At 36.3% G+C, this 60,948-nt stretch overlaps 1 protein-coding gene and 1 long non-coding RNA gene across 9 annotated transcripts; both read left to right on the top strand.

The window, feature by feature from the left end:
• Positions 1 to 475: 475 nt before the first annotated feature.
• LOC132254369 (uncharacterized) lies at positions 476 to 2,090 on the top strand. The gene is made up of 2 exons (XM_059739848.1): positions 476 to 1,450; positions 1,558 to 2,090. The coding sequence occupies exons 1-2, from the start codon at positions 628 to 630 to the stop codon at positions 1,584 to 1,586; spliced, it is 852 nt and encodes a 283-aa protein (XP_059595831.1). The 5' UTR covers positions 476 to 627; the 3' UTR covers positions 1,587 to 2,090.
• Positions 2,091 to 9,805: 7,715 nt separating this feature from the next.
• Positions 9,806 to 31,597, top strand: LOC104880361 (uncharacterized). 8 transcript variants are annotated; one of them, XR_009466592.1, is made up of 14 exons: positions 9,808 to 10,433; positions 10,589 to 10,694; positions 11,694 to 12,317; positions 12,413 to 12,537; positions 15,189 to 15,257; positions 15,778 to 15,843; positions 16,415 to 16,450; positions 16,574 to 16,614; positions 17,261 to 17,456; positions 18,508 to 18,614; positions 18,698 to 18,894; positions 19,849 to 19,945; positions 20,048 to 20,434; positions 21,257 to 21,537. It is a non-coding gene; the product is annotated as an uncharacterized LOC104880361 (long non-coding RNA). The 8 variants fall into 8 exon arrangements; XR_009466593.1 differs by lacking the exon at positions 19,849 to 19,945 and having other exon boundaries at positions 9,809 to 10,433; positions 20,238 to 20,434; XR_009466594.1 differs by lacking the exon at positions 15,189 to 15,257 and having other exon boundaries at positions 9,806 to 10,433; positions 16,574 to 17,456; positions 18,508 to 18,894; positions 19,849 to 20,434.
• The last annotated feature ends 29,351 nt before the right edge of the window (positions 31,598 to 60,948 follow it).

Raw genomic sequence — 60,948 nt, 5'->3', positions numbered from 1 at the left:
GCGTCAATTTCCTGTGATAAGTGTTGTTGGAGGCCAACGCCATGAATGGCGTTTTTGATTAAAAAAAAAAAAAACCCTATGTATTTATGCATAAACAATGGTTCTAGTGGATCTCCTTGAACCATTGGACTAAAGCCCATAATTTTCATTTATGCTTTAATTTATATATATAAATGTATATATGGATATGTACATGAGTTTATGCATAAATAATTTTGATTAAATTATTGTTTGTTGTCTTTATTTCAAAATAAATAAATTATGTATATTTGTTGCCAAAGTAACGTGTTACATAATTTTATTTGTTTTTGAAATATATAAGCATGGTATTATTGTATAAAATAATCAACCCAAAGGAGGATTATTTTAATATAATAATAAATAAAGTAATCATAAATATATGACATATAATGTTTATCTTGTATTGATATGTTAGTCCAAAGACAAACATATTGTGTTTGATTTTATTGTCAATATTTATGTATTAATTTTGTATAAGGATACCAATTACAAGTTAATATTTTTGTCCAAAGACTGAATATTAATGTTTGTGCTAGGTATCTTGCATGATGTATATTTATTCATGTATGTATGATGCTTATGTGACTAATTGTGAGCTTTATTATTATGAATTCAGCATCTTCTATATCTGCAAATGTTAATAACATTCCTGTGCTTAACAGCACAAATTTCAAGAAATGGAAAGAGCACGTTATAATTGTGCTCGGGTGCATGGATTTAGACTTTGCATTAAGGGAGGATTGCCCATCAGATCTTACTAGTGCCAGCACTGCTGAGCAAAGGTCTACTATGGAAAAATGGGAACGATCCAATCGCATGAGTCTAATGATTATGAAGCACTCAATTCCAGAAGCAATAAGGGGTGCAATACCTGAGGAAACCCAAGCCAAGGCATTCTTGGACCAGATAGCAAACCGATTCGCTGCAAACGAAAAGGTTGAGACAAGCACTATTCTTAGTAAGCTTGTCTCTATGCGGTATAAAGGGAAAGAGAATATCAGGGAGTACATTATGGAAATGTCTAATCTTGTGACGAGACTCAAGGCACTAAAGTTAGAGTTGTCGGAAGACATACTCGTGCACTTGGTCTTGATCTCTCTGCCTACACAATTCAGTCCATTCAAAATCAGTTACAATACACAAAAGGAAAAATGGACTTTGAATGAGCTTATTGCTCAATGTGTGCAAGAGGAAGAGAGATTGAAGCAAGAAAAGATAGAAAGTGCTCACTTGGCTTCCACTGCTCAGGGATTTGGTACCAACAAGAAAAGAAAGAGGGACAATAAAGGAAAACAAACTGCAGTTTCTGGGACATCAAAGCAAAAAGAGCAAAAGAAACAAGATAAGGAGATCACTTGTTTCTTTTGCAAAAAGGCTGGTCATATGAAGAAGACATGTACCAAATACGCTGCTTGGCGTGAAAAGAAAGGTACACTTCTCAACTTTGTTTGTTCAGAAATTAATTTAGCTGTAGTGCCTACTGACACTTGGTGGATAGATACGGGTGCAACTACTCACATAAGTGTCACTATGCAGGGTTGCCTAAGGAGCCGAATGCCAACTGATGGTGAAAGATACATCTATGTGGGAAATGGCAACAAGGCTGCAGTCAAGGCTATTGGTCTTTTCAGATTACAGTTAGACTCTGGATGTACATTGGATTTGGAAGAGACTTTTGTAGTACCGTCGTTTAGACGGAATTTAATTTCTGTTTCATGTTTGGACAAATTTGGATATTGTTGTTCATTTGGAAATGGAATGGTTAGTCTTTATCTAAATTCAAATATTATTGGTACAGGTAGTCTAACAGACAAACTATATAAATTGAACATAAAGGCCACTAATGGAAATGAAACCTTGCATTCAAGTAATTATGGCATTAAGCGAAAATTAATGAATGAGAATTCATCAATGTTATGGCACAAGCGTTTGGGTCATATTTCAAATCAACGAATTCAAAGGCTTGTGTCAGAAGGAATTCTTGATCCACTTGATTTCTCAGACTTTCAAGTCTGTATAGAGTGCATTAAGGGAAAACAAACAAATATGAGGAAAAAGAATGCCAATAGGTGCAGTAACGTCTTGGAATTGATACATACAGACATTTGTGGTCCATTTCCTACCCCTTCTTGGAATGGACAACAGTATTTTATCACTTTCATTGACGATTACTCGCATTATGGCTATCTTTATTTGATTCATGAAAAGTCTCAGTCATTAGATGTTTTCAAGAATTTCAAAGCTGAAGTTGAGAACCAACTAAGCAAGAAAATAAAAGCCGTCAGATCTGACCGTGGAGGTGAATATTATGGTAGATATGACGAATCTGGAGAACAACGTCCAGGGCCATTCGCCAAATATTTGATGGAGTGTGGTATCGTTCCTCAATACACCATGCCAGGGACTCCGAGCCAAAATGGTGTAGCAGAGAGGCGAAACCGTACTCTTAAGGATATGGTAAGAAGTATGATTAGTCATTCCACCTTACCAGAATCACTTTGGGGCGAAGCCATAAAAACTGCAGTTTATATTTTGAATAGAGTACCAAGCAAAGCAGTAGCCAAAACCCCATATGAGTTATGGACTAGCAAGAAACCTAGTATTAGGCACTTGCATGTCTGGGGTTGTCCAGCTGAAGCTAGGCCTTACAAGCCAAATGAAAAGAAATTGGACTCCAGAACAGTGAGCTGCTACTTTGTAGGGTATTCTGAAAGGTCAAGAGGTTTCAAATTTTATGATCCCTCAACTAGATCCTTCTTTGAAATGGGCAATGCTAAGTTCATTGAGGATGTTGAGTTAAGTGGGAGAGAGCCATTAAGAAAGGTGGTCTTTGAAGAGGAATTTGTTAATATTCCTATTATTACGACTGGACATGGTCATATTATGTTTAATGACACTATTCAGAATGTACAGTCGATAACAGGGATTCAAGACACACCTGAGATTCCTCCTGCTCAAGTTATGGAACCGATTCAAATTCATCAAGAGGTAACTCAACAACCTCAAGAACCTTAAGTACAAGTGCCACTAAGGAGATCCACTAGAGAAAGGAGAAGTACAATTTCAGATGATTATGTTGTATATCTCCAAGAACATGAGTTTGACATGGGTCTGGAAGACGATCCAATTTCAGTAAGTCAAGTCAAACAAAGTTCTAATTTTGAAAAGTGGATAGAAGCCATGAAGGATGAGATGAAATCAATGAAAGACAATGGTGTTTGGGACCTAGTAGAGTTGCCTGAAGGTGTAAAACCGATTGGTTGTAAATGGATTTTTAAAACCAAGCGGGATTCAAAAGGCAATATTGTTAGGTATAAGGCACGCCTAGTTGCAAAAGGTTTCACTCAAAAGGAAGGCATTGATTATAAGGAGACATTTTCACCAGTTTCATCAAAGGACTCCTTTAGAATCATCATGGCACTTGTAGCTCATTATGATTTAGAGCTACATCAAATGGACGTTAAAACTGCGTTTCTTAATGGCAACATTGATGAGACAATATACATGGTGCAACCGGAGAACTTTGAGTCTAATGATTCAAAGCAACTTGTATGCAGATTAAAAAGGTCCATATATGGTTTAAAGCAAGCATCCCGACAATGGTACCGAAAGTTTGATCAAGTGATTACTTCATTTGGTTTTAAAGAGAACACTGTTGATCAATGCATATACCTTAAGTTCAGTGGGAGCAAATTCATTATCTTGGTGTTATATGTTGATGATATTCTACTTGCAAGCAGTGATGTGGGACTTTTGCATGAAACCAAGCGATTTCTGTCTAGTAAATTTGACATGAAGGATCTTGGTAATGCATCTTTTGTGCTGGGTATACAGATCCATAGGGATCGTTCAAGAGGTATACTTGGGTTATCACAAAAGGCCTACATCGATAAGGTGTTGAGTAGATTTGGCATGAGCAATTGTGCACCAGGAGACACGCCTGTAGCAAAAGGCGATAAGTTTAGTTTGCACCAATGTCCGAAAAATGAACTTGAGAAGAAAGATATGGAGAGATTTCCCTATGCCTCGGCAGTAGGAAGTCTCATGTATGCACAAGTTTGTACGCGTCCTGATATTGCGTACATTGTTGGAATGTTAGGCAGATATTTAAGTAACCCAGGTATGGATCATTGGAAAAAGGCAAAACGGGTTATGCGGTATTTACAAAGAACTAAAGATTACATGCTCACATACGTAGATCAAGTCACTTAGAGATCGTGGGATATTCGGATTCCGATTTCGCGGGATGTCTTGATAGTAGGAGATCCACTTCAAGCTACATCTTCATGTTAGCTGGAGGAGCAGTTTCATGGAAAAGTGTTAAACAAACACTTGTTGCTTCTTCCACCATGGAGGCAGAATTCATAGCCTGTTACGAAGCATCAAACCATGGGATATGGCTGCGGAATTTTGTCACTCAGTTACGAATAGTTGATGGGATTGAGAAACCATTGAGAATCAACTGTGATAATAAGGCTGCAGAATTATATTCTAAGAACAACCGAAGTTCGTCAAAGTCCAAACACATTGACATCAAGTTCTTGGTTGTGAAAGAGAGAGTTCAGAGTCTTCAAGTATCGATTGAACACATAAGCACAAACTCCATGATTGCGGATCCACTCACTAAGGGTTTGCTACCCAAAGTATATCATGAGCACGTCACACATATGGGTGTTGTACACATTGATGATGTGTCAGAATAGTGGGAGTTTGTATTTAGATTTTGTGTTTATTTTCTTGATGTGATATTATGTTGTGTTATCTGTACAGACCTTGATTTTAAAGACTATTGTATTTGAACACTCTGAATTGAAATGATGACTTTCAGAAGCAGTTTAGCATCAAGTGTTGAAAGTGTTATTTGACTATCTTTTAGTCATAAAATAGGACCAATTGGAAATAGACATATTAAAGATCATATTCTATGTAATTTCCATGCTACACATCCATCCTTGATCCATGTTGCTAATTTTGTTAATGTTGTGATTGATGATAGGTCAAGTTATAATTATGATTAACGAAGGCCTCTTTAATCCTATGTTAGCATAATTGGTAGACCGGATTGTTTAAGGATATTTTGAATAAGATAGCAAAGATGAGCTCAATAAAGTATTATCATGAACATTGTTTGTAATATATATGTGGTCCAAGTGGGAGATTGATAGAATAAATGTGGACCGACAATATATTAAACATTGTCCAGGATTAATCTATCTTTTCACATGCAATTTATGATTTAATCTTGAGTATGGGCCACCTAATGTGTAGAGCCCAATGCCATCACGGGCTTTAGATGATGGGCCTAAGGCCCGTGAGGCCCAATAACCAATGGGTATGGTCCCTAAGGCAGGAGGGTATAAAAGGGCTTTGGCTTGTGTCTTTTGTCACAATCACATCTTTTGAAAAGAACTTAACCGCTCTCTCTCCCGCTCCCATTGCCTGAGAGAATCCAGAGGTGGTGCCCTCCATTAGTCTTAGAAGATTCATACCATCTTCATCAAATTCACACATGGATTCAGGTTGGTACAATTTTTAATAATAATCATAGCATAGTTTCTTCATGTGATTCAACATATGATCCTATATGATCATTGAATAAATAGAATATGAAATCTTACAGAGAGAGCCACGAAGCTGGGACCCTCGCTGATCATGAGTCCATGGCTGTGGTTGCTTGGCGTTCCGGTGGTGACAGAGGCGTTTCGCTGCCGGCGGCTTGTTCGATGACGGCTTTGCTTGCTTTATTTCTAAACTGTCATGCTCCAGAAAATATTCATAGACATTATGCTCAACCATCCCTTGGAGAGGTATAACTTTCTCAGGTATCATGGCGTTCAAGATGAGATTTCTAAAATGAAAGCTAGTGAAAATTTGTACTAGCTGCTTTACCATGAATCCTCCAGGAGATGCTCCGATCCAAACGGTCAAGTCAAACTAAGGAACCCGATAGAACAGAGACAGAAGAAGGAGATTGAAGAAAAAGAAAACAACACACGCATGAAAGAGGATGATGTCTTTAACTCCAAAAATCTATTTTAAAAGATTAAGAGACTTTCAAAAGAAACTGGTGGGGATGATCTGGAAATCTTCAATATAACAAATCAGAACCAAACCAAGTTCAAAGAGGATCCAATCATTTAAAGAGGAAAAGATCAAGAGTCTCAGAGAAAACTAAAGCAGAGCATCATACATAAACAGGCATATTCAATCAAAGCCAATCTCGTGGCCCTTGACGTCCACGGCAATCAATCAAAGTTTACTCATGAATCAATAGAAAATAGAACAGTGTATTAAAAAAACGTACCAAGCTCAAAAGCTGTTTAGGAGTTCACCCATGTTGTTCATCCGCCACTTCATCTTCTTCCTCAAAGCTTCCTCGCCTCTCAAACTCAAGAAAACCCCAGCAGAACTATCCCAGTTTACTCCTCAAGAAAACATCATCCTCAAATGACCAGAAAAAATCTCCCTGGTTTTCTCTCTGAGCTCTCCTCAAGCTCTAAGAAAACTTCTTCTCCTGTCTCCTTCCTTGTCCAGCAATGCCCTCCTAAAAATATCTCTAACGGCCTTCTCAAAAGCAAAACCTCTCTCCCACTCCTCTCTTTTCCTCTCGTTCAGTCACCCTCCTCCTCTAAGTTCAACTATCCTTCTCTCAAGCTCCAGAACACTCCCCCAGAAAATCCTCTGTCTCGTTCTCTCCTTTTTCCTCCCTCAAGCTCTCTGTTCCCTCTGGAAAACTCTAACTCTCCGGTTCTCTCTCTCTCTAAAAAAAGCCCCACCTGCAGGAGACGCTCCCCCTCTAACAGAACGTACCCATCTCTGAATATTCCCTCCAGGTGTCAACCATTCAATGGCTCCTTCAACTCCACTACCTGATTCACTGAAGGCCAATTACGAGGTGACACGTGGTTCCTTGAGATTGTGACACCTGTCCAAAATTAGCTGCAGAAAGTGAGCCCCAAATGGGGTCTACAATATCATGAGTCATAACTTTACTATTTAACCTATACACACAACTATTCTTTTGAAAATTTTCTCACTAGGTAAATAGGTTATAAATTAAGTAAGACATGATTAATAATTTTAATTATTTAATAAATCATTTAATTTTAAGAATGATTTGTAATAAAAATATTGGCCCAATTAATTGTAGATTAAATCAAAACATTGTAGAATATTATGTTCAAAATTGAATATTAAATGTGCGCATATGTAATAAAAAACTTGCTCATTTATATGTTAAAAAATTAAAACTTTATTCATTATTCATTTTAAATAAAATACTATTGACAATTAGTATTATTCATTTTAACAAAAAATAAAATAAAATACAAAGATGTTAATATCCTTATGTTTCTAATATATAATAAAATAGTATATTTTCTACTAAAAATATTATTTATGGTTTTATTATAATATTAGTATTTATATTTTACTAAAAACAATCTATTTTTTTAAATTTATTTATAATTACAAAATTATTTTCATTTTCAATAAGACTTCAATTAAATTTAATTAATTAATATTATATAAATTTAATTTATTTTATTTTTACAAAATGAAAATATATATATATATTTTAAATATTTATCCAAACAAGTCTTTTTGTTTTTTCATTTTTAAAATCGTTTTATAAAAATAACTTGCCAAATACCCTTATTTTTATAAATTTTTTATTTTATTTTTTAACTTAAAAACGGTTTTTAAAAACAAGCATGAGAAATCATGGTTGAATATTAAAATTATTTTTATCTTTTAGTAATCTTTATATCACTAGAATAAAAAAATTGTTTTATAATTAAAAAAAATTGATTTATCTTTAATTTATAGATAATTGTAGATTTAATTTTTATTTTGTTAACATGACTTAACTTGAATTTGATTTTATATTATTAAAAATTAAATTTATAAATGAGTTTTTTTGTTTAAAAAACTGTTTTTGTGTTTAAAAAAACTGTTATTTTGTTTAAAAAAACTGTTATTTTGTTTAAAAAAACTATTTTTTAAAACATCTTGTCAAATACTTTTATTTTAAAAAAATTTAGAGCCTGTTTGACAATGATGTTCAAAAGTGTTTCTACCTTTAAAAATACTTTTAAGTGTTTTTGGGATGAAAATAAGGTGTTTGGCAAATTTTTAAAAACACTTTTGAAAATCCGGAAAAACACTTAAAGTGATTTTTAGAGAATCACTTGACAAGTGTTTTTTTTTAAAAAAAACACTTCAAAAATTTTGAAATATTCCAAAAATGCCCCCAAGTGATTCCCGATACCTTCCTTTCCCTTTCACTCATACCTCTCTCCTTCATTCTCTTCATCCATCGCTCTCTATTCGAGACTGCATAGTAGGAAGACCCTCTATTCAGCCAGAAATCGAATCGTTTGGATTCAAGATTCTATGCCCAATTCGGATTGCAAATTATTCTACCCCAGCCTCTATCTACTCGAGTTCTTGAGAATTAACATTGATGAAAACATAGGTCGCCCTATGTTGCCGTCAATTCCGAATGAGAATGCATATCTGAACCGTGTGGTTAAGCCTATTTACGACCTTTGTGTTGAGGTTGAGGGAAGCATAATGGGAACAACGATTTCAATTGAGAAGAACAACGGTCCCATTTATGCATGTTGTAATAGGTCAGTTTTTCCGCTCATAATATCAATATTCAAATCCTTGGTCTATGGAGGAAGATCATTTGATTTTCAGGAGTTGAAATCGGCAATACACCAAGTGTTCTCAATTCCCACTGTGTTTGCATCCACCAGGTGTTCGATGATTGGTTCATGAGAAGCCAAAGTAGAAGGAGGAGTTCATCGTAGAATGGGATATGGCAAACCACAAGAATACATGAAGCCATTCAAAGTGGAAGACGATATGTACTCAATCTGCTATAAGTTGGGGTTCTATTGTGTGAGTTTTGGGCAATCATGTATTGTTTTATTTGAAAATTATCTTTTATTCAATGTTTAATTTTTGTTTATTGATTTAGATGTTTTTTTGTAAATATTTTTTAAAATTTTATTATAATGATAAAAAATTATTAATTTTAATTAGAAAAGTTTTTTTTTGAGAAATTAATAGGTAATCATATATTATTTTATTTTCAAAATTATCTTTTATTAAATGTTATTTTTTTAGCGATTTAGATGTTTTTTAAAAATATTTTTTAAAATTTATTATAGTGATAAAAAATTATTAATTTTAAACTAATATATAATCAAATAATTTGTTATATCATGATTAATATTTATTTATTAATCCAATTCCTTTTGTAAACTTTTTTCAAAATTTTATTTAAATAAAAAATTTATTTTTAGTTTTTTTAATATATATATATATATATATATATATATATATATATATATATATATATATATATATATATATATATTATTTTGAAAAGTTTTTTGTTTATCATACTATTTTCTTTTTGTAACTAAAATTATATATCATTTTTGGTAATTTATTAATATTAAAAGTGTTTTTATACTTGTATAACATATTATCAAAAACATTATTAGAATCATTTTTTCTGATTTTCATAAAACTGGTTTTTATAAAAACAAAACACTTTTAAGAAAACACTTTTATTAGAATTATTGTCAAACGGACTTATAGTTATGACTTTTTTTCTCACTAATTTAGAACGATCTTTAAATTAAAAATTGTCTTGTGTTCAAGTTTAAAAAAACATGGCTAGATAGACCTTGAAAATAAATAAACTAGGACAAATGAAATTAATTATTGGGACATGAAAATATTATATAAATTCTGGTTGAGTGAAGCCGATGATATGATATAGATATACCATACTCATTCTTTAGTCTCGAGACTTTCCTCTCTTTCACCTCTTTTTCTTCTCCTCTTCTCTTTTATGCACCTTATTGTCGTCACGATCTCACCTTCTCGTTCCAAACAAAATTTTTCCCCTGCTAGCTTAGAAAGTGAAAGAAACTGGAGGTAGGAAGACGAGGCTTTTGTGTCTCATCTATGGTGGCGTCCCTCCGAAGTGGAATCTAGGGCGCGGCGGAAAGAAGGGGAAGTGAAAGGCGGAGGACTTTTGAGTTTTATTGGCCGAGAGGCTAGGGCACGGTGTGATTTGGTTCGATCTCGGTGTGGAAGCTCGGGGAATCAACTTATTGCGTAGTGGTTTTGTGGTTGTGGGATTTTGGAAACCTTAGATTTGGGTCAGGGTTGTGTGGTTGGCTGATTAAGCTAGGGGCGGGGCTGCCCTTGCGATTGACTGGGTTTTCATGCTGTCAAAACCACTGCCTTGGGATCGGAAGGACTTCTTCAAGGAGAGGAGAGGAAGCACGAGAGGTCGGAGTCTTTAAGTTTGCTGCAAGATAGAGGACTCGCATCAGGGTTCTTGGGAGTTTGCTCGCCGGAATCGGCAGACTTGCGCCGTCCTACAGGTGAGTTGAATCCCACCGGGTTCTTGATGATGTCGGTTTTGCTTTATACCAAGACAAATAGTCGGGTTCTTGGAAAATTTGGTCTCCGAGCCCTTTTGTTTTTTATGATTTGTTCCTTTTTGGTTTTTAATTTTGAATTTATTCTCTCACGGAAGAAGCACGAGAGGTCTGAGTCTTTAGGTTAGCTGCAAGATAGAGGGACTCGCATCAGGTTCTTGGGAGTTTGCTCGCCGGGATCGGTAGACTTTCGCCCCCCTACAGGTGAGTTATGAATCCGGGTTCTTGATGATTGTGATGAAATTCGTAGGTTTTGGTTTAAACCAAGAATAATAATAGGGTTCTTAGAAAATTGGATCCGAGTCCTTTTGTTTTTATTTTTTATGATTTGTTCTTTTTTGGTTTTTAATTTTTAATTTTTAATTTATTCTCTCCACGGGTCTGATTCTTTGTTTTGGGGAATTAGTTTTTGATGATGATTCTTTCATGGTTATTGTAGATCTGTTTTTTTTAGTCCATTCGTTTGTTAATGTGCTGTTTAGTTGTGCAGAAATTGTAATTAAAAAAACAGATAGTTTTTTAATCTTTTTAAGTCAAATAAAACTACCTGTAAGAAAGTTCTAGGTTTTGAATTTTTGAAGTTTCATCGTGTTCTTTGGTATTTTGATTTACCATGAACTTTTTTTACCTATCAAAAAAAAAAAAAAAAAAGGCTGGGCTAGAAATTCATAGACATCAACTTGCTCAAATCCATGATAGAAAACCCTATCAAAGCTAAGGTAAAAATCCTCTCCCTTCTCATCCTACCATTCATCAATTCAATTATTATAATGATTTTTTTCATGAATAAATGAACAGAAACAGATAAGTAGCAATTTTTAGTGAAAGATAACCTTGAAAATGGAAGTTTCTGAATCTAGGCTTTGGACAAAAACAGTATCACCATGACCTCTTCTCTCTTTTGAACTTAAAGGTCTAAATCATGCATAGACTGTTATGTGCGACATATTTTTATGGTGCCAAGAACCTTTATCTTCCAAGAATTAGTGCATAACTATCATGAATTTCAGCAAAATAGAGTATGACTTAATCCACCTGAAAATTCTAGAACTAGAGCTTTGTTTTTTCATTGAGGCATTTTCTAATTCATTACTGAAAATTTTACATTATTATTTATTAGTACAGTATCAACTATCACACAAACTTGTATTTGTCTCTTAGAAGGTTTGAAACCTCTAATTGGTGATACACTCCTTGTTGCAGGGACACTTTTCTTTGCCATGAGCAATGTTGGTGAGGTGGGTAAATATCAATACACTTGAATATGATTGTGACATCATTTGGGGGCTTTTGACTCTGGAAGATTTCTGATTAATGTCATTAAATTTTTTCTTTTTCTTTTGAAACAATATGCCCCTTGAAGACTTGCTTTGAATAAATAAGATTTTAACTTGTTTAGCATTGTCTATTGTTGTCTTATTGCATTAGAGAGAAGAAAAAATTACACCTTGATTCCATTATTCTCCTTTTCAATTCTATCTAGTCAACATCCTAAACAATTTATCATCTTTGAAAACTTGAAGACCTTCTACTTCTAGCTTTATCTTGCAGAAGGACAATGATTCCTGATCTATCTGAATGAGGTTTAACACCAAGAACCAGATTAGGCCTTGGACAACTCAGATGGAAATTAAATCTTGTCTGCATCACTGCTCCATCTCCAAATTGACTTGAGCTTTTCTTATTTACTGACATTCTATTTTTGTACAGATTTTTATACACTGGATCTGTAGAAATTATATTTGATATTGCACAAGATCTCCTCATAGCTACTGATCAGTATCTCTTGCAGGGATTAAGCGTCCCTGTGAGTGTACCATTGCCCATGTGAGTTAAGGAGCTCGATTTTTTGGATATGAATTCCTTTACTGCTTTGAATCAGATTGTGGACACCTGGTGACTCTTTTATTTTTATTTTCAAGGATATATCACTGGAAAATGTTTCAAGAATGCATGAGCTTTCAGAAGCCTTCCATGCTATTTCCTTAAGACACACATGCCTCTTGTCTATCTTGGAGCAGTTTAGTAAACTGAGTTCTAGGGCCGGGTATGTGATGCTCTCTCTCTCTCTCTCTCTCTCTCAATCTATTTATATCTGCCATTTCTACTAATAGCTTACTAAGGAAGAAGTTGGAAATACTTTTGGAGTTGTAGGAAGTCTCAATGGAGGCAATTGCCTGGTTGTCCATTCTAAATGAATACCCAACTAACCGAAGCAAAAGGAGGATAGCGCAATGCAAGAAAAAAAAAACTATTTTTAAGTTCAGTGGTCATTTTAGCTCAACATTGGTCTATCACTGGTAGAAACATGCCTCCGAAAATCATGATTTTCCATTGTTAAAAAAAGCCTAACCCACATAATTCGAGGCTATAATACAACTGACATTTGATTCTTGATCTCTAGCTAAATATATTGTATAGAAAGTGGTAGAAAATAAGGCTGCAGGTTGCTTTCAGAAAATTGGCTGCAGGTTATACATGCTTCATCATGTACTAGAAAAATAAGGCACTAGTAACATATTGATACACTCTGCTCAATTTCTTTTTGTTTTTTTAAAATAGATACTTTTATTTTTATTTTTGTTGTTATCATGAAATGTAGGTTATTTACTTTTTAACTTTGGGTATAAATATACAAAAGGAAATCTATAAGTTGTACCTAATCTTACAGAACTGTAATTTAACTAATACATCATTATTGGGATTGTCTTAATTTTCTGTTTTTTTTCCTTTCTCTGTTTGAGAACAAGGCTAAAGGTCATTCTGTCCATGATCTTGCTGAGATAGTTGCCCACCTATCTTCATACTTGAAGCATGCTTGACCTAAGTCACCTGGAAAAAAATCAGGACAATAAACCTGGATTCTAACACTTCCTCAGTCCAATAAAAAATGAGAGCTTCTCTAATTGGCTCTATCATGTTACTCTGCATGCCAATAACGTTTTTGCTTTCCCTTTTGATTAGTTACACAAAAATAATAATAATAATAATAAAATTAATTGTAGGGATGGTTCTATCACTGAATCATTCTGGTTCCAGCTAAACACGTACCACAACTACCATGGATTTAGAAAACCATTAGGATTGGAGAGGTGGCAGAGCTGCCTCCTTCAACATTATTCCCAGCAGCACTGGTGCTGCAAAGGTATTAAAAGGACCTGTATCCATGGATTCAAAACCAATCTTTTGGGTTGTCATGAGCCACATTCAGTTGATGCACTACAGCCGAATCTATGATTCTGTCTTCTCTAGTTGATTTTCTTTGCTGGGAAAGGCAAAGGAATTATTCTGCAAATACCACATTCTAATAGAATGGATGTAGAGCATATGGAAGGGTGGGATTTAATTATATTGTTGATCAAAATATAAATGTCTTTCTTCTTATAAAGATTAATATTTTTTTCCAACAACCAAGGGTGTTTGATTTTTCTTTTTTCCTTAATTCATATCAATCCCAGTTGAAAGGCACGATGAGTACAGAAGAAACTCAAATTTTATAAAGGAATTCATTTTCCTTGGTGGATGTTTTCCTTCATTCATTAGAGTAACAATGGCCATACTATTGCATCAAGACACTGGTAAAAGCTAATACAATGATTTGGAATTAATCATCTTTCTTCCACTTTCTGAAAAAATTAATCTAAGAGAGTTGTGTAAATGCAGTATATTACTGACAAGAGTAGCATTTTGCCATTTTTTTTCTTCATGGGATTCTATGCAGAAGAATTAGTGACTTAAATGGAGAGGGTTCCACTTTTCCACCCCTAAGAAGCATGAAAAGAATGTACAGGTTTTAAGTGGTATTTATGATTAAAAAAATGCTCTAAAGCAAAGTAATTCACACTCTCTAGCACTAGTACTTACATGGACTTAGTTTATGTTGCAGGAAGTTGAGGGGTTGTAATATCTCAGGACCAATCCCCACATATATAGTAGAGATGACAGAATTGAGATTTTTGTAACTCTACCATGCATTTCTTTTCCTCTTTCTTTTTCTTTTATGGCAAATTTGTTGTCCCTAAATGGTTGGAGTAGTGGATTATGTCAAGTATCATTAGCTTTCTACAGTAAGAACTTGTATTGTGGGCTACCATGTAAGGGGCTTCCTCTTCTTGTTCCTTCCCTTTACCCTTGACCTTTAATCATTAAGGCAAATTGTGCCTTTTTTTTTTTCAACATTTTTATTTTTACATATGAAGGTAGAAAAAGTAGGAAAGACAAATATTTTACAATATGGGCCAAAGCTATATTGGGAGACTGTATGTTGATGGAAATTACCAGCTTCTTTGGGTCTAAACTATATTTTTATCTTTTGACTCCTTAGTTGGAAGCTCTTTTTTCTCTGTCCCTTTTGCGAAGGGATCCTATCCTCTTGTAATTCATCCCCCCCTCTTATTGAATTTGTTGGGTGGTTTTTCTGTGCCAAAATACTTTTGTGAGATTAAATTGGCCCTCAAATGATAATATACACACCCTGACTTTATTATTATTAAGAATGGGGATAAATGGCTGATCTAGGGGTCAGTAATTCTATGTCTATCAATGAGTTATGCCTCTTTTCTTTACCCCTCTATCTTCAGACTAATGACCTTTTATCTCTTGAGATTTATATTGCCACCAAATTCAATTAAGCCATCATTTGGCTGAACTTCTAATTTGGTGCTTTATTATGACATTTGTACTGTTGTTTTCTCACAGAGATCTCAGCTTCAACAAGTTGAACGGAGAGATTCCAAATCTTGATGGCCTAACAAACGTGGAGGTCATGTAAGAAACAAAAACTTAGGACATGTGTAATTGTAATGCATAGAAGTCTTCCCTATCTATGTTGTGTCTATTATAAAAATTGATAGAGGGGTTAAAACTATACACTATTAGTTCATTCTTATAATTGTTCTGGGGTCATACATTTACCTGGTTATGAGTAGCAGGTATACTCACTTGCCCCTAGCTATATGGGTTATGGAGGTGGCCACAAGTCTGGTGCATTAAGAGACTGCATCACTTGGGGCAAGGGCTTTCAATACCTATGGGGATTACCCTTGTGAAAATTTCAATTTTTTCTCCATCTTCTCCTGCAGAACATCTTGAGATAATAACAAAAGTTGCATTAGTGGTCTAGTGGTAAAATAGTACCCTACCATGGTTCATAACTAGGTTTAATTCCCTGTCAGTGCATTATTATTTAATAGTTCTTTCTACATCTACATTCATTATTATTTTGTGCTCCCCATGTTCTGTTACGTTGGAAAGCTCTAACAATAAACCATTTTTGCGTGCCGATTAGGTGTCTGACAGGCAACCGGCTTAATGGAAATATTCCAGATGGAATCAAGGGAAGGTAGAGCCGCACGTATGTTTGTCATCCAGCATCTTGAGTTAATTTTGCTTGAGATTTGATGTCCATCTTTTGTTATCTATTACCTTTGTTTTTATCTACCGAACCATACATAGGTAAGGTTGTACACATGCATACACATGAACTCCCCTGTACGAACACATTCATCTTTGACCTCTATGGAGTTTGATTGCTGATTCTATTCTTGCTATTTGCATCCCTCTATCTGCAATGGGTCAAAGAAATGTTCTCATTAGAAAAGCTCCTAACTACTTGTTAGCTATTAGTTGCAAATTAGATTCAATTCCGCATACAATCTTCTTTAGCACTTATAACTTATACAATTCTTTCATAGTGTTTTGTATATTAGCTTTCATGGAGTTATATTGTGTTTAAAGAGTCATTTATGTTTTTGCAGTGAAATAGATCTTTCTTATAGTAACTTCTCTAAGCAATCTGCACTACCTTCTTGTCGAGATAGCTTGCAAGAACTATTTCTTAGTAAACTAAACCTTGTCAAGCTTTAGGCGTAATTTTTCTTTCATTCACTGTTTACATTAAATTATCTTCTTTTTTGTTTCATTAGGAACTTGTTCAGAAGCTTTTCTGAGGAGGGGAACTTGTAAGCTTTTTACTTTATAATTTGTGTGCGTAGGGAAGCAATTTGTATATGTTTTATCTTGCACAACATTGATTCTTTTCTTTTCTTTTCTTTCTTTTTTGGACCAATGCTACATTAATTCAGAGAACTTGGTGGGTGCTTGGAAAACTATCCTTGTAAAAAAGGTGAGTACATAAAATGTGAGGTGAATTTCTCAGTTATTTTATCCTAGATGATTGGGACTTATCTTTGGTATTGAAATGAAATTATATCATCTCATCAAGGACATAAAATTTAGTTTTATTTATTTGTATATTTATATATTTATTTATGTTTAGTATAACTGATCACCGTCTATAACTTTTCTGTTTTCTTAAGATCGTTATTCATTGCATATAAATTGTGGTGGAGAGAAATCTACTGTTGGAAATGTTGTTTATGAAGGGGATCAATATGAAGGAGGTGCAACAAAATTTCATCTTATGACTGATTATTGGGGATTTAGTAGCACTGGACACTTCTAGGATCATAACAGAACCATAAATGATTACATAGCACAAAATGTATCCGTACTTGGAATGAACCACTCTGAGTTGTACACCAGAGCACGACTTTCTCCTCTAACTTTTACTTACTATGGGCGCTGCTTAGCAGATGGGAACTATACAGTAAAAATTCACTTTGCAGAGATAATTATCAGAGGCAATAAATCCTTTCATAGCCTTGGCAGACAGATTTTTAATGTTTATATTCAGGTACTCATAATAGGAAAAATTAGATTGGTGCTTGGTTTGTTATAGAAGGTTAGTTGATTTAATTAGTTAATTGCAGGGAAAGTTGGAATCGGAGGATTTTGATGTTGTACAAGCAGCACAAGGGGTTGAAAAGGTAGTTGTAAAAGAATTTAAAGCAGTTGTGAAGAATAAAACTTTAGAGACCCACTTTCATTGGGCTGGCAAGGGGACAACAGCTATACCAAGCAGAGGAACTTGTGGTCCTCTCATATCAGCTATTTCTGTGGAATCTGGTGAGTTTAGGCCTTATTCATTCCTAGTGAAATATCGTAGTTTTTCTCTTTCATAGTTAAGTTGGATGTGCCTTTTTGTTGCCCAACTTGTTCTGCTATGACAAATAACTATAAAGTTATTCTGTTAAATTATGAGATCAATAGTTTTGTAACCTCAGACTGTTATTTAACAACTTCATGAAAACCAGCTCAATTCCTCTATTTTATTTTATTTTTCTAACCAATTTACTCCCTGATATCTGCAATGCTAAAGAAATCTTATTATAGAAAACATCAATTGAATGGAATTGTGTGCTAAGCATAGCATTCAAGCTAACACTGTTGTTTTTATTTTTGATATATTTCAAGCCTCTTTCTAATGGCAAAAAGAAGATACTCATTGCAGTTCTAGTTTCAGTATTGGTTTTCATTTTCACAATTTTGGGCCTTATTTTCTGGAAATGCTACTTTGGACAGAGAACATCAAGTGAACAAGGTAATGTAAATCTATGACACAAGCTTTGGTGTGACCATGTGAGAAGGATAATAAATAAGTATGTTTCCCAACTATTGCAGGAAGTAGGAAGAATTTGTGGCAACTTGAATATAATTATAAGTAGCCGATAGACTCAAACTGGCCATGACCTAAATAAAAAATAATCATCTGGAAAACATAAGAATACATTATCACCAGACACTCAAACGTTGGAGGAAAAATTTCTTGGACAATGAGAGGTAAGAAGCATAAACTCTGCACCAAAAGATGTATTATGTGCAGCAACTAGTTGAATCAAGAAGCCTTCCTCTTCCAGTAAACAGGTTTTTTGGGATATATATTACCAAAATGAAATATTTGATTAAAAGGATTTTGAGCACATGCGCTTGGAAGAAGACAAATCAAAACCTAGCATCAGACATTATTTTCAAGTTATTTCATATTTATAGCTTGTTGGGTATTATAAATGAAAAGGTTTGCAATAGGTTTGGTGGAGTCACATGTATTGTTTATACTATTGTTTTAATTCTATTTTCATCTATCATGTGCTAATATGGCAACTTATTATCATGTCAGGTTTTAATGCATGACTTCATTATAAGATATAATGTCATGGCACCTACGCTTGGACTAGTCTCTTATTTACCCATATTGGAGACATACTTCATTAATAACCTAGCAAGGTATTAAGTTGTTCTTGCATTACCTCATTTGCAGTTTATTTTTTTATTAATTGGTGTATTTTTTTCACACTAACGAAAACCAGTGTAAGGAGTTTGCAATTGGAACTCAAGTCTCGCATTGAGGAGTTTGAGAAGCTTGACAAATTCCATATGGAACAAATGGAAGAAGAGGTTACCGCAAGAAATGCCCACATACATCAACAGAAAGTTGGTAGTTTGGAATGTTTTATGGTAGCTAAGAGCAGTGCAGAAGAATTTTCAAAAACTGATATTGTTGAAGGTATGTGCATTAGTCCTTTGCTTCACTTGATTTGATATGCACTTTGATTCTATAGTTTCTTGATCTATTCCTTGTGTCTTCTTGAAAATTTATTCACTTTCCAAGTTAGGTTCAAATATCTATTTTATTCTCATTAGTCATTTTTCTAAGTAAAGATATTGACATTAGTTATTTTGTATATTTTAACCATTTTTTTTTTTAGGATTTTAATCTTTTTTTCTTCTTATGCAAATAGATGTATTATTTGATCTCTCTTGGAAAGAGCTTTTCTGTCTCGAAGAGTAAGACGTGTTTGATCATGTATGTTCATTAATCAAAGGTTTCTCTAGTCTCACTATCTTGTAAATTAAATCTTGGGGAGAGTCCTAGGCCCAATCTGAGCGTTCTTCCAAAGGTGGATTCTCCATCTCAAGTTACTTACGATTTGTTGATAATGTACTGATCCTTGATTGGGTAGCCTCACATTGGATTGCTTTTAAAACCTATACTTTTTTGCTTCTTAATATTGTCCTCATTCTGGGGTCTAATATTGGTTTCAACAACTCCAAGGTTGCTTGAACTGCATGCTTGAATCAGATGCATTACTCTTACAAGTTTTCTAAAGAGCGAAAGAAAAACCTATTGTCTAATAATGAGACCCTGATATTTGGCATTCTGAAAAGCTTAATCACCGGTTTTTGGCTGCTACATAACTTATGGTATGCAGTTACTGATAATGTTATTGATTTTATTTATACAATTCATCCAACTATTGAAACCTTAGTTGTTGACTTGAGGAAAATGTCTCTTAGTTGCAAAATTACATTGAAAGTGGTATCATGCGTCCTTTCAACTGTTCTTGTAACAAAACTTAGTAGATATTTATTCATTATGTTCCATGTTGCTATTAACCAATTGATGCATATGGTGTCATGTATCCAAATAGAAATCTTAATTGATGGTTTTGGCTGCCAGGAAACATAATGGTATGCTGCTGCTGATAATGTTATTGTTGCTATTTATGCTACTCATCCAACTCCTATGGAGAAATATGGAAGTTGTGGTTGAAAAGGTTTGCAATAGGTTTGGTGGAGTCACATGTATTGTTTATATTATTGTTTTAATTCTATTTTCATCTATCATGTGCTAATATGACAACTTATTATCATGTTAGGTTTTAATGCATGACTTCATTATAAGATATAATGTCATGGCACCTACGCTTGGACTAGTCTCTTATTTACCCATATTGGAGACATACTTCATTAATAACCTAGCAAGGTATTAAGTTGTTCTTGCATTACCTCATTTGCAATTTATTTTTTTAATAATTGGTGTATTTTTTTCACGCTAACGAAAACCAGAGTAAGGAGTTTGCAACTGGAACTCAAGTCTCGCATTGAGGAGTTTGAGAAGCTTGACAAATTCCATATGGAACAAATGGAAGAAGAGGTTACCGCAAGAAATGCCCACATACATCAACAAAAAGTTGGTAGCTTGGAATGTTTTATGGTAGCTAAGAGCAGTGCAGAAGAATTTTCAAAAACTGATATTGTTGAAGGTATGTGCATTAGTCCTTTGCTTCACTTGATTTGATATGCACTTTGATTCTATAGTTTCTTGATCTATTCCTTGTGTCTTCTTGAAAATTTATTCACTTTCCAAGTTAGGTTCAAATATCTATTTTATTCTCATTATTCATTGTTCTAGTAATAATTATTTATTATAATATTGAAATTTCTATTTATAAAAGTTTATAGTAAAATATAAACAATTTATTTAGGAGGCGTTGGGATATACTTCTTAAAGAAAACTTTTTTTTTTTTTTTTTCTTTTGGGTCCTTGGGCTATTTAGGATGAGGTTAAAAAAATAATTGGAAGGTCCAACTAAAAATACAAGCCCATTGGGTCCTTTCATTTCAACAAACAAAAGACTGAAAAGGCCCAACTAAAATGCAAGTCCATTGGGTACTTTCATTCCTTTGGTTGGATGCCTATTATGAAGAATTTAATTCTTAGCCCATCCCTTTTGTGTTTGACTTGTTCAAAGGAAGGGATGTAAGCATGGAATCCTATAAATATACAAGCTTTCTAGTTGTCTTACCCTCAAACCCCCTCTTATTATGGGATGTTAGTTCCTTTCCTTAATAAATTTTTTCTATTTACTTCAAACCTCCTCTTATTATGGGGATGTTAGTTCCTTTCCTTAAATTTTTTTTTTATTTACTCTAAATTCTTGTTTCATGCAGTATTGTTTTCTGGTTGGAAATTGTGACACGGTCAATGCACAACTAACATGATTTCCTATTTAAGATTTTTTTTTTTTTGAGCCAATGATTGCATAAGAATAACCCATTACAATTTAACCTTTTCTTATGTCTAGCATGGCCACATTGAAGAGACATCTTCCTATTTCTGGACCAGAGGGACTTAATGAGCTAAGGAAAATTGTTGAAAGGTTTGAGGAAAAGATTTATTCTACTGCCACAAGCCAGGTATATCCATCATGCTAGTATTTACTCAACCATTCCTCAAGACCTATGAACATTTTTTGTATCTATCCTTAGTGTAAAAGATTAAAGTGCAAAACTTGATATTATCTTATCTTACTTTGTTATTAATAATTTGATGAATTGATATATTTTTATTTTTACTTCTAATTCAGTTTGATTACCTTTGAAAAATATCTTTGAAGATGTTGACAATGGAAACAAAATCTTTTAATGCTACAACCAATTCTTTGCCATCCAACTCTGCTGGTCACAACAAAAAATCCCCTAATGACAAGAAATCCCCTGCCAGGAAAAAGGCCCTCAAATCCAGGTAACAACATGAAGAAGTAATGTGTTTTTTTTATGAAATGCAACAATCAAAATTTTGCTTCTATGAACTACAACAGTGGAAATTTTGCATTTTATGAAATGCAATGGTGGAAATTTTGCTTTTGTGAAATGCCACAATAGAAGTTTAGCTAACACATCAATATATTCTTCTTTCATTTTGTAGTTACACTTGACATGCATTACATTTATTGTGTGCACCCATGTATTATATGTGTACATACGTGTATAATTCTTTTTCTATTTCCATGGCTACACATTCCTCTTGTTAGGCAATAAAAAATTTGTGGCTGAGCTTAATTTATGTAGGACGATTTGTATTGAATAGGGTATGGAAGCAGTCAGTGGCTGCTTCTTTCCTCCCTTCCTCTGGGTTGGAGGGATAGGGTTATGGAAAGGAGTATCGAATTAATTGGAGCAATGGTCTATGATTTGAGCTCTTGGAAGCGCAAAGGAGGGGTGCGCATGGGAGTAGCTTGCTACTTCTTCTTTTTCCCCTTTCCTTTGGATTGGATTAGGGGGGTAGGGATAGGGTTGTGTGTTAGCATCTTGACTTGGATGATGTGGTACCAAGGCCGCATTGGATGACGCTTTGCACCCACGAGTGCCTATTCAGCATGCAAGTTGATGGACCAAGGTTTGATGAGAGATCATGTGAAGGCTTGGTTGCCACTCAAGCAGATAACAAACGACATGCAAACTAGCTTGTGGGGCAACTTGTCTTAGCCAAAATTCAAGTGTTTGATTATAGGTCGCTAGTATTTCCCTTCAAAGAAGTGGTCTTGAGAATGGTTTCCATGAGGAATTATAATTTCTTTAGATTTTTCATTTTTTTAGAAAATTAATTATGCGTACTCAAGCACCTATGATGCGTCTCGGTATTTTTTCATTTGAATGATAAATCATTCCATATATTGTAATGGAGGTTGAGATCATGCCCCCATTTAAATGATAAATCTCACTCATTTTATAAATTGGACAATAAGGAACCACCTTCCATTTAATCATCTTAAGTTCATGGCACAAGAGAGCTAATTCTATTAGTTAAAATGATAAGCCAGAAAAACAATGTAGTTCTCATAATCCCATGAACCCTTGGAAGTTGTCATCACCTATCTCAGTATGTCCTTCAAAATGCCACACACCAAGCAATTAGCCTACAGAGATCCGTGTGGTGATTTTTTACTTATCAAGAAATCCATGGCCACCATCCCATGAATCTAGAACCTCAAACTATAGTCCTCTTTCATGTTACTCTACGAGCAGGAATGTTCACCAAACTTCCAAGATGCGTCACCATTACAGGAATTTGTCATTTAATATGGTAAGAGGCAAGTGGAGGAAAACAATCTCAACAAAAGATTTAGCCATTGGTAAATTCTGTAACCACCAACATTTTTAGTTCCATTAACTAAAATGGAAAACCAAGCTAGAGAGATGTTGTGATATCCTATATCAATTTGGGGAAGAGGCTCTTGACACTATATATGCATAGGGACTATTTGTTCCATGCCAAGTCATGGAAGCATTTTGATGATTTTGAATTCATTATGGTTTTGGGCTGATAATTCTTTTGGTTTCTGCAATTTCTTATTAAGTAGTATAAGTTGGATGCACTATGGATATCGCTTTGATTTGTAATAATGCAAATCCCTTCAATTTGTAATTGTTGTCGTTATGGTGTGGGCCATAACCTTGAAATTTACTTATATTTGTTTTGAATAGGGACTATTTGTTCCATGCCAAGTCATGATAGCATTTTCATTATTTTGAATTCATTATGGTTTTGGGCTAATAATTCTATTGGTTTTTGCTATTTCTTAAGTAGTATAAGTTGGATGCACTATGGAAACCACTTAAATTTGTAATAGTGCAAATCCCTTCAATTTGTAACTGTTGTCATTATAGTGTGGGGCATAGCCTTGAGATTTACTTGTATTCTTAGGTTTTTTTAATAGAGACTATTTGTTCCATGTCAAGTCATGTTTTCATGATTTTGGATTCATTATGGTTTTGGGCTGATCATTCTTTTGGTTTCTGCATGAAATAATATGATGTGGGATATGAGATTGACATCTAATAGTAACTGATATTTCTTTTTTACTTTTCTGCCTTAATATGAATCATTTTTTCCCCGGCGCATGGATATGAGCATATTTTGTTTGATTTGAAGATACTTGATTTATAAGTACTTCTACAAAAGAATTGTATGTCATTCAATATAATGAAATTAAACTTAAGTATTTGTTATTATGAAGATTGAGTTGTTAAGTGTTATTTGTACAACTTGTTTGGTTACCTATATTGACAGTTGTGACCTTATTTATGCGGGATTGTAGTTCAATTGGTCAGTGCAATGCCTTTGCAAGGCAGAAGCTGCGGGTTCAAGCCCCGTCAATCCCAACTAGACTAATGATAGGGTTGTGGGTCAAATGTTCTAGGAGTCATCCTCTTTTCATAATGTTCTTTTTTCTCTTTTATGTTACTTCGCTCAATTGCATTCTTATCTTACTAGATAATGTATTTGGGTTGTTCGAAATTTTCTTTTATTTATTTATTTTTCTTTTTTTTTTCTCATAGATTGGCTTGATTTCTTGTACTTGACTTTGTACCTAGGTTTGAGTTATGAAAATCATGTATGTGGCAGTTTGTGGTTAAGAAATCATTGAAAGTCGTCTTATTGAATCATTGATATGGTAAAAAAACTCTTCACTTATGCCATTGTATTTTAAGCAGTTTGTGTTGTAGAATTGCTTTGTCTTTGATGGTAAATTTGTGTCACTTTCAAAAAATTTTCATCCCTACACAATCATTGTTGTATACCCTGTGCAACAAGAAAGAAATGATGTTGTAGACCCCCATTTTGGGGAGCTGTCATTCTTCTCACGTTTCCTTTCTTGCAGCTAGCTGTGGCCAAGTGTCACCATCTTGCATGGCCACGTGTCACTCCCGGATTAGTCAATATGGGATCAAAATAGTGGAATTGATGGACCAATCAGAGGAAGACACCTGGAAAGTGAAGAACATTCTGGAATCAGGGGAGCGTATCTTCTGTTATGGGAAGGTTGCCAGCTGCATGAGGGGGGAGTGGAGGCTGGCAGCTGCAGGGAGGTGGTCTTGGGCTCGGCCGTTAGAGATATTTTGAAGGAGAGACAGCTGGAGAAAAAAAAAAAAGGATTGAGGGGTGTGGCCGGTTTGGAGGGTTTTTAGAGAGTATTCCTTGAGCTTGAGTATGAAGCTAGCTGCAAGGGAGATTCCTTGAGCTTCAGAGGAGGAGGCTATTGGTCTGAGGGGGGAGAGGATATTGTTTTTTTTTAGGGAAATGAGAGAAGATCCTTTCAGCTAAGGAAGGGAGCAGGCTGTTTGGCTTGGGAAGGACTTACAGAGGAGTTTATTTAGTTGGAGAAGGAAGATATCCAGGGAGGACAGAGAGCTTGAGAGAGAAGGAAAGAAAGGTATGACTGCCACAGTTCCTTCGTTTTCTTTATGAGTATATAGTCTCATTCTTTTTTTATATATATATTACTGTGGATTGATTGATTATACATTCATTTTTTTTTTTTATTGTTCCTGTTTGGTTCATGGATTTTATCTTAGGGTGAGTTGAGAATAACAGCTCTGTTTTAGTCTGTATATAGTCTGTTTGTTTTGTTCTTATCTCCCTGAGACGTATTCTAGCTCACTCACCTACAGCCAAGCCCGTTGATCTAAACGTGAAACATGGCTCTAGTTGGTTTATTTATTTCATTGGTTTGTGCTCTGTTTTGCTTTGCCATTCCCCTGTTCTTGGCGTCCTACCTTGTTGTACATCAGGTTGTGCATCCCTATCTGAAAGGGACTAGGTAATGTCATCACAGGACATGGCTCGTGAGTGTTGAGGATGAATAAAGCTCCTCCAGGTGGTTTGGGTTTGCACATAGATCTTGAATGGGAACGATTTCTGGGTATATTCAGAACGGCTATATGGATAAGGCTCTGTCTTTGTTTCATGTGATGTCTCTTGAAGTTGTGATGTTTGGGACTGATTTCCCGATGTTTGCCACTTCTCATTTCAAACTGTACGCCGCCTCAACAAATATGCTCGTTGGAATTGCATGAGAAAGCATGTTTTACGGAAGGAATTCATAGAGATTGAAGTACGTGAGGTGATTGTTGAAGTTACTGGGTTTCGTTGGAATTTATTTAGCATTTGGGTTGTTCTTAAGGATCAAGTGTCACTTGCCGTTGAAATCCAAATTTCTGATACCGGGAAAAGCCATAGTTGAAGAAGCTGGTGCGTTTATAGTATCTCAAACTGCTGGGGTGTTCTCGGCTGCAACTGTCACATGCCAATGGACATCTATATGACTGAATCTCTTTGATAGAGATCCATGCATCAACAGTAGCCAAGAAGTCTCCTGCTCAGCGCCTTCCAAATCCTAAGGCTAAGGTTCTTGCATCTGTACATGTGAGAAGGAGGATTGTCCCTCCAAAAGCAATATCGAAACCATTAATTTCAATCCTTTCAGCAGTGTCTAGGCCAATAGATCCTCTAACGATGAATGGCCTTTGGTTGATCAGTTACCATCTGCTAATGTGTCCGCTCTCTTGGAGCTTTCTGCAGAACCTAAGCCCTTTTATAGAGCAAACACACTGATCCCGGGATAATAGTCAGCATATAAATCCCCAGTTGGATGAGATTCAGGTCGAGGATGACAGCGGAGATGAAAATCTTAATGAAGGCCATGTTACATCTGTTTCTGTGCCCAGCAGAAAGATACCGGAAGGCAACTCGAGAGGTCCATCGAAAATATGATGAGTTGTAGATGCCATTAAATTCTAATCATTGCAGTGGGGTCAATGCTTGTCACGTTTCTTCCTCCAGTAAACACAACAGCAGGTCAAAAACGATACTACAATAGGAAGACCCATGCATCGCAAAAGAAAGTCCTCTGATACGGTGCAGCCAGTCCCTAATATTATGAGCCGACACCTATTTTCTATGTCCAGACCCCAATCCAATGGTGCTGAACCCAAAGCCTTTTGCCAGTCCACTCGTACCCACCTCCCTCATTCTTTCCCTATACATTTAGCCTCATTTCCCATTTGCTCAGATTCCTATGTCTAGCCACCTCCATTTTTCCCTCTTTTAAATACCATCATACCCATTTACTATACCCTGCAGTGGCTGTCCCCAGTCTTCCACCTCAGCTATCCATGATACCACTAAAGTCATCCCGCCTTTTGTTCCTTCAATAACGAGCCAAAGCCTTGCATGATCACTCACCAAAGCCTCCCCTCTCCATTGAACCCAAATACCCTCACACCTTCATTCTTCTCATACCTTATACTCACCATATCCCTCCTTTCATCCTTCCCTACACCCAACGTACCCATTTCATCTCTCAACCTCTCACTTTATTCACACCAGAGATGCCCTTAATGACGTTTCTCAAAACCCATGCTGCAGCTTCTGATATACCTAATATATCTCCTCCCAATGCTGGGTTATCTACTGTATGTGCACCACTCACCAAGCAAAATGCGCTCTCACTGTTAGATTGGATTCACAACCCGTAATATAAGCAAGGTCTCCCAGCTTAGTTCTCGGTATCCATTAAGATGAGAAACTGGCTCAGAATTTCCCTTAGTGGCAGTCTTGGATATAGGCCGCCATCACAGTCTTTCCTGCTTGCTTCACCAGATGAAAATCTTTTGCAGGACTAGTCAGTAATGGCTGATATTCCTTTGGTTGACCAAGGGTTTTATGGAAATGGCATCAATTGTTATAAGGAGGGGCTTAAAACTGTTGGAGTAATGTTTGAATATGGCGAGGCCTATGAGTTTATGGGAAGGCACCTCATGTCTCTTGCAGCTTTCTCTGCATTGACTAAATCCTGTCTCCAGTTGGATCTGTTTTACTTGACCAAGAATGGAAAGCTGCATCACCAATTAGTAGCATCCCCTCCATTGACCAAGACCACAGCGGCAAGGAAATCCTTTGTTTCAAAATGTAACTCCAGATGCTTGGTGCGCTAGTTGGCTTTGACAAAAATGGCCACTTGGTCGCTGATCACTTCAAGTCTCAAGCATGCTCAAGTCATCCAACAGTTGAGTCTATTCTTTTGATATTTGAATGCATGGCATTTCTGACTGAGCAATGATATAATAGACCCATTTCTCATGGACTCGACATACAATATTGTGTGGATGAATAATGTGAAAGAAAATTGAAAGCTCACTGTGAAATTGGAGCAGAAACTCTATGGAATATGATGGAGGTGACAACACAAGCTCAGCATCTTCAGGTCCACTTGATAGGAGGGGTACTGTGATCAACACATGTGAGGAATCAAAACTGTTTGTTGTGAAGAAATTGCCGAGGCATTTTGGGATCCTCATCCTGGATTATGAGCTCATGGAGTGCCAGCTTGTCGTAACCCTAGATGAGGGGAAAAACCTTAGAGGATGCGAAGTAACCTGTCATCTTATCTGTTGTTTCAAATATCCTCAGGAGAATTCATTTGGATAGTGCCCCCTTCAGATACAAAATCGACGAGAGGGAAGTGCTGCAAATAGTTTTGTTGGGCATTCAATATCTGTTTGCCCATCACCTTAGGATGTCGAAAGTGGTGAGAATGGGAGCACTGGAATGTACATAGCAGAAATAATATTCTAGCTCAGGTACAGTGGCATATAGCCATACAGAAAATTGCCTTGCAAGTTGGCGGATTGAAAATTTCAGAAGGACAGGACACGTGTAATGTGCAGCCATGCAACCAGTGATACAAAATTTTCAAATGAAGCTCTGATGAGACCTCATTCGATGATGATTGGAACTTCAGATAGCGCACAGTTAAAAGGACCCTAAGCTACCAGAGGTCTTCGTGATGTGTTTCCACTAAAGATGAGCTGACTTCACATTGAGATTTCTCCTCATTAAATGAGAGCATTCCAAGCGTCAATAGAGGAATCTCAACACAATTGCACCCAGCTGAGGACCTTTCTCCTTAATGACAACCTATATCCACCCTTGCATGGTCTGAATGGTCACTCTAGGCCATGTGTCACCTTCAGGTTCACCATCTTTAATTTTAAAAGTGATTTTCTTCCCAAATAATATTCTTCAAATAAATTTTCGGATTTCAATTCTTCCATTTTTACCCTTAGTATTTTTTTTTTTAGGTTCCGAAAAATTCCGTTTTTAATAAAATTGGTTGCCATCTTCTTTCCGGAAAGCCACTTTCGAATTTTCTCTAATTCTCAAAATGTTTTAAAATAAGCAAATAATCAAATTTCGTAATTCTAAATGATGGAATTTATGGAATTAATTCATGTTAAAATAAAATGGGCTTTGGTGGGGGCCCTACATATGAGATTTCATGATTGATTGATTCATTAGTTATATGTGATTGATTTACTCTGTTCCTTGATATACACATTATCCTTCTGTGTTTGTTCACTAACCCTGTTTCTGATAGCGCGTTACGGCTCATGGCCCAGGTACGCACTCTCTATACCTATTCTGTTTCTTATAAGTGCAAGATTGATTTGAGTATCCATTGATTTTCCCATTGATTGCCATGTCAGCTTCATTTTATTAGTAGAGACCCGATTTTAGGGATTTAGAGGGGTGCTACGGTCTTTACCGTACCTTCCCGATAAGTAACCTGACCCCCGAACCCGATCCGGTTTTTCATAGATCACCTTTTCCAAAATAAGGAGTCGCACTTAGGGTTTTATTTCTTATTTTGTTTACCCTTTAAAAATAAAACAAAAATAAGTGGCGACTCCAAGTCAATTTTTTTTAATCAATAAAAATCATTTTCAAATAAAAATCGAGCTCGCCATTCGAGTGGGAAACGCATTGAGCCGAAATGCGGGGTCCAAAGATGTGTTTATATTTTTTTGTTGATAGTTGTTGTGATTCACACAATAATGAGTTACACTATGTGGTTGGGTTCAATAAGGGTGTTGGAAGTCTTAAAATGTGATTGCATTAAGTTTGCTTTGTTTTGTTAACCTAAAACCCATGTTAGTTATTGGCGATTTAAGTCAATTTCCAACTGTAGCTTGGTGTCTTACTCTATAAGGAATAGAAAGAGGCGAACAAGGGTCCCACTAGGATTTCCCTTATGTAAACTGCATGCTTTAATTAATATTTAAATCGGCTATTAACAAAAGAAGAGGAAAAAAGGAAGCACTAAATCACAGTGGTAGAGCCAACTCTATTTTAGTAATCCACTACAAAAGTTGTTTGTTTCTTATTATTTTTGTGGTTTTCTTAAGAAATAATATAATGTGGAATGTGGGGTTTAATAAGTTCAAAGCTACGACAATGACAAGAAGTGTGTGTTTTTTCTTCTCTGCCTTAATATGTAAATCAACTTATGTTTTTGTTGTTAGAGCAATTGGTTTAATCAATGTTGTTTTTAACAACCTATTTGGTACTTATATGAGATTGGCATTTCTCTTGTTCTGCCCCTTAAGACAAGTAATCTCTATCTCCCTTTCATGATGGTAATGAACTTGTTAGATTTTCCCTTAGGCAGTATATAAGTTTTGGAATTTGAATTTCTAGATAAATTTGAAAGATGAATTTCTATATTAGTTTTTTGAAGTGCTTTGTATGCTAGTTTGGTTAAAAATTCATGTTGGATTCTTTTTTAAAGTTCTTTGAATGCTACCTTAGTTAAAAATTCATGATGTTTGATTATTTACCTTTGAGAGCTTGTTATTCTTTAGAAAAAACTTAATTGATTTTTGAGTCAAAATTTCTTTTACAAAAAAAGATCTTTTCTCCATCATGAATGAAAAGGTAGCCAAAAAGAAGGTCTAAGTTGATTTTTCCTTTCTTTTCAAATTGTTTTAAGTTATGAATAAAAAATCCCAACTTTTAGGTCTTTTGTTCGGAATTTCTTAATTTTCTTAGTTCCTTTTTTTCTCTTCCTAAAATCAATTTTTTTTTAAAAAAATAATTTAAATCATTTTCAAAAGGATTTGAATCATTTTCAAAAGTATTTGAATCATTTAAGGACTTTAAAAGAAAATTTGTTTTAGGTTTAGGGCAAAAATCTCACTTTCTTTTAAAAACATGCAACTCATTTCATACAAGTTGCATTCTCTTTTTGGTTTTCCAAAAACTTTGTTTTTATTTCGCATAAGTTTGAACTTGTGCCCCCAAACCAATGGGAATGTCCTTGGCCTTGGTAATCTTTGTCACTTGAGGTTGAGGATGTATGGGTTATGGAATATTGAATGAAGATTTGACACAACCCTACATAAAAGATATTTTAAAATTTATCCTTGCTACCAGTTTCAACTTAGCTAATGACCTTTTAGTTTGAAAATTTGTTTTAATTATTTTTGGAGTGTATTAATTTTTTTTTTCCACAATTGTGTGATGTTACTCACTTCTTGATATTGATTTTAGAATGTTATTTGCATCGAAAAAGCTTTTCCCAAAGTTGATTTATTTAGTTGGTTATATACCTTGTATAACTGATGTCTTTGTAAGTTCATACCATGCAGATATTATGCTCTCGTAATTGCTTGTCATCATCTTTTATCCTAGCTTCTCCATTTGTATTGAAAGTGCATTGCGTTAAAGATATGCTCTTCAGGTACACTCTCCACCATTCACTTCTTTTTAGTTACATATGAAATGTTTTGTGTGTACCATACCATGTTTGATATTGGCGCTGAGTGCCTTGATGTTTGTTTGATTTTTGCTGATGAGATGCATGCTATATATTTTGTTGTTTGAATTAACTTCAGTATCTTGTAATAGCACTTTAAATTGCAGTCCAGGTACGCATCTTACTCTTCCTTTATGGTCTAACTTGAATTATTTGTTTAGCATGCTTAATATGTTATTGGAATTTAAGTAATCACCATTAGTCTTCCTTGATTCCCTCTATTAATCACTTAATTGTCGTACTTCCCTCAACTTAAGTAACCTGATTATTGGACCTAGACTAGGGTTTATTATTTCAAAGGCATGTTTTTTCAAAAGTTTAAGGTGTCATTTTTCTTAGGGTTTTAATTTCTTATAATATTTTCCCTATACAAAAATAAAAATAAGTGGCATGAGAACTCCAAATTTTAATAAAATATCAAATTTTCACAAATAAAAAATGAGTCTCGTTGTCGAGTGGGGACGCAAGTGAGAAATGCAAGTCCATAGTAACCCCCTTCCTAGACTTTGTTTATGGCACCTTCTTTCTTTCAGTTTGATTAGAGTACCCCCCATCCTTAACATTGTTTAGGGCACCCCCTTTTCCTTGAGGTTTTTTTTTTGGGCATCCCCCATAGTTTGTTTAGGACATCTCCCTTTCCTTTAGTTTGTTTAACTCATTCCCCTTCATTAAGTTTGTTTAGCATCACCCTTTCCTTCAGTTTATTTAGGTCATTTCCCTTTATTAGGGCATCCACCTTCCTTTAATTTGTTTAAGGCATCTCCTTTCTTGGAGTTTCCATAAGTCATCCTATTCCTTTGAGTTAAATTAGGGAATCACCCTTCCTTCATTTTCTTAGGTCATCTGTCACACCCCGGTTTTTGTTATTCTTCAAACTAAACAATTAATACTCAAATAAAGTATAAGAGCTCTCAAAAATTTAATTGCTGAGTTCCTGCTTGATTTTGTGCAAAAAGAGAATACTCAAAACTTGTTATAAAGAGTACATCTTGTATTAAACTTTATTACTATAGTTAATAAAATATGTTTTGTTTCACAAAAGAAACTTGTACTACATTAATTTACGTATACCAAAACCCCATTGTTCACTACGGGTAGCCCATACTACAAGTGTACCTGACAAATATATATATTACATCATTCCTACAAAAAGATTCAGTCTTTGATACAAAAGGCAAGACCTCAAAAGACTTTCAATGCAAGCAAATAACATCCAATCACAGTAAAGCATTGCTCAAGCATTATTTTCTGCATAGGTCTTCTGACTTGCATCTAGAGGTGGAAGGGATAAGGTGAGTTCACAACTCAATAGGAACGTTTATAACCATCCTAAGCATACCCTTAAAAACCTTGAATTAAATGTTTAATAGCATGCATGATAAACATTTTATAACCATTAACAAATGTGTAATCATGTCAAACATGTATGCATGTGTTTTTGCTAGTTTCATCTTTGCTTTTCCTCATCGATCCTTTCACAACTGATAAACTGCTAACCCCCACCAATCTACACATCAGATATCGGTGCTCCACAAGATACTCGATTAATATAATAATGACTATTATGGGACATCACCTAAGGTCAGGTCATACCACGTGTCTTTTGGGACTCATACCAAGGGCAGGACCAATCCTGTGTCTTTAGGGACTAAAACCCAAGGGTAGGACTAACCCCATACACTCACATCGGAGTGTCTTCCTTGAGGGCTTTAGGGACTTTCACCCAAGGACCCACGGTCCCACATAAACAATATATCAAATGATAATACCTGTAGCATCACATAAACACTTCCCACCAATCAATTCTCTGAATATCATCCTGTGATAATTCCATATCCTTCGTGCAATGCAACCACACATTAAAATGATATTTCTACAACATAGAACCATGAATCTTCATACCAATATACATTCCAATATCATGGTAACATTTTAATGCAATAAACCGAGATGCAATGACACATTAAAATATTTTATGAAATCATAAAAATAACATGAAATTCCAACAAATGATTCAAGGAAAATATTTTACAACTTACTATTGTTAATTTTTTTAATGCTCATATTCCCCAATTAATTACCAAACACTAATTCTTGTGATTTTCTTAAAGCCTAGCCTATTAACAAATCCCAAGTGTCCAAACAACCTAACTAATTACATGTTTACTATTTTTTTTTTTTCAGTCAAACCAAATTAAACAAAGATTCATGCTGATCTTACCATTAATAAAATACTTAAGCTAAAATACTTTCATCTTTAATTAATTGTGATTTTGAACTAAAACGGGTTTATAGCTAATTATACTCAACTTTTACACAAATTTTACTGTTAATTCTTTTTAGCATGCCATTAGGAACCAAAATAAATGAAAATTACAAAATTGAACAACTTGCTTACCTCAAATCTACACTTTCTCTCTCTAGATCCTCTCTCTAACCCAAGTTGCTGCAGGTGAACTGGTGCAAAACGAGCTGTAGCCCCTTTTAAAGGGGTCTCCATGCAACCAAGCACGAGGTGGTAGGCCACATGGCTACCACCAATCCACCCAAGTATGAGGTGGCATTCCACTAACTTCAATTTCCCAATTTTGCACTTTAGTCCTTCAAGTTATCAAAAATAAAACCCATAATTGCCCATTAGTCCTTGAGGTTTTCATAACCCTAATTAGTCCCTAAGAATCTAATAAGCATGCTTAGGTCATTAACTAATCTCAATTAACCTTAATCAAACTTTAATTCATAATTAAATAGGATTAACACTAAACTAGTTTTAATATTTAATTAAGCATGTTTAAAGTTAAGTACTAAGATAATCATTATCGTCTATTTAATTCATTAGTACTAGATGTTACATCATATGGAGTTTTTTTTTTCAATTCATCCTTATTTCCTAATTTTGTTTATGACATCACCTTTCCTAGAGTTTCTTTAAGGCATCCCCTACCCTTAGTTTGTTTAGGTCATCCCATTTCCTTGATTATTATTAGGGAATCTCCCTTCCTTGACTTTGTTTAGGACATCCCCTTTTCTTTTAGTTTTTTTTTTACCATCCCCCTTCCTTGAGTTTTTTTAGGGCATCCATTTTCCCCGAGTGTTATCATGACACCCCCCTTCCTTTAGTTTGCCTGGGCCATGGGGTTCCTTTAGTTTCCTTAGTGCATCACCCTTCCTTCACATTCTTAGGTCATTCCTCTTCATGGAGATTGTTTAGTTCATTCCCCTTCCTAGAGTTTGTGTAGAGCATTCGCCTTAGTTGAATTTATTTAAAGCCATCCCTACTAAGTGTTTATTCAGTGCACTCCCACTTCCTTAAGTTTTATAGGGCATCCACCTTCTTAGAGTTTTTTAAGGACATCTCGTGTCCTTGAATTTGTTTATGGCATAGAGTTTCATTAAGGCATCCTTTCCTTTAGTTCTTGTGGGGAATCCCCTCCTTCCTTGATTTTCTCTTGGACATCCCCTTTCCTTTAGTTTGTTTAAAGTATTGTCATTCCATTAATTTGTTTAGTGCATTCCCCTTCCTTTAGTTTGTTTAGGGCATCCCTATTTCTTGAGTTACATTAGGGCATCTCTCTTTCTTGAGTTTCTTAGGTCAATCCTCTTCATGGAGACTGTTTAGTTCATTCCCTTTCCTGGACTTTGTGTAGAGCATCCCCTTTACTTAAGTTTGTTTAGGACATCCCCCTTTCAATAGTTGATTTAGTGCACCCCCACTTTCTTGAGTTTTATAGGGCATGCACCTCCTGTAGTTTGTTCAACACCTCCCATTTTCTATATATTTTTAGCGCATCTCCCTTCATTGAGTTTGTCTAGGGAATCCCCTTTCTTGGAGTTTGTCTATGACAATTACTTTCCATCACTGTTATTAGCACATCCCTCTTTCATTAGTTTTCTATGACGTCCCCCTACCCCTTGAGTTGGTTTATGGTATACCCTCTTGGAGTTTGTTTAGGACATCTTCCTTTCTCTAGTTTGTTTAGGATATATTCCTTCAGTGACTTTGTTTAGGGCATCTCCCATACTCAAGTCTTATAATGGCATTCCCCTTCCTTCACTTAGTTATGGCATCCCACTTGGGCATCCTCCTTCCTTGAGTTAGTGTGTGGCATCCCCCTTCCTTGACTTTGTTTATGGGAACCGCCTTACTTTAGTTTGTTTAAGGCATTCCCCATCCTTGAGTATGTTTAGGGAATCCCCCTTCATTGAGTGTTACTAGGGCATCTCCCTTCCTAAACTGTTATTAAGGATTCCCCCTTCCATTAGTTTGTTTAGGGCATCCCCGTTCCTTGAGTTTCTTAGGGCACCCCTTTCCCTTGAGTTACTTTAGGGCTTCACCTTCCTTAAGTTTCTTAGTCTCTTTTCATGAAGATTGTTTAATTCATTCTCCTTTTTGGAGTTTGTGTAAAGGATCCCCCTTGCTTGAGTTTGTGGCACCCCCCTTCCAAGAGTTGATTTAGTGCACTCCCACTTCCTTAAGATTCATAGTGCATCTGCCTCTTGGAGTTTGTTAAGCCCCTCCCCTTTTTTGAGAATTTTTTTTTGGCACATCTCCCTTTGTTGAGTTTGTCTAGGGCATTTCCCTTCTTAGAGTTTATTTAAGGCGTCCGCTTTCCTCGAGTTTTAATAGGGCATCCCCCTTCCTTTAGTTTGTTTTATGCATCCATGTTCCTTGAGTTTCCTTAGGCCATCCCACTCCCTTGAGTTACATTACGGCGTCACCCTTGCTTTAGTTTCTTAGGTCATTCTTTTTCATGGAAATTTTGTAATTCATTCCCTTTCCAAGAGTTTGTTTAGAGCATCCCCCTTCCTTGAGTTTGTTAATGACATCCCCTTCCCAAATTTTGTTAAGAGAATCCCCCTTCTTTGAGTTTCATTAGCGCATCCCCCTTCATTGAGTCTTGTTAGCACATCACTTCTTTGAGTTTGTTTACAACATTCTCCCTCCATATCTTTGTTTAAGGCATCCCCCTTCCTTGAGTCTTATTAAGACGTCCCACTATCCCTTAGTTTCTTTATAGAATATCTATTCCTCGAGTTTGTTTAGTGTTTGTGCCCTCTTCCTTGAGAATTTTTTTAGTGCATCCCCCTTCCTAGAGTTTGTTTAGGGCAACCTAATTCTTAGAGTTACTTATGGCATCCCCTCATTTGATTATGTTTAAGGGAACCCCCATCCTTGAGTCTTCTTAGCGCATTCTCCTTCCATGAAGTTCCTAATGGCAATGCCTTTTTTTGAGTTGTTTTAGGGCATCCTCCATCGTTCAATTTATATAAGGCAACCTCATCTTTTTTGTTTCTTTAATGCATGGACCTTCTTTGAGTTAATTTAGGGAATGTGATTTCATCGAGTCTTATTAAGGCATCTTTTTCCATTATTTTGTTTAAGGCGTCCCCCTTCATTCAGTTAATTTATGGCATTCACCTTCCTAATCTATGTTTAGATCATCCCATTTTCTTCAATGTTATTAAGGCATCTCCTCTTACCCATCCCATAGTTTCTTTGTAGCAATTCCTTGCATTTGTTTAGGTTATGCCCACATCCTTGAGTATGTTTAGCACATCCCCCTTTCTTGAGTTTGTTTAAGGTTATGCCCTATTCCTTGAGTATGTTCAGGACATCCTCCTTCCTTGAATTGTTTTTGGGCATCCCCTTCCTTAAGTTTGTTTGGGGTATTCCCCTTCATTGAGTTTATTGAGGGCATCCTCTTTTCTCAAGTGCTATTAGGGTATTCCCATTCCTCTATTTTTTTTAGGACATTCCTATTCATTGGGCTATCAAACTACCTTGATTTACTTTGGTCCATCACCCTTCCTTCAGTTTCTTAGGTCATCCATCTTCATGGAGATTTTTAATTCATTCCCTTTCCTAGAGTTTGTTTAGACCAACCAACTTCCTTCAATTTTGTTAGGGCATACCCTTTCCTAGGGATTACTTAGCAGACTCCCACTTCCTTTAGTGTAGTAGGGCATCCCCATCTAGTAGTTTGTTTAGCGCAACTCCATTTCTTGAGGTTTTTTAGCACAACTGATTTTGATGGGATTGGGCATCCCCCTTGGTAGTGTTTGTTTGTGGCATGCCCTTTCTATGAGTCTTATTAGTGAATCCCCTTTCTTAATATTCATTTACGACGTTCTTCTTCCATTGGCTTTTTAAGGGCATCCCGCTTACTCGAATTTGCTTAGAGCATTCCCCTTCCTTGACTTTGTTTAGAGAATTCCCTTCATCAAGTTTATTAAGGGCATCCTTTAGGGCATCCCACTTCCTTAAGTTGGTTTAGGGTATCCTTCGTCCTTCAACCCATAATCAGGATGTCATCCTATGTTCTATCTAAACATAATCATTTGTTCTCGAGATTCCTCATCATTGAAACGCCATTCATTGTTCTATTCATTTTCATTCTTAGTTTGTTTAGTTTCACATCGTTGAGATGTCATCCTAGGTTCTATCTAAGCTAATTCGTTTGTCTTTTGATTGCTCATCATTGGACCATAATTCTTGGTTCTATCTTTGTTCATTGTTAGTTCATTTAGTTACCCGTCATTGGGTTACTATCCTAGTTTTAATATGAGTTTATTCGTTTGTTCCCTCTTATTTCTCATCACTAGGACGTCATCCTAGGTTCTATCTATGTCAAATTTGAGTTAATTTTGTGTCCGATCATCTGCATACTATCCTAGGTTCTACCTAAGCTTAGTTGGTTGTTTGTTATGTTTCTCATCATTGTGACGTCATCTTAGTTTCTATCTAGGTTTGTTCTTAGTTCCTTTGGGTTCTAAACATTTGGATGCAATCCTAGGTTTGACCTATGTTCATTGTTCATTCCTTTGGTTTCCCACCATTGTGAACTACCTAAGCTTATTCGTATGTTCCTTTGTTTCTCATTTCCAAACATTTGGATGCAGTCCTAGGTTTAGCCTATGTTCATTGTTCGTTCCTTTGGTTTCCTATCATTGTGAACTATCTAAGCTTATTTGTATGTTCCTTTGGTTTCTCATAATTAGGACGCCGTCCTAGGTTCTATCATTGGTCATTCTAACTTCCTAAGGTTTTCCTAAGCTTATTTCTTTGTTCTTTTAGTTTCTCATCATTGAGATATCATCCTAGGTTCTATCTATGCTTAATTTTAGTTCATTTGGTTTCAAATTTTCTGGCATCCCACTTCATTGAGTCTTGTTAGCACATCCCCTTCTTTGAGTTTGTTTACAACCTTCTCCTTCCATGTCTTCTTTAGGGCATCCCCCTTTCTTGAGTCTTATTAAGACATCCCATTGTCCCTTAGTTTCTTTATAGAATATCTATTCCTTGAGTTTGTTTAGTGTTTGTGCCCTCTTCCTTGAGAATTTTTTTGGTGCATCCCCCTTCCTAGAGTTTGTTTAGGACAACCCAATTCTTAGAGTTACTTATGGCATCACCATTTGATTATGTTTAAGGCAACCCCCATTCTTGAGTCTTATTAGCGTGTGCTAGGGCATGGGTGTTTTATCCATTGAGCAAAGACGAGTTGTAATTGTATAGCAGTATTTGAAAACGTATCTTGAGGATGCCCTAAAGTGCATATCATATTGCCTAGGATAATGAGCATAAGAGCTAAAGGGCTATTATTGTATTAGCCCTTCGATAGGTTATGCTAGTTTTTTCCCCTTTCCTTTGTCCAAAGGACCCAAAGGGCCCGAAGCACCTTAACAAAGGGTGGAACCCGAGAAACCTTGAAGTAGAATACCTGATACAGAGTGGAACTCCCAAGAAAGACTTAAGGTCGAAGACCGAAGCAGAAGTGAAACACACCTTCCATGAGTTTCCTAACGGCAATGCCTTCTTTTGAATTTGTTTAGGGCATCCTCCATCGTAGTGTTTATTTAGGGCAACCTCATCTTTTGTGTTTCTTTAATGCATGAACCTTCCTTTAGTTCATTTAGGGAATATGATTTAATCGAATCTTATTAAGGCATCTTTTTCCATTATTTTGTTTAAAACATCCCCCTTCATTCAATTAATTTATGGCATCCACCTTCCTTATCTATGTTTAGATCATCCCCTTTTCTTCAATGTTATTAAGGCATCTCATCCTCCCCATCCCTTTCTTTGTAGAATTCCTATTCCTTGCGTTTGTATATGTTATACCTGCATCCTTCAGTATGTTTAGCACATCTCCCTTTCTTGAGTTTGTTTAAGGGTATTCCTTATTCCTTGAGTATCTGCAGGACATCCTCCTTCCTTGAGTTGTTTTCGGGCATCCCCTTCCTTAAGTTTGTTTAGGGTATTCCCCTTCATTGAATTTATTTAGGGCATCCTCTTTCCTTGAGTGTTATAAGGGTATTCCCATTCCTCTATTTTTTTAGGGATTACTTAGCATACTCCCACTTCCTTTAAGTAGGGCATCCCCATCCAGTAGTTTGTTAGTGCAACTCCATTTCTTGAGGTTTTTTAGCAGAACCATTTTTGTTGGGATTGGGCATCCCCCTTGGAGTTTGTTTGTTGCATGCCCTTTCTATGAGTCTTATTAGTGAATCCCCCTTCTTAATGTTCATTTACAATGTTCTTCTTCCATTAGATTTTCAAGGGCATCCCGCTTACTCGAATTTGCTTAGAACATCCCCCTTGCTTGACTTTGTTCAGAGTATTCTCTTCATTAAGTTTATTAAGGGCATCATTTAGGGCATCCCACTTCCTTAAGTTGGTTTAGGGTATCCTTCGTCCTTCACCCCATAATCAGGATGTCATCCTAGGTTCTATCTAAACACAATCATGTGTTCTCGAGATTCCTCATCATTAGAACGCCATTCATAGTTCTATTCATTTTCATTTTAGTTTGTTTAGTTTCACGTCGTTGAGATGTCATCCTAGGTTCTATCTAAGCTAATTCATTTGTTCTTTTGATTGCTCATCATTGGACCATAATTCTTGTTTCTATCTTTGTTTATTCTTAGTTCCTTTAGTTACCCGTCATTGGGCTGCTATCCTAGTTTTAATCTGAGTTTATTCGTTTGTTCCCTCTTATTTCTCATCACTAGGATGTCATCCTAGGTTCTATATCCAATTTGAGTTAATTTTGTGTTTGATCGTCTACATACCATCCTAGGTTCTACCTAAGATTAGTTGACTGTTTGTTATGTTACTCGTCATTGTGATATCATCCTAGTTTCTATCTAGGTTTGTTCTTAGTGCCTTTGGGTTCAAACATTAGGATCTAATCCTAGGTTTGGCCTATGTTCATTGTTCATTCCTTCGATTTCCCATCATTGTGAACTATCTAAGCTTATTGATATGTTCCTTTGGTTTCTAAAAATTAGGACGCCATCCTATGAGTTTTTCTTAAGCGTATGCACTATTCCTTGGGTACGTTCAGGACGTCCTCCTTCCTTGAGTTGTTTTTTGGCATTCCTTCCTTAAGTTTGTTTTGGGTATTCCGCTTCATTAGGTTTATTTAGGGATCCTCTTTCCTTGAGTGTTATAAGGGTATTCCCATTCCACTATTTTTTTGGGCTATCAAACTACCTTGATTTACTTTAGTCCATCATGCTTCCTTCAGTTTCTTAGGTCATCCATCTTCATGGAGATTTTTAATTCATTCCCTTTCCTAGAGTTTGTTTAGACCAACCAACTTCCTTCAATTCTTTTAGGGCATACCCTTTCCTAGGGATTACTTAGCAGACTCCCACTTCCTTTAGTGTAGTAGGACATCTCCATCTAGTAGTTTGTTTAGCGCAACTCCATTTCTTGAGGTTTTTTAGCTCAACCGTTTTTGTTGAGATTGGGCATCCCCCTTGGTAGAGTTTGTTTGGGGCATGCCCTTTCTATGAGTCTTATTAGTGAATCCCCCTTCTTCATGTTCATTTACAACGTTCTACTTCCATTGGCTTTTTAAGGGCATCCCACTTACTCGAATTTGCTTAGAGCATCCCCCTTCCTCGACTTTGTTTAGAGAATTTCCTTCATGAAGTTTATTAAGGGCATCCTTTAGGGCATCCCACTTTCTTAAGTTGGTTTAGGGTATCCTTCATCCTTCACCCCATAATCAGGATGTCATCCTATGTTCTATCTAAACATAATCATGTGTTCCCGAGATTCCTCATCATTGGAACACCATTCATAGTTCTATTCATTTTCATTTTTAGTTTATTTAGTTTCACGTCGTTGAGATGCCATCCTAGGTTCTATCTAAGCTAATTCATTTGTTCTTTTGATTGCTGATCATTGGACCATAATTCTTGGTTCTATCTCTGTTTATTCTTAGTTCCTTTAGTTACCGGTCATTGGGTTGCTATCCTAGTTTTAATCTGAGTTTATTCGTTTGTTCCCTCTTATTTCTCATCACTAGGATGTCATCCTAGGTTCTATATCATATTTGAGTTAATTTTGTGTTTGATCGTCTACATACCATCCTAGGTTCTACCTAAGATTAGTTGATTGTTTGTTATGTTACTCGTCATTGTGATATCATCCTAGTTTCTATCTAGGTTTGTTCTTAGTGCCTTTGGGTTCAAACATTAGGTTCTAATCCTAGGTTTGGCCTATGTTCATTGTTCGTTCCTTCGGTTTCCCATCATTGTGAACTATCTAAGCTTATTGATATGTTCCTTTGGTTTCTGATAAATAGGACGTCATCCTATGAGTTTTTCTTAAGCGTATGCACTATTCCTTGGGTACGATCAGGACGTCCTCCTTCCTTGAGTTGTTTTTCGGCATTCCTTCCTTAAGTTTGTTTTGGGTATTCCCCTTCATTAGGTTTATTTAGGGCATTCCTGTTCATTGGGCTATAACACTACCTTGATTTACTTTAGTCCATACGCTTCCTTCAGTTTCTTAGGTCATCCATCTTCATGGAGATTTTTAATTCATTCCCTTTCCTAGGGTTTGTTTAGACCAACCAACTTCCTTCAATTCTTTTAGGGCATACCCTTTCCTAGGGATTACTTAGCAGACTCCCACTTCCTTTAGTGTAGTAGGACATCCCCATCTAGTAGTTTGTTTAGCGCAACTCCATTTCTTGAGGTTTTTTAGCACAACTGATTTTGATGGGATTGGGCATCCCCCTTGGTAGTGTATGTTTGTGGCATGCCCTTTCTATGAGTCTTATTAGTGAATCCCCTTTCTTAATATTCATTTACGACGTTCTTCTTCCATTGGCTTTTTAAGGGCATCCCGCATACTCGAATTTGCTTAGAGCATCCCCCTTCCTTGACTTTGTTTAGAGAATTCCCTTCATCAAGTTTATTAAGGGCATCCCACTTCCTTAAGTTGGTTTAGGGTATCCTTCGTCCTTCACCCCATAATCAGGATGTCATCCTATGTTCTATCTAAACATAATCATGTGTTCCCGAGATTCCTCATCATTGGAACACCATTCATATTTCTATTCATTTTCATTCTTAGTTTATTTAGTTTCACGTCGTTGCAGGTTCTATCTAAGCTAATTCATTTGTTCTTTTGATTGCTCAACATTGGACAATAATTCTTGGTTCTATCTCTGTTTATTCTTAGTTCCTTTAGTTACCCGTCATTGGGTTGCTATCCTAGTTTTAATCTGAGTTTATTCGTTTGTTCCCTCTTATTTCTCATCACTAGGATGTCATCCTAGGTTCTATATCATATTTGAGTTAATTTTGTGTTTGATCGTCTACATACCATCCTAGGTTCTACCTAAGATTAGTTGATTGTTTGTTATGTTACTCGTCATTGTGATATCATCCTAGTTTCTATCTAGGTTTGTTCTTAGTGCCTTTGGGTTCAAACATTAGGATCTAATCCTAGGTTCGGCCTATGTTCATTGTTCGTTCCTTCGGTTTCCCATCATTGTGAACTATCGAAGCTTATTGATATGTTCCTTTGGTTTCTGATAATTAGGACGCCATCCTATGAGTTTTTCTTAAGCGTATGCACTATTCCTTGGGTACGATCAGGACGTCCTCCTTCCTTGAGTTGTTTTTCGGCATTCCTTCCTTAAGTTTGTTTTGGGTATTCCCCTTCATTAGGTTTCTTTAGGGCATTCCTGTTCATTGGGGTATAACACTACCTTGATTTACTTTAGTCCATCACGCTTCCTTCAGTTTCTTAGGTCATCCATCTTCATGGAGATTTTTAATTCATTCCCTTTCCTAGGGTTTGTTTAGACCAACCAACTTCCTTCAATTCTTTTAGGGCATACCCTTTCCTAGGGATTACTTAGCAGACTCCCACTTCCTTTAGTGTAGTAGGACATCCCCATCTAGTAGTTTGTTTAGCGCAACTCCATTTCTTGAGGTTTTTTAGCTCAACCGTTTTTGTTGAGATTGAGATTGGGCATCCCCCTTGGTAGAGTTTGTTTGTGGCATGCCCTTTCTATTTATTAGTGAATCCCCCTTCTTCATGTTCATTTACAACGTTCTACTTCCATTGGCTTTTTAAGGGCATCCCACTTACTCGAATTTGCTTAGAGCATCCCCCTTCCTCGACTTTGTTTAGAGAATTTCCTTCATTAAGTTTATTAAGGGCATCCTTTAGGGCATCCCACTTCCTTAAGTTGGTTTAGGGTATCCTTCGTCCTTCACCCCATAATCAGGATGTCATCCTATGTTCTATCTAAACATAATCATGTGTTCCCGAGATTCCTCATCATTGGAACACCATTCATAGTTCTATTCATTTTCATTCTTAGTTTATTTAGTTTCACGTCGTTGAGATGCCATCCTAGGTTCTATCTAAGCTAATTCATTTGTTCTTTTGATTGCTGATCATTGGACCATAATTCTTGGTTCTATCTCTGTTTATTCTTAGTTCCTTTAGTTACCCGTCATTGGGTTGCTATCCTAGTTTTAATCTGAGTTTATTCGTTTGTTCCCTCTTATTTCTCATCACTAGGTTGTCATCCTAGGTTCTATATCCAATTTGAGTTAATTTTGTGTTTGATCGTCTACATACCATCCTAGGTTCTACTTAAGATTAGTTGATTGTTTATTATGTTACTCGTCATTGTGATATCATCCTAGTTTCTATCTAGGTTTGTTCTTAGTGCCTTTGGGTTCAAACATTAGGATCTAATCCTAGGTTCGGCCTATGTTCATTGTTCGTTCCTTCGGTTTCCCATCATTGTGAACTATCTAAGCTTATTGATATGTTCCTTTGGTTTCTGATAAATAGGACGTCATCCTATGAGTTTTTCTTAAGCGTATGCACTATTCCTTGGGTACGATCAGGACGTCCTCCTTCCTTGAGTTGTTTTTTAGCATTCCTTCCTTAAGTTTGTTTTGGGTATTCCCCTTCATTAGGTTTATTTAGGGCATTCCTGTTCATTGGGCTATAACACTACCTTGATTTACTTTAGTCCATCACGCTTCCTTCAGTTTCTTAGGTCATCCATCTTCATGGAGATTTTTAATTCATTCCCTTTCCTAGGGTTTGTTTAGACCAACCAACTTCCTTCAATTCTTTTAGGGCATACCCTTTCCTAGGGATTACTTAGCAGACTCCCACTTCCTTTAGTGTAGTAGGACATTCCCATCTAGTAGTTTGTTTAGCGCAACTCCATTTCTTGAGGTTTTTTAGCTCAACCGTTTTTGTTGAGATTGGGCATCCCCCTTGGTAGAGTTTGTTTGTGGCATGCCCTTTCTATGAGTCTTATTAGTGAATCCCCCTTCTTCATGTTCATTTACAACGTTCTACTTCCATTGGCTTTTTAAGGGCATCCCACTTACTCGAATTTGCTTAGAGCATCCCCTTTCCTCGACTTTGTTTAGAGAATTCCCTTCATTAAGTTTATTAAGGGCATCCCACTTCCTTAAGTTGGTTTAGGGTATCCTTCGTCCTTCACCCCATAATTAGGATGTCATCCTATGTTCTATCTAAACATAATCATTTGTTCTGAAGATTCCTCATCATTGGAATGCCATTCATAGTTCTATTCATTTTCATTCTTAGTTTGTTTAATTTCACATCGTTGAAAAGCCATCCCAAGTTTTATCTAAGCTAATTCGTCTGTTCTTTTGATTGCTCATCATTGGACCATAATTCTTGGTTCTATCTCTGTTCATTGTTAGTTCCTTTAGTTTATCATCTTTGGGTTACTATTCTAGTTTTAATCTAAGTTTATTCGTTTGTTCCCTCTTATTTCTCATCACTAGGACGTCATCCTAGGTTTGTTCTATATCCAATTTGAATTAATTGTGTGTCCGATCGTCTGCATACCATCCTAGGTTCTACCAAAGCTCAGTTTCAATCTATATCCTAGTTTTAATTTTGTTTGTTATGTTTCTTGTCATTGTGATGTTATCCTACTTTCTATCTAGGTTTGTTCTTAGTTCCTTTGGGTTCGACACATTTGGATGCAATCCTAGGTTCGACCTATGTTCATTGTTTGTTCCTTTGGTTTCCCATCATTATGAACTATCTAAGCCTATTCGTATGTTCCTTTGGTTTCTCATAATTAGGATGCCATCCTATGAGTTTGTTTAAAGGTACGCCATCCTCCTTGCTTGAGTTGTTTTCGGGCATCCTCTTCCTTAAGTTTGTTTAGGGTATTCTCCTTCATTGAGTTTATTTAGGGCATCCTCTTTCCTTGAGTGTTATTAGGTTATTCCCATTCCTCTAGTTTTTTTAGGACATTCCCTTCCCTCAATTTCTTAGGTCATCCATCTTCATGGAGATTTTTAATTGATTCCCTTTCCTAGAGTTTGTTTAAACCAACCAACTTCCTTTAATTCTTTAAGGGCATACTCTTTCCTAGGGATTACTTAGCAAATTCCCACTTCCTGTAGTGTAGTAGGGCATCCCCATCAATTAGTTTTTTTTTTAGCGCTACTCCATTTCTTGAGGTTTTTTAGCACAACCACTTTTGTTTGGATTGGGCATCCCCCTTGCTAGAGTTTGTTTGTGGCATGCCCTTTCTATGACTGTTATTAGTGAATCCCCCTTTTTAATGTTCATTTTCGACGTTCTTCTTCCATTGGCTTTTTTCATGGTCATCCCGCTTACTCGAATTTGCTTAGAGAATCCCTCTTCCTTGACTTTGTTTAGAGAATTGACTTCATTAAGTTTATTAAGGGAATCGTTTAGGGCATCCCACTTCCTTAAGTTTGTTTAGGGTATCCATCATCCTTCACCCCATAATCATTTGTTCCCGAGATTTCTCATCATTGGAACGCCATTCATAGTTCTAATCATTTTCATTCTTAGTTTGTTTAGTTTCACATCATTGAGATGCCATCCTATGTTCTCTCTAAGCTAATTCGTTTGTTCTTTTGATTGCTCATCATTGGACCATAATTCTTGGCTCTATCTCTGTTTATTCTTAGTTCCTTTAGTTACCCGTCATTGGGTTACTATACTGGTTTTAATAGAGTTTATTTGTTTGTTCCCTCTTATTTCTCATCACTAGGACGTCATCATAGGTTCTATCTATATCCAATTTGAGTTAATTTTGTGTTCGATCGTCTGCATACCATCCTAGGTTCTACCTAAGCTTAGTTGATTGTTTGTTATGTTTCTCATCATTATGATGTCATCCTAGTTTCTATCTAGGTTTGTTCTTAGTGCCTTTGGGTTCCAAACATTTTGATCCAATCTTAGGTTCGGCATATGTTCATTGTTCATTTCTTTGGTTTCCCATCATTTTGAGTTATCTATGGTTATTTGTATTTTCCTTTTGTTTCTCATAATGAGTATTCCATCCTATGAGTTTGTTTAAGTGTATGCACTATTCCTTGAGTATCTTCAAGGCATCCTGCTTCCTTGAGTTGTTTTCGGGCATCCCCTTCATTGAGTTTATTTAACACATCCTCTTTCCTCTAGAGTTATAAGGGTTTATCCATGCCTCTATGTTTTTAGGACATTTCTGTTCATTGGGCTATCAAACTACCTTGATTTACTTTAGTCCATCACCCTTCCTTCAATTTCTTAGGTCATCCATCTTCATGGAGATTTTTAACTCATTCCCTTTCCTCAGAGTTTGTTTAGACCAACAACGTTCCTTCAATTCTTTTAGGGATACCCTTTCCAATGGCTTACTAAGAAGACTCCCACTTCCTTAGTACAGTAGGGCATCTCCATCTAGTAGTTTGCTTATCATAGCTGCGTTTGTTGGGATTGGGCATCCCCCTTGGTAGACTTTCTTTGTGGCATGGCCCCATGGTAGAGTTTGTTTGTGGCATGCCCTTTCTATGAGTCTTATTAGTGACTACCCCTTCTTAATGTTCATTTACAACATTCTTCTTCCATTGGCTTTTTAAGGGCATCCGGCTTACTCGAATTTGCTTAGAGCATCCCCCTTCCTTGACTTTGTTCAGAGAATTCCCTTCATTAAGTTTATTTAGGCCATCCCACTTCCTTAGGTTTGTTTAGGGCATCCCTCGTCCTTCACACCATATTCTTGATGCCATCCTGGGTTCTACGTAAACATAATCGTTTGTTCCCAAGATTCCTCATCAATGGAACGCCATTCACAGTTCTATTCATTTTCATTCTTAGTTTGTTTAGTTTCACGTCATTGAGATGCCATCCTGGGTTCTATCTAAGCTAATTCGTTGGTTCTTTTGATTGCTCATCATTGGACCATAATTCTTGGTTCTATATATGTTCAATCTTCATTCCTTTGGTAGAGTTTGTTTGTGGCATGCCCTTTCTATGAGTCTTATTTGTGAATACGCCTTCTTAAAGTTCATTTACGATGTTGTCCTTCCATTGGTTTTTTAAGGGCATCCCGCTTGCTTGAATTTGCTTAGTGCATCCCCCTTCCTTGACTTTGTTTAGAGAATTCCCCTCATTAAGTTTATTAAGGGATCGTTTAGGGCATTCCACTTCCCTAAGTTTTTTTAGGGTATCCCTCGTCCTTCACACCATAATCAGGATGTCATCCTAAGTTCTATCTAAACATATAATCATTTGTTCCCGAGATTGCTCATCATTGGAATGCCATTCATAGTTTTATTCATTTTCATTCTTAGTTTGTTTAGTTTAACATCATTGTGTTTCCATCTTGGGTTCTATCTAAGCTAATTCGTTGGTTCATTTGATTGCTCATCATTGGACCATAATTCTAGGTTCTATATTTGTTCATTCTTCATTCCTTTAGTTACCCGTCATTGGGTTACTATCCTAGTTTTAATCTAGGTATATTCGTTTGTTCCTCTTATTTTTTATCACTAGAACTTTATCCTAGGTTCTATCTATATCCAATTTGAGTTAATTTTGTGTCCAATTGTCTGCATACCATCTTAGGTTCCACCTATGCTTAGTTGGTTGTTTGTTATGTTTCTCATCATTGTGATGTCACCATAGTTTCTACCTAGGTTTGCTCTTAGTTCCTTTGGGATCCAAGCATTTAGATGCAATCCTAGGTTCGGCCTATATTCAATTTTCGTTCCTTTTTTTCCCATCATTGTGAACTATCTAAGCTTATTCGTATGTTCCTTTCCTATGGATTACTTAGCAGACTCCCACTTCCTTTAGTCTAGTAGGTAGAGTTTGTTTGTGGCACGCCCTTTCTATGAGTCTTATTTGTGAATACGCCTATGTTCAGTGTTCTATGTTTGGTTCTACCTAAGCTTAGTTGGTTGTTTCTTATGTTTCTCATCATTGTGATGTCATCCTAGTTTCTATAAAGGTTTGTTCTTTGTCCCTTTAGGTTCCAAAGTTTTCGATGGAGTCCTAGGGTCGGCCTATGTTCATTGTTCGTTTGTTTGGTTTCCCTTCATTGTGAATTATCAAAGCTTATTCGTATGTTCCTTTCATTTCTCATCATTAGAACACCATCCTATGAATTTGTTTAAGGGTACACCCTATTCCTTTAGTATGTTGAGGATATCCTCCTTCCTTGAATTGCTTTCAAGCATCCCCTTCCTTGAGTTTGTTTAGGGTATTCCCCTTCATTGAGTCCAATTCATAGATTGAATTTGAATAGATGATTTGTGAATCATCTTATTATTGATTTTCGAATCCTTTTGTTTTTTAGTTTGACTAGATTCAGATACTTCTCTCAATCGAAATAATTGAGTTGGATACATTTTTAAGAGTTCTTTTAAAAGTGTTAGAACTAGAAAACACTTGTTTTTAAATTTTCTAATTCTTTTTTCAAGTTCTTTCAAAATGGGTTTAAAAAAGGAAGGTCGTTTTTGGGGAGAACCAAAAGGCAGATCAGTTTCTTTAGGGCATCCTCTTTCCTCGAGTGTAAGTAGAGTATTCCCATTCCTCTATTTTTTTAGAACATTCCTGTTCATTGGGCTGTCAAACTACCTTGATTTACTTTAGTCCATCATCTTTGCTTGAGTTTCTTTGGTCATCATTCTTCATGGAGATTTTTAATTCATTCCCTTTCCTAGAGTTTTTTTTGGCCAACCAACTTCCTTCAATTCTTTGAGGGCATACCCTTTCCTAGGAATTACTTAGTAGACTCCCACTTTCTTTAGTGTAGTAGGGCATCCCTATCCATTAGTTTCTTTACCGCAACTCTATTTCTTGATGTTTTTTTAGCACAACCACTTTTGTTGGGATTGGCCATCGTCCTTAGAAGAGTTTGTTTCTGGCATGCCCTTTCTTTGAGTCTTATTAGTGAATCCGCCTTCTTAAAGTTCATTTACGATGTTGTTCCTCCATTGGTTTTAAGGGCATCCCGCTTGCTTGAATTTTCTTAGTGCATCCCCCTTCCTTGACTTTGTTTAGAGAATTCCCGTCATTAAGTTTATTAAGGGGATCGTTTAGGGCATCCCACTTCCGTAAGTTTTTTTAGGGTATCCCTCGTCCTTCACCCCATAATCAAGATGTGATACCTATGCTCTATCTATAAAGAATCATTTGTTCCCGAGAGTGCTCATCATTGGCATGCCATTCATAGTTCTAGTCATTTTCATTCTTAGTTTGTTTAGTTTCACATCATTGAGATGCCATCCTTGGTTCTATCTAAGCTAATTCGTTTTTTCTTTTGATTTCTCATCATTCGACCATAATTCTTGGTTGTATCTCTGTTCATTCTTAGTAGTTACCCGTCATTGGGTTACTATCCTAGTTTTAATCTAAGTTGATTCGTTTATTCCTTTGATTTCTCATAACTAGAACATCATCCTAAGTTCTCTCTAAATTCCAATTTGACTTTATTTTTTTGTCTGATCGTCTGGATACCATCCTAGGTTCTACCTAAGCTTAGTCAGTTGTTTGTTATGTTTCTCATCATTGGGATGTCATTTCTATCAAGGTTTGTTCTTAGTTCCTTTGGGTTCCAAACATTTGGATACAATTCTAGGTTCAGCCTATGTTCATTGTTTGTTCCTTTGGTTTCCCATCATTGTGAACTATCTAAGCTTATTCGTCTGTTCCTTTGGTTTCTCATAATTAGGACGCCATTCTATGAATTTGTTGAAGGGAACATTATTCCTTGATTATGTTAAGGACGTCCTCGTTCCTTAAGTTGTTTTCGGGCATCCCCTACCTTGAATTGGTTTACGGCATTCCCCTTTTTGGGTATCCTCTTTCCTCGAGTGTTATTAGGGTATTCCCATTCCTCTATTTTTTTTAGAACATTCTTGTTCATTGGGCTATGAAACTACCTTGATTTACTATTGTCTATCACCCTTCATTCAGTTTCTTAGGTCACCCATCTTTATGGAGATTTGTAATTCATTCGCTTTCCTAGAGTTTGTTCAGACCAACAACCCTCCTTCAATTCTTTTAGGGCATACCCTTTCCTAAAGATTACTTAGAAAACTTCCACTTCCTTTAATGTAGTAGGGCATCCCCATCCAATAATTTGTTTAGCGCAACTCCATTTCTTGACCTTTTTTAGCACAACCGCTTTTGTTTGGATTCGTCATCCCCCTTGGTAGAGTTTGTTTGTGGCTTGCCCTTTTTATGAGTCTTACTAGTGAATCCACCTTCTTAAAGTTCATATGCGACGTTCTTCTTCCATTGGCTTTTTAAGGGCATCCCACTTACTCGAATTTGCTTAGAGCATCACCCTTCCTTGACTTTGACTAGAGAATTCCCTTCATTAAGTTTATTAAGAGAATTGTTTAGGGCATCCCACTTCCTTAAGTTTATTTAGGGTATCCCTCATCCTTCACCTCATAATCAGGATGTCATCCTAGGTTCTATCTAAACATACTCAATTTTTCCTGATATTGCTCATCATTGGAATGCGATTCATAGTTCAATTCATTTTCATTCTTAGTTTGTTTATTTTCACATCATTGAGATTCCATTCTTGGTGTTATCTAAGTTAATTCATTTGTTCTTTGGATTGCTCATCATTGGACCATAATTCTTGGTTCTATCTCTATTCATTCTTAGTTCCTTTAGTTACCCATCATTGGGTTACTATCCTAGTTTTAATCTAAGTTTAGTCGTTTCATCCTCTTTTTTCTCATCACTAGGACGTCATCCTAGGTTCTATCTACATCCAGTTTGAGTTAAATTTGTGTTCGATCCTCTACATACCATCCTAGGTTCTACCTAAGCTTAGTTGGTTGTTTGTTATATTTCTTATCATTGTGATGTCATCCTAGTTTCTATCTAGGTTTTTTCTTGGTTCCTTTGGGTTCCAAGCATTTGGATGCAATCCTAGGTTTGGCCAATAATCATTGTCCGCTCCTTTGGTGCCCATCATAGTGAACTATCTAAGCCTATTCGTATGTTCCTTTGGTTTCTCATAATTAGGAAGCCATCCTATGAGTTTGTTTAAGGGTATGTCGTATTCGTTAAGTATGTTCAGGACATCCTCCTTCCTTGGTTGTCTGTTGGGCATCCCCTTCCCTAAGTTTGTTTAGGGTATTCCCCTTCATTGAGTTTCTTTCAGGTATTCTCTTTCCTCGATTGTTGTTAGGGTATTCACTTTCCTCTATTGTTTTAGGACATGTTTGTTCACTTGGCTACAAACTACCTTGATTTAGTTTAGTCCATCGCCCTTCCTTCATTTTCTTCGGTCATCCATCTTCATGGAGATTTTTAATTCATTCCCTTTCCTAGAGTTTGTTTAGACCAACTTCCTTCAATTCTTTTTAGGGCATACCCTTCCCTAGGGATTACTTGGTTGTTTGTTATTGTTCTCATCATCGTGACGTCATCCTAGGTTCGGCCTATGTTCATTGTTTGTTCCTTTGGTTTCCCATCATTGTGAACTATTTAAGCTTATTCGTATGTTCCTTTGGTTTCTCATAATCAGGACTCCATCCTATGAGTTTGTTTAAGGATATGCCCTATTCCTTGAGTTTCTTTTCGAGCATCCCCTTCCTTAAGTTTGTTTAGGGTATTCCCCTTCATTGAGTTTATTTCGGGCATCCTCTTTCCTCGAATGTTATTAGGGTACTCCCATTCCTCTATTTTTTTAGGACATTCCTATTCATTGGGTTATCAAACTACCTTGATTTAGTTTAGTCCATCGCCCTTCCTTCAGTTTCATAGGCTATCCATCTTCATGGAGATATTTTCACTTCATTCCCTTTCCTAGAGTTTGTTTAGACCACCCAACTTCCTTCAATTCTTTTAGGGCATACCCTCCTTCCCTAGGGATTACTTAGCAGACTCCCACTTCCTTTAGTGTAGTAGGGCATCCCCATGCAGTTGTTTCTTTAGTGCAACTCCATTTCTTGAGGGTTTTTAGCACAACCGTTTTTCCAAGGATTGGGCATCCCCCTTGCTAGAGTTTGTTTGGGGCATGCCCTTTCTATGAGTCTTATTAGTGAATCCCCCTTCTTAATGTTCATTTACGACGTTCTTCTTCCATTGGCTCTTTTAAGGGCATCCCGCTAGGTCTAATTTTCTTAGAGCATCCTTCATTTACTTTGTGAAGAGAATTCCCTTCATTAAGTTTATTAAGGGCATCGTTTAGGCCATCCCACTTCCTTAAGTTTTTTTAGGGTATCCCTCGTCCTTCACCCCATAATCAGGATGTCATCCTAGGTTCTGTCTAAACATAATCATTTGTTCCCGAGTTGCTCATCATTGGAACGCCGTTCATAGTTTTATTCATTTTCATTCTTTGTTGATTTAGTTTCACATCATTGAGTTGCCATCCTAGGTTCTATTGAAGCTAATTCATTTGTTCTTTTGATTGCTCATCTTTGGACCATAATTCTTGGTTCCATCTTCTTTTCATTCTTAGTTCCTTTAGTTACCCATGATTGGGTTACTATCCTAGTTTTAATCTAAGTTTATTCGTTTGTTCCTCTGATTTCTGATCACTAGGACGTCATCCTAGGTTCTATCTATATCCAATTTGAGTTAACTTTGTGTCCGATTGTCTACATACCATCCTAGGTTCTACCCAAGCTTAGTTGGTTGTTGGTTATTGTTCTCATCATTGTGATGTCATCCTAGGTTCGGCCTATGTTCATTGTTCGTTCCTTTGGTTTCCCATCATTGTGAACTATTTAAGCTTATTTGTATGTTCCTTTGGTTTCTCATAATCAGGACTCCATCCTATGAGTTTGTTTAAGGATATGCCCTATTCCTTGAGTTTCATTTCGGGCATCCCCTTCCTTAAGTTTGTTTAGGGTATTCCCCTTCATTGAGTTCATTTCAGGCATCTTCCTTGAGTGTTATTAGGGTATTCCCATTCCTCTAGTTTTTTTAGGTCATTCCTATTCATTGGCTATCAAACTACCTTGATTTAGTTTAGTCCATCGCCTTTCCTTCAGTTTCTTAGGCCATCCATGTGACACCCTTTTTTTTTTTTAAAAAAAAAAAATACTTTTCAATCGATACTCAAATACAGTGTATGTGCTCTTAAAGATCTGAAGATCCAAAAATTCAAAAGTTTAGTTCTTGCTTTATTTTGTGCAAAAAAAAAATGGAATGTGGAAAACTTGTTATAAAGAGTACATCTTGTATTAAACTTTGTAACAAAATATGTTTCATTTCACAAAAGAAACTTGTATTACATTAATTTACATATACCAAAATACCATGGTTCACTACGGGTAGCCCATACTACAAGTGTACCAGACAAATATATATAATTACATCATTCCTACAAAAAGATTTAGTCTTTAATACAAAGGCAAATCCTCAAAACACTTTCATTGCGAGCTAACATCCAATCAGAATAGAGCAATGATCAAGCATTATTTCTTATATAAGTCTTTTGACCTACATCTAAAGGTGGAAGGCATAGGTTGAGTTCACAACTCAGTAGGAAAGTTTATAACCATCCAAAGAATACCTTTAAAAACCTTGAATTAAACATGTAATAGCATGCATGATAAACATTTTATAACAACTAATAAATATGCAATGAGAAATAAGAGGGAACAAACGAATGAAGTTAGATTAAAACTACGCTAGTAACTCAATGACAAGTAACTAAAGGAACTAAGAATGAACAGAGATAGAACCAAGAATTATGGTCCAATGATGAGCAATTGTCACACCCCGGTTTTGTTTATTCTTCAAACTAATCAATTGATACTCAAATATAGTATAAATGCTCTCAAAATATAAAATGTTGAGTTCCTACTTGATTTTGTGCGAAAAGAGGATATGCAAAACTTGTATTAAACTTTGTAACTTGTAGTTAACCAAATATTGTTAGTTTCTTAAAAGAAACTTATACTACGTTAATTTATATATATCAAAACCCCATTGTTCACTATAGGTAGCCCTTACTACAAGTGTACCTGACAATTATATATATTACATCATTCCTACAAAAAGATTCAGTCTTTAATACAAAGGTAAAGCCTCAAAAGACCTTCAATTGAGCAAACACCATCCAATCACAGTAAAGCATTGCTCAAGCATTACTTCCTGCATAGGTCTTCTGACTTGCATCTAAAGGTGGAAGGGATAAGGTGAGTTCACAACTCAGTAGGAAAGTTTATATCAATCCAAAGCATACTTTCCTTGAATTAAACATTTAAAGCATGGATGATAAACATTTTATAACCATTAACAAATGTGTAATCATGACAAACATGTATGCATGTGTTTCCTAGTTTCATCCTTGCTTTTCTCCATCTATCCTTTCACAACTGATAAACTGCTGACTCCCAACAATCTACACATCAGATATCCATGCTCCACAAGATACTCGACCAATATAATAATGACTATTCTGGGACCTCACCCAAGGGCAAGTCATACCCTGTGTCTTTTAGGACTCATACCCAAGGGCAGGACCAATCCCGTGTCTTTTGGGACTCATACCCAAGGGCAGGACCAACCCCGTGTCTTTAGGGACTAAAACCCAAGGGCAAGACCAAACCCCCATACACCCACATCGGAGTGTCTTCCTCGAGGGCTTTAGGGACTTTCACCCAAGGACCCACGGTCCCACATAAACAATAGATCAAAAGATAATGCTTGTTGCACCACATGGACACTTCCCACCAACCAATTCTCTGAATATCATCCGTGATTATTCCATATCCTTCTTGCCCTGCAACCACACCATAGACCATTTCCACAACATAGAACCATGAATCTCCACACCAATATGCCTTCCAATCTCAATGTAAAATTTCAACACAATAAATTGAGATGCCATTCACATGATTATGTTTAGATAGAAGCTAGGATGAGGAATCTCGGGAACAAATGATTATGTTTAGATAGAAGCTAGGATGACATCCTGATTATGGGGTGAAGGACGATGGATACCCTAAACCAACTTTAGGAAGTGGGATGCCCTAAACGATGCCTTAATAAACTTAATAAAGGGAATTCTCTAAACAAAGTCAAGGAAGGGGGATGCTCTAAGCAAATTCGAGTAAGCGAGATGCCCATAACAAGCCAATGGAAGAAGAACGTCATAAATGAACATTAAGAAGCGGGATTCACTAATAAGACTCATAGAAAGGGCATGCCACAAACAAACTCTAGCAATGGGGATGCCCAATCACAACAAAAGCAATTGTGCTTAAAAACCTCAAGAAATGGAGTTGCGCTAAACAAACTTTTGGATGGGGATGCCCTACTAAACTAAAGGAAGTGGGACTTTTCTAAGTAAGCCCTAGGAAAGGGTATGCCCTAACAGAATTGAAGGAAGTTCGTTGGTCTGAACAAACTCTAGGAACATGAATGAATTAAAAATCTCCATGAAGATGGATGACCTAAGAAACTGAAGGAAGGGTGATGGACTAAAGTAAATCAAGGTAGTTTGATAGCCCAATGAATAGGAACGTCCTAAAAAAATAGAGGAATGGGAATACCCTAATAGCAGTCAAGGAAAGAGGATGCCCTAAATAAACTCAGTGAAGGGGAATACCCTAAACAAACTTAAAGAAGGGGATGCCTGAAAACAATTCAAGGAAGGAGGATGTCCTTAACATACTCAAGGAATAGGGCATACCCTAAAACAAACTCAAGAAAGGGGAGATGTGCTAAACATACTAAAGGATGTGGGCATAACCTAAACAAATGCAAGGACTAGGAATTCTATAAAGAAACTATGAGATGGGGAGGAGGAGATGCCTCAATAACATTGAAGAAAAGGGGATGATCTAAACATAGATAAGGAAGGTGGATGTCATAAATTAACTGAATGAAGGGGGGACATCTTAAACAAAATAATGGGAAAAAGATGCCTTAATAAGACTGGATGAAATCACATTCCCTAAATGAACTCAAGGAAGGTCCATCCATTAAAGAAACACAAAAGATGAGGTTGCCCTAAATAAACTCAACGATGGAGGATGCCCTGAACAAACTCAAAAAAAGGCGTTCACATTAGGAAATTCATGGAAGGCGAATGCGCTAATAAGACTCAAGGATGGGGGTTCCCTTAAACATAGTCTTATGAGGGGATGCCATAAGTAACTCTATGAATCAGGTTGCCCTAAACAAACTCTAGGAAGGGGAATGCACTAAAAAAATTCTCAAGGAAGAGGGCACAAACACTAAACAAACTCAAGGAATAGATATTCTATAAAGAAACTAAGGGATAGTGGGACGTCTTAATAAGACTCAAGGAAGGGGGATGTCCTAAACAGAGATATGGAGGGAGAATGTTGTAAACAAACTCAAAGGGGATGTGCTAACAAGACTAAATGAAGGGGGATGCCCTAAAGAAACTCAAAGAAGGGGGATTCTCTAAACTAAATTTGGGAAGGGGATGTCATTAACAAACTCAAGGAAGGGAGATGCTCTAAACAAACTCTTGGAAAGGGAATGAATTACAAAATCTCCATGAAAAAGAATGACCTAAGAAACTAAAGCAAGAGTGACGCCCTAATGTAACTCAAGGGAGTGGGATGGCCTAAGGAAACTCAAGGAACATGGATGTTTAAAACAAACTAAAGGAAGGGGGATGCCCTATTAAAACTCGAGGAAAGCGGACGCCGTAAACAAACTCTAAGAAGGGAAATGCCCTAGACAAACTCAACAAAGGGAGATGTGCCAAAAAAATACTCAAGAAAGGGGGAGGGGCTTAACAAACTCCAAGAGGCAGATGCTCTATGAATCTTAAGGAAGTGGCAGTGCACTAAATCAACTCTTGGAAGGAGGGTGCCATAAACTCAAGCAAGGGGGATCCTTTACACAAACTCCAAAAAGGGGAACGAATTAAACAATCTTCATGAAAAGGGACTAAGAAACTAAAGGAAGGTAAAGCCCTAAAGTAACTCAAGGGAAAGGGGTGCCCTAAGAAACTCAAGGAATGGGGATGCCCTAAACAAACTAATGGAATGGGGATTCCTTAATAACAATTTAGGAAGGGAGATTCCCTAGTAACACTCAATGAAGGGGGATTCCCTAAACATACTCAAGGATGGGGAATGCCTTAAACAAACTAAAGTAAGACGGATCCCATAAACAAAGTCAAGGAAGGGATCTGCCACACACAAACTCAAGGAAGGGGGATGCCCAAGTGGGATGCCATAAACTAAGTGAAGGAAGGGGAATGCCATTATAAGACTTAAGTATGTGAGATGCCCTAAACAAAGTCACCGAGGGAATATATCCTAAACAAACTGGAGAAAGGAAGATGTCCTAAACAATCTCCCTGAAGAGGGTTGACCTAAGAAACTCAAGAAAGGGAGATGCCCTAATGTAACTCAAGGAATGGGGATGCCCTAAACAAACTAAAGGAGGAGGAATGCCCTAAACAAATTCATGGAATGACAAGACTTTAAACAAACTAAAGGAAAGGGGTGTCCAACAGAAAATCATGGAAGGAGGGGATTCTCCACAGGAACTAAAGGAAAGGATGCCTTAATGAAACTCTATGCCATAAACAAATTCAAGGACACGAGATGTCATTAAAAAACTCTAGGAAGGTGGATGCAATATAAAACTTAAGGAAGTGGGAGTGCACTGAATAAACACTTAGTAGATGATGCCTTAAACAAATTCAACTAAGGCGAAGGCTCTACACAAACTCTAGGAAGGGGAATGAACTAAACAATCTCCATGAAGAGGAATGACCTAAGAATGTGAAGGGTGATGCACTAAGGAAACTAAAGGAACCCCATGGCCCAGGCAAACTAAAGGAAGGGGGGTGTCATGATAACACTCGGGGAAAATGGATGCCCCAAACAAATTCAAAGAAATGGAATGCCCTAAAAAAACTCAAGGAAGGGAGATGCTAAAAAAAAAAAACCCTAAAAGAAAAGGGGATGTCCTACACAAAGTCAAGGAAGGGAGATTACCTAATAATAATCAAGGAAATGGGATGACCTAAACAAACTAAGGTAGGGGGATGCCTTAAAGAAACTCTAGGAAAGGAGATGCCTTAAACAAATTAAAGGAAGGTGGATGCCCTAAACAAAGTCACTGAAGGAATATATCCTAAACAAACTGGAGAAAGGAAGATGTCCTAAACAATCTCCCTGAAGAGGGTTGACCTAAGAAACTCAAGAAAGGGAGATGCCCTAATGTAACTCAAGGAATGGGGATGCCCTAAACAAACTAAAGGAAGAGGAATGCCCTAAACAAATTCATGGAATGACAAGACTTTGGAAAAACATGAGGAATGTCCTAAACAATCTCCATGAAGAAGAATGACCTAAGAATGTGAAGGAAGGGTGATGCACTAAGGAAACTAAAGGAACCCCATGGCCCAGGCAAACTAAAGGAAGGGGGGTGTCATGATAACACTCGGGGAAAATGGATGCCCCAAACAAATTCAAAGAAATGGAATGCCTTAAAAAAACTCAAGGAAGGGAGATGCTAAAAAAAAAAAACCCTAAAAGAAAAGGGGATATCCTAAACTAAGTCAAGGAAGGGAGATTACCTAATAATAATCAAGGAAATGGGATGACCTAAACAAACTAAGGTAGGGGGATGCCTTAAAGAAACTCTAGGAAAGGGGATGTCATAAACAAAAAGGAAATAAGGATGCATTGAAAAAAAAAAAAAATCCATGAAGAGGGATGACCTAAGAAAATGAAGGAAGGGTGATTCCCTAATTTAACTCAAGGGAATAGGAAAACTTAAGGAAACTCCAGGAAAGGAGATGCCTTAAACAAATTAAAGGAAGGTGGATGCCCTAATAAAGGGAAATGACCTAAATAAACTAAAGGAAAGGGTGATGCTAAACAAACTTAATGAAGGGGAATGAGTTAAAAAAACTAATGGAAAGAGGGATGTCCTAAACAAACTAAGGGGGATGCCCTAAACAATGTTAAGGATTGGGGATACTCTAATCAAACTGAAAGAAAGAAGGTGCCATAAACAAAGTCTAGGAAGGGGTTACTATGGACTTGCATTTCTCACTTGCGTCCCCACTCGACAATGAGACTCATTTTTTATTTGTGAAAATTTGATATTTTATTAAAATTTGGAGTTCTCATGCCACTTATTTTATTTTATTTTTTTTTATAGGGAAAATAATATAAGAAACTAAAAGCATAAGAAAAATGATACCTTAAACTTTGGAAAAACATGTCTTTGAAATAATAAACCCGAGTCTAGGTCCAAGAATCAGGTTATCTATCAGGAAGGTACCTTAAGATACTGGTACTCCAAACCCTTAAAAAGATCTCTACATACTAAATAGAGGGAAGTACGACAATTAAGTGATTAATAAAGGGAATCAAGGAAGACTAATTGTGATTACTTAAATTCCAATAACATATTAAGCATGCTAAACAAATAATTCAAGTCAGACCATAAAGGTAGAGTAAGATGCGTACCTGGACTGCAATTTAAAGCGCTATTGCAAGATACTGAAGTTAGTTCAAACAACAAAATACATAGCATGCATCTCATCATAAAAAATCAAGGCACTCTGCGCCAATATCAAACATGGTATGATTCACACAAAACATTTCATATGTAACTAAAAAGAAGTGAATGGTGGAGAGTGTACCTGAAGAGCATATCTTTAACGCAATGCACTTTCAATACAAATGGAGAAGCTAGGATAAAATATGATGACAAGCAATTATGAGAGCATAATATCTGCATGGCATGAATTTACAAAGACATCAACCATACAAGTTATATAACCAACTAAATAAATCAACTTTGGGAAAAGCTTTTTCGATGCAAATAACATTCTAGAATCAATTTCAAGAAGTGAGTAACATCACACAATTATGGAAAAAAAAATTTAGTACAGTCCAAAAATAATTAAAACAAAATTTAAAACTAAAAGGTCATTGGCTAAGCTGAAACTGGTAGCAAGGATAAATTTTAAAATATCTTTTATGTAGGGTTCACTCAAATC

The sequence above is a fragment of the Vitis vinifera genome, chromosome 9 (assembly GCF_030704535.1).
Source record: "Vitis vinifera cultivar Pinot Noir 40024 chromosome 9, ASM3070453v1".
Taxonomy (NCBI): domain Eukaryota; kingdom Viridiplantae; phylum Streptophyta; class Magnoliopsida; order Vitales; family Vitaceae; genus Vitis; species Vitis vinifera.
The sequence above is the reverse complement of the archived record's forward strand: the minus strand, read 5'-3'. Positions and strand labels throughout refer to the sequence as shown.

Coding starts and splice junctions, on each gene's coding strand:
- LOC132254369 (XM_059739848.1), top strand. CDS start 628: ATGAATTCAGCATCTTCTATATCTGCAAATGTTAATAACATTCCTGTG. Junction 1,451..1,557: donor TGCTTGGCGTGAAAAGAAAG/GTACACTTCTCA, acceptor GTCACTATGCAG/GGTTGCCTAAGGAGCCGAAT.